Below are 53,175 nucleotides of genomic sequence, written 5' to 3'. Positions count from 1 at the left end.
CCGACATAGCACGACACCCTCCAAGCATCCAGGCTCACGTCCCTGAGCTGACAAATGAAAACCATCTGATGAGATGTTCAACAGGGGAGTGGTTTCTGTAGCCCAGAACCTCTGGGGAGATATGAAGCCAAAGAATGATAAACATCTTCAAAAGGTCCCAGATCCTGATGAAATCCAAACCAAGAGTCAATAAGAATTTTGGTTATGTTGCCATGATTTACTATAAATAGACCCCACATCAATTTGAATTTCATTTTTCTAATGTCTTAGAGTAGTAATTGGAATAATTCTATCTTTGTTTTCCTAACTCAGGTTTACAAGTGCTCCTCTTAACACCTCTTTTTCCTCTTATTACCTGATACTCTCTCAAATCTTCAAATATCCCCCTCCCTCACATCAATCTATTTTTTTTATGTTGGTGTGTATTATTGTTTTCTATCTTACCTTTTCTCTTTCTTTTTAATTTTTATCTTTTCTCTTGCACATTTTTTCCTTCTTCCCCCTTTTAGCACTATATACTGCCATGGCAATTTTACTATATTTAATAATTAATTTTTCAAGTTATTCCAGAACTTTACTATGAATTTATTCCTGGATTAGGATAACAATATTGACAAGTTTTTGGCTTCTCAAGGTTGAGTAGTAAATGACTTTGCTCAAAAGTGATTGTAGGGAGGATTCAAGATGGCTGACTAGAGGAAGGCTGCATTTCTTGTAGCTCTGTGACTTAAGATTCAAGCAGTGGGAATTCTGTTTCTGTATGAGTTATTAGAGCACCTCCAACAGCTGCTCCTGCGCAGGACCCCCCAGCTACCACTCCCATGTGGACCCCCATCTACCAGCATGGAGCTCCCTCTGGTTGCCTCCCTCTTGGGACACGGCAAGCACTGCCATAGTCGCCTGCACCTGGGGACACTGGACAGGGTCTGGAGACATCCACCAGCCACAACACTGCATGTAGCAGAGCTGCATCTCCAATTACGCCAAACAACACCATCACCTGGCTCAACCCAACACCCTATCTATGAAAGCAGCTGCCTCCATCTTGGGACACTTTTGTCACTAACTTGGGTTATCCATCACCATCTATAGTTGGGGCAACTTCCAGCTTGGGGCACCAGCTGGGGCCTAGAAGCAATATCAAGGTACTTGTAGTCCCACAATTCCCCCCTCCTCTGCAGCCACTAAACCAACACAGTGCTTGCAGTTACATGGCTGGTCCAGAGCTCACAAAGACTGGTCCTGAAAAGCCCCAAACAAAACAGCTCTCTGTGAAAGGAGCACAATCCCCAGAGCACAGCCCCAAAGACCTCCAGAGAAAGAGGTTCCTGATTGGGAAGTAGGAAGGGAAGGGGTGAGTGAGCTACAGATGCATTCTTAGCCGAGTTCTACAAGAACTTCAAAGAAGAATTAGTACCAATACTCCTCAAGTTATTCCATGAAATAGAAAAAGAGGGAATACTGCCAAACTCATTCTATGAAGCCAATATCATCCTGATTCCAAAACCAGACAAAGACATATCAAAGAAAGAAAGCTTCAGATCAATATCTCTAATGAACATAGATGCAAAAATTCTCAGTAAAATTCTGGCAAATTGTATACAAAAACATTAAAAAGATATTGCACCAAGAATGAGTGGGGTTTATCCTAGGGATATAAATTTGGCTCAACATACAGAAATCAATAATTCTAATTCATCATATCAATAGACTTAAAAATAAGAATCATATGATCATCTCAATAGATGCAGAAAAAGCATTCAACAAAATATAGTAACCCTTCATGTTCCAAACACTAGAAAAACTAGGGATAATAGGAACATATATCAACATTGCAAAAGCTAGCTAGGCTAAGCCCAAGGCCAACATTATTCTAAATGGAGAAAAATTGAAAGCATTCCTTCTAAAAACTGGAATAAAACAGGTATGCCCTCTTTCACCACTTCTATTTAACATAGTTCTTGAAACTCTAACTAGGGCAATTAGATAGACAAAATAAATTAAAGGGATAAAAATAGGAAAAGAAGAACTCAAACAATCACAGTTTGCTAGTGACATGATTCTATACATAGAGGATCTAAAAAAATTCTACCAGAAAAATTCCAGAACTAATAAATGAATTCAACAAGGTAACAGGATATAAAATCAATACCCATAAATCAAATGCATTTCTGTACATCAATAATAAATACTCTGAAAGAGAAACTAGGAAATCTACCCCATTTATAATAGCCTTCAAAATAAAATAAAATAAAATACTTGGGAATCAACAGAAAAGGTTTAAGACCCCCCTACAGTAAAAACTACAGAACACTAAAGAATGAAATTAAAGAAGACCTTAGAAGATGGAACGATCTACCTTGTTCTTGGATAGGCAGAATTAATATTGCCAAAAAGAACAAACATACCACTGAAAGCACTATTCAGTTTTAATGCAATTCCAATCAAAATCCCAATGACATTTCTCATAGAAATAGAAAAAGCAATCATGAATTAATCTGGAAAAATAAGAGACCCAGAATAGCTAAAGCACTCTTTAGTAAGAACAATGAAGCAGGTGGCATCACAATACCAGAACTTAAACTATACTACAGAGCAATACTAACAAAAATGGCATGGTACTGGCACCAAAATAGACTTGAATACTAATGATACAGAATAGAGGACACAGAGACAAACCCACATAAATACAGTTATTTCATACCAGTCAAAGGTGCCAAAAAACATATACTGGAGAAAAGACAGCCAATTTAACATTTGGTGCTGGGAAAACTGAAAACCCATATGTAGCAAAGTGAAATTAAAACCCTATCTCTCACCATGCCCCAAACTCAACTCAATGTGGATCAAGGACCTAGGAATTAGACCAGAAACCCTATGGCAGAGGGAGGTGGCTGGCAAGATGATCAGGAAGCAGAAAGAGACTAAGCTTAGCTCACCAAGTATATAGCCCAAAGGCACACCCCCAATGACCCACCTTCTCCAGCCACACCCTACCCAGCTTCAATTACCACTCGGGTTAATCCCTATCAGGGGATTAATTCATTGATTGGGTTAAAGCTCTCCTAACACAGTCATTTCACATCTGAATGTTCTTGCATTTACACATGAGTTTTTTGAGGGACATCTCACATCCAAACCATAACATCCATATAACTACAGTCATCTAATACTTAACAAAGGTGCCAAAAACATATGAGAAATGGTAATTTCTTTAACAAATGTTGCTGGGAAAACTGGATATTCATATATAGGAAAACAAAACTTTATTTCTATCTCCCACCCTGCACAAAAGTCAACTAAAAGTGGATCAAAGACCTTGGAATTAGACCAGTAACTGTGTAACTGCTAGAAGGAAATATAAGCCCAACACTCCAACATATTGGCACTGGCATTAACTTTCTTAACTAGACTCCTAAAGTATAAGGAATAAAGCCTAGAATTAAAAATATTCTGCAGAGCAAAGGAAACTATTCAGAGCATGAAGAGAGAACCTACAGAATGGGAGAAGATCTTTGCTATCTGTACTAACATGGGGGATTAATATCCAGAACATATAAAGAACTCAAAAAAGTTAACACCAAAAAGAACCTCAAATAGCCCAAATAATAAATGGGCAAAAGAACTGAAGAGACACTTCTCAAAAGAAGAGATGCTAATGGCCAACAAATATATGAAAAAATGCTGAACATTTCTAGCAAGTAGAAAAATACAAATCAAAACTACATTGAAATTTTATCTTGCTCCAGTCAGAAATTATAATTTTCAAGTGTTAGAGTCTGTAAACAAGTCAAGATGGTGCCTGGCAAAATGCCAGAGGGAGTGGTTTGTGAAGTAACGCCAGCAAGCCATTAAGTGTGGAGATTCCTTATTGGTTGACTGCTGTATCTAGTTTATGTAAATTAAGATAAGCTGTGTGGAATGTATATATACCGCTCCTGTCCTACAATAAATGGCTCCCACTCCTGCTGTATCAATGTACACAGGTTGCTCGTCACCCCCCGGTTAGTTTGCTGCAGCCAGACTGCGGCATTCAAGAATGCAAATAATAATAAATGTTAGTGAGGATGTTGAAGAAAAGGTACACTCACATTGTTGATGGGACTACAAATTAGAACAACTGTTCTGGAAAGCAGTATGGAGATTCCTTAAAAGACTAGAAATGGAACCACCATATGATCAAGTTATTCCCCTTATTGGTATATATCCAAAAGATCTAAAGTTCAGCATATATACTAGATGGATGTCACCACATCAACATTTATAGTAGCATAATTCAAAATAGCCAAGATATGGAACCAACTCAAGTGCCTCTCAAGAGACAAATGGGTAAAGAAAATGTGGTATATATAATGTGTGTGTGCGTGTGTGTGTGTGTGTGTGTACCCAATGGAATTTTACTCAGTTATGAAGGAGAATGAAATTATGGCATTTGCTAGTAGATGGATGGAACTGGAGAACATTATGCTAAGTGAAACCAACTAGATCCAGAAAATCCAGGGTTGAATATGTTCTCTTGTATTCAAATACTAGACCAAAAAAAGGGCAAGAAAAGAAAAAGAAAAATGGGGTGGAATTCCATGAAAATAGAAGAAAAATCAGTGAAATAAAGGAAGAGGTTTGAGGGTAAGCAGAGGGATGGAAAAAGGAAGGGATGGTGGAAGGAAATTGGGTAAACTTTCTACATATATAAACATATCAATGAATTTCACATTTAGGTATATTCATAATCCACTAGTTAAAAATATATAAGTAGAATAAAAATCACTAGAATAGAGGGAAAGGAACAGGGGAAGGGAGGAGGGAAGGCAAATGTGAAGGACTGGGGACTGAATTGGAGCAAATTATATTCCATGCTTGTTAATTATGTATAAGTGGATCCCAATATTATGTATAGCTATAATGAACCCATAAAAAGAAAAAAATTGAGAAAGCCCTCTTGTTAATTCAGGCAAACTGACAGTTGAAGTTACTCCTAAAAGTACTGGTAGTGGAATTCCCATACAGAGTGCACCAAACTATCCGAAGATAGAGATGGTTTGGATTCCAAGGAAAGATTAGATTAATTCTAGATAGGGAAGAGGAGTGGGAGGGAAAGGGAGGGGGCAGGGGATTAGCAAGGATGATGGAATGTGATGGTCATCATTATACAAAGTACATGTATGAAGACTTGAACTGGGTGTTAACATACCTTATATAGAGAGATATGAAAAATTGTGGTATATATGTGTATTAAGAATTGCAATGCAAAAAAATTACATGTATAATGGCATAAATTAGCATGAACATACTTTATATACAGAAATACGAAAAATTGTGCTCTATATGTGTAATAAGAATTGTAATGCATTCCACTGTTGTGTATTTAAAAAATCATAATAAAATCAATTAAAAAAAAGAAGTACTATGCCCAGGTGATCAATCCAAAAATTTATTAGGGGAACTTATACTTAGGAGGGAGAAGTGGCAACATATCTTTGTGGATAACAGCCAGAAAGAGGGAGAGAGGGAGAGAGTCAGAGAAAAGAGAAGAGGAGAGAAGAAAGAAGAGAAGACCACTTTTCTGTTCCCCCAAATCAAGCCTAATCAAGGAGCAAGCCTGGACTGTAATGTCCAGATACATATTATCATGAAGGACACCAGCTTTCTCCTATGCACAGGGGGAACTAGACCAAGTTAATATTATCTATTAGAAAGCTAGTGACCAAGATTACTGTGGAAAGAATATATGCCACCTATTGCCACTAAACTCTTCTTGGAGGAGCCAATGATCATTTGTAAGTTTTCCCAATAAATCATGTCTTGCATGCTGTCTCTGGGCACTTTTTTTGACCTGTATGCCACTCACGACTCTGTCCTAGCACAATTGGATTGTGGATGCCACAAGTTTATATGAAGATTCAAGGAATTTGGCTCTGAGTTGTTTTGAGAAACAACCTACACACCTTTATTAGTGCCCAGGAATGCTCAAAAATTAAACTTGGGTTTAAGCAATGCCAGGAAAATCTTGCAATTGGATGGGTCACAGACCTGTCAAAGCACTCCATGTCTCCTGGTCAGAACAAGAGAAAAAGAGAGGCACCTGGGGAACTCTATACATCTGTTGAACAAGTCCTCACCCTCGAACAGAAGATATACTAGAGGGTATTTTAAAATACCGAGTTTATTTCTAACAAACACTAAATCTAGCCTAATCAAGGAGCAAGCCTTAATGTTGACTCACAGATATTACAGGCATCTATAGCAAAGTCTCCATATGAAGTGAACTAGTACAGTTTTGGTAAATCAAATAAAATCATAGTCATATTAATTGTCTGCTAACTTCAATTAGCTATACACATAACCTCACTTTTTCTTAGTAGAATCAAACTTTTAAATAGAGAAAGCATGAGAATAAATCACTAATAACATGAAGAACTCAGAAGATCATCTGGGAAATTTAGAAAGTGGACTTTCTAAAAGTCAATTTTAGAAGAGAAGTTCTTATGCAACCTACAGTAAACATAGCGAAAAATAAATTAAAACATGGAATTCGTTGTAAACATATCATCAAAATATTTCTACCAAAAAATATATGTAATATATTTTCTTTAAATCAGTTGAAGAAAAAATACCTTAAATTAAGAAACAAATATGATTTTGCTTATTCTATTTACTAATTCTGTTTACTCAAAATGACTTGAGTTTTGCTTAATTTTCAGCAGAAAATATTAAGGAAAAAACAAAAAAAATGGAACAAACACTTTGTAATAAAAGGTTCCCAAGCACAATTTTTTGTCAGGTAATATACTTACTTGACATTGTCAATGAAGATATACTTCCCTTAATCTACTTACCTGACATTGTTACTACAGATACTATTAAGAAAAGCATTTTTTGATTTTTGTTTTTTTTCAGGTGAACCTTCATTGACAATATCAGGTAAGTATGATGATGTTTTCATTCTTAATTTTTTGAGGAATCTCCATACTGCTTTCCAGAATGGTTGCAACAATTTGTAGTCCCACCAGCAATGTATGAGTGTGCCTTTGTCCCCACATCCTCACCAACATTTATTGTTATTTGTGTTTTTGATAATTGCCACTCTAACTAAATTGAGAAGGAATCTCAGTGTAGTTTTGACCTGTATTTCTCTAATTGCTGGAGATTTTGAGCATTTTTTTACACATTTGTTGACCATTAGAATTTCTTTTGATATGAATTTAACATAATCTGTGTCCTTCTGAAAGTTCATGGGTAGAGAATGTAGTTTCAAGTGTGGCAGTTACGAGAGGTGGGTGGACCTTTAAGAGGTGAAGCCTACTAAAGGATCCTTAGGTCACTGGGTGTGAGACAATTCTCTTGTGGACCACTGGTAATTTTTAGAAGAAATTTGGTATAAAAGGATCAAGTCTGACATCTCTGTTGCTCCTAGTTATCTGTGCCATAAGATGAAGCACTTCAAAGGAATCATTGCCATTAAGTTTGAACCATGACATTTGGACTTTGATCCTGTAAAACTTTGAGCAAAATAAACTATTTCTTCATAAGAAAGCTGTGTCAGGCATTTCATTACAGTAACACAAAATGGGCCAACATAATGACCCTGTAATTTAATATTGCAAAGTACTCAGAGACTTTAATTGATCCTTTTAAATTTCTTATTTTTTAATTAGTATTTCCCAGAGGATTTTTAAGTAGTGCAAGCACTGAATAGTCCTTTATGCATTCGATTATCATGTTTTACAGTTCTTGTAATTGTTACCTTGAAAATTGCTGTGGTCTGAATGTATCCAACTGAAGTACATGCATTGGAAATTTATTTCCCAAATCCATATGTTAGTAGTGTTTGGAGGTAAGACCTTTGGGAAGTAACTAGAATGTGATGGGGTTGTGAGATTGGTTCCCCCTGATGTCATTGGAGGCTTTATAAGAAAAAAAGAAAGACCAGCTGGCACACTCTCTCTGTCATCACCAGGTAATGCCCTCCACCATGTGATGATAAGGCAAGAATGCCCTCAGCAGAGGCCTTGGGACCTCTCAGCCTCCATAATTGTGGGCTTAGTAAATCTCTAATTCTTTATAAGTTGCCCAATATGGGGCATCCATTTAAACAGCAGAAAACTGAGACCAAAAAAAATTTTATAGTGTTTTAATGGTTTTAAATAGTAAATTAGTTTCACTGATATCCCACGTGTTTCATTTGAAGAGTCCAAAGAAGAAAACTTGGAATGGAATCACCATTTGACTCAGTCATCTTACTACTAGGTTTATGCCCAAAGGACTTAAAATCAGCATACATTGATGCAGTTAGCTCAATCCACAATAATTAAACTATTGAACCAACCTAGGTGAACTTCAATGACAGAATGGATAAAGAAACTGTAGTATGTATGCACAATGGAATATTTCTCAGCCTTAAAGAAGAATGAAATTATGGCATTTGCCCTTAAGTGAGTGAAATTGAAGAATACTGTGCTAAGTGAAATAAACCAATCCCAAAGAACAAAAAGCAGAATGTTTTCTCTGATATCTGAATGCTAATTCAAAATAAGATTGGGAGGAGAATAGAGGCATTTTGAACTAGTCATAGGGGAGTGAAGGGAGAGGAGGGGGCATGGTGGTAGAAATGATAATAGAATGAATCAGACATTATTACCCCATGTGCATACATGGTTACATGACCTATGTAATTCTTCATCATATATAACCAGCAAATGAGAAGTTATACTCCATTTATGTATGATGTGTCAAAATGCATTCTAATATCATGTGTAACTAATTAGAACAAATTTTTAAAAAGAGTCGAAAGAGTTAGAAGTATCCTATACTATCATTGTCAATTCCATCAACTATAAAATCCAACTCCCCATCCTATAGAGCAGTTATCCCAGGTATAATTATGTTTTTGCTACCATAATTTAGTGTTACCTAAGACTAGAGCAGAAAAGTAAAATCAGAAAAATAAACATGTTGTTTCTTGGACATGATACCAGTCAGTTATGTTAAATGCCAACTTCCCACAAAAACCACCAGAACAACCCACTTTTCAAGTAATATTTGTCAAACCAACTAGTATAAGAAAGAACCCATCTCAGCAGAGTCTAAGTAGCATCTAAAAAGGAAGAAATAATATGTTTGTAGGGTTTGAGGGGAGTGGATGCAGTGGTTTCAGTGTTCTTCTTAGTCAGGAAACTGAATACAGGCAAAGTTCATGACAATAGCTTAGACTGATTTTGGTAAAAGAATTTTAATGAGCAATTTCTTTTTTTGCTTTTGCAAGAAAACTGTTTGTTCAAGTGAAGAATTTACTGTCCTGAGAGGTGAGCTGTTTGCTTAAATTAGTATTCAAGAACTTCCTTAATTAAGAAATATAAATGCAAGTAGATTCAGTTCTTACTGAATTATAGTTGCATAATTCTAAGGTCATAATAATTTCTCCCTACACAGCATGATATTATTCTTCCTTTTGTTCTGACTTCTGTTGTTTCTGGGCTTTTTTCTTTTATTTAATGACATTATGTTCTACTTATGTATCACATTGCCTTTGCATATATCATTCTGTAGTTTCCCTGAAGTCTACCCAAAGTGGTTATGCACTTTTATCTAATCAGTATAAATCGCCTGGAGCACCCTTGTTTGTTTGCTTTTATATTTTGAAGATAAGCTTTATAAATCTGGGGAAAAATGCTATGATATCTTGAAGTGTTGCCATTTTGTCAAAGGGGAATGAAGAGAATGTCATTTGTGGCTTGATTGGAATAGGAAAGATAATAGAATGAACTGGACATTGCTTTCCTCTATGATATATAAATACAAGACCAATATAATTCCATATCATGTATAACCAGAAGAATGAGACGCTGTACTCCATATATGTATAATATGTCAAAATATATTCTACTGTCATGTATAACTAATAAAAACAAATAAAAATAAAATAAAATCAGGAAAAAAAATGTATTTTCACTTTGTGTTTCATTATTACTTAATTTTGTAAATTAAATTAGAGTGTTGTATTTCTCATACTGTAATGTGCATCTGAATCCCTGCTGAATATATCTTATTTTAAATTACTTTTATTTCTTATTTTTTCAGTACTGGGTATTGATCTCAGGGCTTCACATGTTAGGCAAGTGCTCTAAAAAAGTGGGAGTTTTTGCTATTGTATTTTCATTTTTGCTATTGCATTTACCTTATTCTCTCACAACTTACTCTTTCCTTCTCAAACTCTTCCTGATGTGACATTTATCAACTGACTTTGTATTTAACTTATGTGATTATAAAATTGTCCCAAACACTCTCTTAAGTTTTTTTTTAATTGTTATTTCCCCGTCGCCCAAGAATTCTCATCATGGTATTCTGTATTTTATCTTTTATTACCAAAAACTTTAAACATATAAACACATAAATGTAACACATATAATCCATGTTCCCATTACACACTTTAAATAAATATCAACTTATTTCCAATTTTAACTATACCCTCACTCACTTCACTAATTTCCATATAATATTAAAGCAAATTCTAAACATTGTAATTTCATTTACAAATTTATCAGTATATCTCAATAAAGAACAAGATTTTTCCAATATAGCTATGATATCATAATAAAACCAAAATTAATATTTCATTAATGTGATCAGAGGTACAGATAATACTAATATTTATAACTGTCTAAAATTGTCAAAATTATTTAATGGCTTATTGTTTTAAAAACATCCAAATATATAAATAGATTTTGACTGGATGATGTGTTAGTCATCTTTCCATTATTATAACATGAATATGAGTTTGTCAATTTATAAAGAGAAAAGTTATATTTTGGCTCACATATTTGGAGCTATGTGTGATCAGATGAACCTATTGGTTTTAGGCCTCAGGTAGGGAGGAAGCACATCATGGCTGGAGAAAAACCTTAGACCTCATGGCCCAGAAACAAAGGAGAGAAAGAAGTCCTATTATCCATTTTGAGGATACACTCACTATGACCTAAAGACCTCACACTAGCCTCACCTCCTAAAGCTTCTACCACCTCCCAATAGCAACAGACTTGGGACCAAGCCTTACTACATGGACCTATGGTGGAAATTTAGGATACAAACTACAATATTTTTTCCCAAGCCCCCAAAGGCACATGCAGAATAGATCCAGTCCATTTCCCAAGAGTTCCAGAGTCTGAACTATTGAAGAATTTCTCAAAAATCTCAGTCCAAAATCTTCTCTGAGACTCAAGGCAAACTCATTTCAGAGCACTGTAAAAGTAAAAGTGAAAGTTATATACTTCCGATATACAATGGAGGAACAGGCACAGGATAAACATTTTCCCATTCTAAAAAGGAAGAACAGGAAAAAAAAAATAAGGAGACCAAAGCAAGATTGAAACCCAATGAGGCAAACATTAAATCCTACAGCTCCAGGTTTGTCATTGAGGGTAAACTGTGGTGGGACGTGGGCTCCCAAGGGCTTGGGCTTCCCACCTTTATGGCCTTGCTGGCTGCAGCAGCCCAAATGACCTCTCTTAGGCTGGTTTTCTATGTCGTCTGCAGCTTCCCTTTGCAAGGGTTCCACATGCTGGCCTCCCTTATCTTCTTGGTTCTCCATTGTAGCTTCACTCTCACTGTTCCATATAGTACCTTGTCAAAGGTTGTTTGCCAGAACTATGACCCTGTGACACATTGCCTGGCTTCCTTTGAAATTTTGGTGGAAGTAAGTTATGACTCCATAACGCTGTGTTCTGCCTGCATCATGTGTGTGAAGCCAAAGTCTGTTGCCAGTGTAAGCTGTACTTTGGCCTGCTTGAGACCTGGCCATGCCAGTCTCTAAGTGCCTTGATGGCTGAACATGGGGAGATGATTTGCTAGGGTGCCCTTGGAGGCTCTTCTCAAAAAACTTTATCCTGAAGTCTTTCAAATAAATTTGTATCTCTAAATCTCTAAGCCTGTGATGACTGTGGTTTTGTTAATTCTTGAGATACTTTCAAGAATAGTCATCTTTCCAGTTGTCCGAAAACAAAGCACTTGGGTTAGCATCTGCAGCCTCCTGGTCCAAACCCTTATGCAAACTCATTTTCTGACCAAGGTGTGAATTTTTCAAATATTTCTGCTCTGCTCATTTTTTTGCTTCTGATTCCCATTCTAAATTTTACTAACATCAGCCACATCACCACCTGACTGTAGGGCTGCCTTGAAATTTCTTCATTCTAGATAAACAAGTCCATCACCTTTAAACTCAGCCTACCTCCAAGTCCCAAGGCATGGGCAAAAGGTACCCAACTTGCTTTGTCACTTCCATCCGAAACCTCATCAGCATAGTCTTTGTTGCCTGCATTCCTATTAACATTCTGCCTTTCTGAACTCCAACCAGAATTATCTGTTAAATTCATAATCATATAATACCAGTCCTTCATTTTTTTAAATTTCTTACATACATGACAATAGTTCAGTCCTTCATTTTACTAGCTTGCTTATTTTCATAAGCTTTTTAATTGCTGCAATCAAAATACCCAACAAGAACAGTCTTAGAGAAGGAAACCTTTATTTGGGGGGCTCATGATTTCAGAGGTCTGATTCCATAGACAGTAGATTCCCTTGCTCTTGGTCCAAGGCAAGGCAGAATACTATGACAAAAAAAGTGTGGTGAGGAAAGTGGCTTAGGATATTACACCAAGAAGCAGCAAGAGAGGTCTCCTCACCATGACAAAATATAAAACCCAAAGGCTTCCTCCCAATGACCCACCTTCTCTAGTAGCAGACTACCTGCCTATAGTTACTGTTAAGGTTTGCATGTGAGGTATCACCCAAAAGCTCATGTGTGAGACAATACAAGAAGGTTTAGAGGGGAAATAATTGGATTATGATAGCCTCAACCCAATCAGTGAATTAATCCTGTGATGAGATTAGCTGGGTGGGAGGTGAGGACGGGCAGGATATGACTGAGGAGGTGGATTATTGGGGGTATGCCTTTGGGGTATATATTTTGTATTTGGCAAGTGGAGTCTCTGTCTGCTTTCGATCGCCATGTGAGCTGCTTCCCTATGCCACACTATTCTGCCCTGATGTTCAGCCTCACTTCGAGCCCTAAGGAATGGAGCTGGATAACAAAGACTGAGACCTCTGAAACCATGAGCACTCAGATAAAGTTTTTCTCCCCTAAAATTGTTCTAGTCAGATATTTTAGTCACAGCAGCAAAAAATCTGACTAAAACAGTTACTACCCAGTTAATGGTTTTCAGTGGATTAAAGCACTGATTAGGTTAAGGTTTTCATAACAATCATTTCACCTCTAAACTTTCTCACATTATCTCAATCATGAGCTTTTGGGGGACACCTCACATCTAAATGTTAATTTTGATTATCCAAACTTTTTCCAAATTTCTTCCATAGACCAATTCCAAGGGCTCTTCCACATCATCAGGTATATGGCAACGGCAATGACTCCATTTCTTGTCATCAGTGTGCTGTGTTAGTTAGCTTTCCATTACTATAACAAATGCTTGAGTTGATCAACTGATAAAGAGTAAAAGAGTATTTTGTGTTTGCTGTTAGGAAGGTTTTACTCCATGATTAGGTGGACACATTACTCTTAGTCTCTGGAAGGGAGGTAGCACATCATGGTAGCAGTACATGGCAGAACAAAACTGCTTACCTTATGGTCAGAAAGTAAACTAGAGAAGAAGGGGCTGCTTTGTCCCTTCAGTGCACTATGACCCAAAGACCTCCTGCTATGCTCCTGCTCTTAAAGGTTCCACCACCTCCTAATAACACTAGGCTTTACCACAAAGAAACTTTGGTTGGGGTGGAAGGGAATTAAGATCCAAACCATAGCAGCCGATATGCTTTTATGTCTTCCTTTAACTATAATCTCTTCTTCATCTTCCATTTAATTTTTTTTAAAAAACTTTAATGAAGAATTTGAGACATTGGTTGTGCAATCTTCTATGTGTATATTTTTCTGATTCCATATCTGTTATTGTATTATATTATACTTTTTTTGATATATCCTAAAAATTGAAAATTGCAACAGAATTTTAATCAGACTGCAGTTTTTACTTATTGTTTATATATTTAGATAAGAAGACATAACAGGTAGTGTTTTTTTACATCTATAAAACTATAATCTCTTGTTATCACTCTTTCTGTAATATTAAAAGTCATTGATATTCAGTGACTAAGGTTATGAATATATGGTAATCACATGATGGGTTATTTCCAGCTCCCACTTCACCCCATGAATACCAAAATCTGTGGAAATCCCTTATATAAAATCATTTAGGCAGACGGAAAGTGGAGCCGCATGGAGATCAGCACAGAAAGCAGAGGCTTTGCTTGTGGGCCACCAGACTGAGCTCTGGACAAAGCACAAGGTCACCCCAGCACCCCCCACCTCACCAAACACCCTACACAGGAAACAGACGGAATCCATCTTGGAAAACCTTACTCGCCATCTATCAGTGGGCGTGGCTACCAGCGCGGTTCTGCGGCTGATCAAGTACCCGGTTCCCAACTCCCCTACCTCCAGCTGAGATAACTCAAGATTTTTCTCACAAGCTTTTTTTTTTTTTTTTTGGGGGGGGGGCATAGCTATCAATGCAGAATAGCAACTGTACAGGCACCTGGTTTCCATCTCAGAGACTAAGAGTAGGGAGGCTCCAGGTAGAAGTTCAAGTCCTCTCACACTGGCTACCTCCACCACCCTGAGCACAGAGATTTAAGCCAGAAATAGACAACCCCACCTATTGGAAGAAAAGAAAACAGAGTTCTGAGAGACTTTTCTTTTTTTCTTTTTTTCTTCTCTCTCTCTTCTCATCCAATCTCCTCTACCCTTCCCCATCAGGTCCTCACAACCTCTACATATGTGAAACCAAGAACTTTGCATGAAATAGGACTTTAACAACTGAATCACCAGAATAATATAATATAGAGGAATTTCATATGCTCCACCTCCACCCCCTTTTTTTTCCTTTAATTTTTTATTGTTGGTTGTTCAAAACATTACATAGTTCTTGACATATCATATTTCACACTTTGATTCAAGTGGGTTATGAACTCCCATTTTTACCCCGTATACAGATTGCAGCATCACATCGGTTACACATCCACTGTTTTACATATTGCTATACTAGTGTCTGTTGTATTCTGCTGCCTTTCCTATCCTCTACTATCCCCCATCCCCTCCCCTCCCATCTTCTCTCTCTACCCCATCTACTGTAATTCATTTCTCCCCCTTGTTTTTTCCCCCTTTCCCCTCACTTCCTCTTATATGTAATTTTTATAACCCTGAGGGTCTCCTTCCATTTCCATGCAATTTCCCTTCTCTTTCCTTTTCCCTCCCACCTCTCACCCCTGTTTAATGTTAATCTTCTTGTCATGCTCTTCCTCCCAACTCTGTTCTTAGTTACTCTCCTTATATCAAAGAAAACATTTGGCATTTGTTTTTTAGGGACTGGCTAGCTTCACTTAGCATAATCTGTTCTAATGCCATCCATTTCCCTGTAAATTCTATGATTTTGTCATTTTTTAATGCAGAGTAATACTCCATTGTGTATAAATGCCACATTTTTTTATCCATTCGTCTATTGAAGGGCATCTAGGTTGGTTCCACAGTCTTGCTATTGTGAACTGTGCTGCTATGAACATCGATGTAGCAGTGTCCCTGTAGCATGCTCTTTTTAGGTCTTTAGGGAATAGACCGAGAAGGGGAATAGCTGGGTCAAATGGTGGTTCCATTCCCAGCTTTCCAAGAAATCTCCATACTGCTTTCCAAATTGGCTGCACCAATCTGCAGTCCCACCAGCAATGTACAAGTGTTCCCCTTTCCCCACATCCTCGCCAGCAATTGTTGTTGTTTGACTTCATAATGGCTGCCAATCTTACTGGAGTGAGATGGTATCTTAGGGTGGTTTTGATTTGCATTTCTCTGACTGCTAGAGATGGTGAGCATTTTTTCATGTACTTATTGATTGATTGTATGTCCTCCTCTGAGAAGTGTCTGTTCAGGTCCTTGGCCCATTTGTTGATTGTCCACCCCCTTTTTTAAATTTTCTTTCTCCCTCTCTCTTTTTTTCTTTCTTTCCTTGTTATTTTTTTCTTCTTTCTCTCTCTATCCCACTTTCAACCTCCTAACTTTTACTATTTATACATAGGGAAATTTTCTAAATATAGATAGGAGTTTGAATTGATATATTCTTCTGTAAATTACCCATCTATTCATTAGAGTTCTCCTCCAAAGTTGCTAAGTTAGATTAACCCCATACCCTCACTCCTTTCCCCCTTAACATAACATCCTACACCTGACCCTCAGTTCTCTATACACCACCAGAAATGGTATGCCTTTTATGAAACTACTGACTATATTTTAAATAATAATTGAAGCCAACATCTGTAGACATAGAGTCTAATTATAAATGTATTAATAATGAAAACTTGCTCATAGATGATGTACTATTGATATTGGGAACTGGTAACATTGTCTTTCTTCATGAAAGAGAGGTTTTGGAACTATACAAGAACAATATAAAAATATAGGGGAAAAACATTAACACAACAGTTACACAAAGCTGGAAAGAAACGTGAGCAGTATGAAAAGAAAAGGAAAGAAAGGACCACAAACAATGCAGGTCAATTTAACATTAGAAGAGGTAACATCTGCAGAAAAAGGAATGTCAGATAAAGATTTCAGGGTATACATGGTCAGATGATCTGGAGTCTCAAGGAAGACATTAGACAGCAAATGCAGACAATGAAAGATCACTTTGACAATGAATTACATAAACAAATCCAAGAAGCAAAAGATCAATTCTACAGGGAGATAGAGGTTATACAAAAAAAAAAAAAACAGAAATCCTGTAACTAAAGAAAATAATAAACCAAATTAAAAACTCAAATGAGAGTATCACCAGCAGAGTAGAACACTTAGAAGATAGGATATCAGACAATGAAGACAAAGTATATCATCTCGAAAAGAAAGTAGACAGCTAAATGAGACTGATAAGAAACCACAAGCAGAAGTACAAGAAATATGGGATAACCTAAAAAGACCAAATATAAGAGTTATTGGGATACAGGAAGGTATAGAGGTCCAAACCAAAGGAATGAGCAATCTGCTCAATGAAATAATATTTAAAAACTTCCCAAACATGAAGAATGAAATAGAAATCCAAATCCTAGAAGCCTATAGGACACCGAATGAGCAAAATCACCTCAGATTCACACCAAGACACATTATAATGAAGATGCCCATCATACAGAATAAGGAGAGAATTTTAAAAGCCACAAGAGAAAGGAAGCAGATTACATTTAGGGGTAAACCAATGAGATTAACGGCTGATCTTTCAACACAGACCCTGAAAGCTAGAAGATCCTGGAACAACATATTTCAAATGCTGAAAGATAATGGGTTCCAACCAAGAAATCTTGTATCCAGCAAAACTAAGCTTCAGGTTTGAAGATGAAATAAAAACCTTCCATGATAAAGAAAAGTTAAAAGAATTTGCAGAAAACCAGAACTTCAAAATATCCTTGGAAAAACATTACATGAAGAGGAAATGAAAAATAACAATGAAAACCAACAGCAGGAGGTAGTACAGTAAAGGAAAAACTAATCAAAGAGGAAAAACAAATCATGTTAAATAACAAAAATAAACAAATATAGCTGGAAATACAAACCATATCTCAATAGTAACCCTAAATGTTAATGGCTTAAACTCACCAATCAAAAGACATAGGCTAGTATACTGGATTAAAAAAAAAGATCCAACAATATGCTGCCTACAGGAGACTCATCTGATAGAAAAAGACATACACAGACTGAAGGTGAAAGGTTGGGAAAAATTATACCACTTACATGGACCTCGGAAGCAAGCAGGGGTGGCCATACTCACATCAAATTAAATTGACTTCAAGCCAAAGTTAATCAAAAGGGATATAGAAGGACACTACATACTGCTCAAGGGAACCATACACCAACAAGACATAACAATCATTAATGTATGTGCCCCAAACAATGGTGCAGCTATGTTCATCAAACAAACTCTACTCAAGTTCAAGAGTCAAATAGACCACAACACAATAATCATGGGTGATTTTAACACACCTCTATCACCACTGGACAGATTTTCCAAACAAAAGTTAAATAAAGAAAATATAGAGGAGCTTACACCGAGCACGGAGCGGCTGAGTTCCGGCTCCCGGAACCGTCCCGGAACCGCCCTGGCTCAGGGCTGCGGAGCCTGCGGAGGCTGCTTCTTGGACCCTGCTACTATCAGAGCAAACACCAAGCACTAAGCAGCCGAATTCCGGCTCCCGGAACTGAGCCCGCGGGGACTGCTTCTTGGAGCTTACACTTATAGGAGCTTACACCGAGCACGGAGCAGCCGAGTTCCGGCTCCCGGAACTTCTCTGGACCGGGGCTAGGAGCCCGCGGAAACTGCGTCTCGGTCCGGGTCCTGCTGAGGGTCGGTCAGGACTCACCCGTTGCTTGGGTTGCCCGGCAAGGGGAACGAAATGCTGCCATTCGCATAGGATACCAACATGGCAGAGATCTGATGTCAGCAGAAAGCGGTGGAGGAGAGATCTTCATCAATACCAGCGGTGACATAAGCAGTTGGTCTCCTGGTAAGGGGGGTGAGGCTCAGTCACCCGAGTCTCCTCAATTTGTCCTCGAGCCAGAGGGGAGGAGCCGGGCCGCCGCCAGCCCCCGGAGCAGGCCCAGCGGCTCGCCAGCGTGGTGACCGCGTGACCCCAATTGGAGAGGGGGCGGAGCGGAGCCGCCACCCACACCCGCCAGGTGGGCAGACCCACGACCCAGTAGTACATGGGCGTGGTAGGAGGGGCAGGGCAGAGCCGCCCTTCGAGCTTGCAAGGTAAACAGACCTGTGACAGCCTGGCGGGTCAGGCCCAGTGGCCTGCCAGTGTGGTACACACGTCACCCCAACTGGAGTAGGGGCAGAGCAGATCCTTCTCCCACGCCCGGATCAGGCCCTGCCGGTGTGGTGGTCACGTGACCCCAATTGGAGTGGGGGCGGAGTGGAACCGCCACCCGTGCCCGCAGGGTGAGCAGACCAGTGATCAACCTGCAGATCAGGCCCAGGGGTCCGCAGGCGTGGTAGGAGGGGCAGGGCAGATCTGCTGCCCGCGCCTTCAAGGTAGGCAGACCTACAACAGACCGGCGGATCAGGCCCAGGAGCCTGCCGGCGTGGTACAAACACCACCCTAATTGGAGTAGTGACAGAGCAGAGTCTCCTCCCTTGCCAGGATCAGGCCCAGCGTCCTGCAGGCGGGGTAGTCACGACACCCCAATTGGAGTAGGGGCAGAGCAGAGCCCCCACCCGTGCCCGAAAGGTGGGCAGATCTCAACCGACCAGCGGGACAGGCCCAGTGGCCTGCCGGTACGACAGACACGTCACCCCATTTGGAGTAGGGGCAGAGTAGAGCTGCCGCCCGTGCCTGCAGGGTAGGCAAACCTGCAACCGACCGGCGGATCAGGCCCGGTGGCCTGCCGGCGTGGTACACTCGTCACCCCAATTGGAGTAGGGGAAGAACAGAGCCGCCGCCAGCTCCCAGAACAGGCCCAGTGACCTGCTGGCATGGTAGCCACGACACCCCAATTGGAATAAGGAGAGAGCAGAGCCGCTGCCCGCACCTGCAGGAAAGATACGCAAGCAGTATGAAAAGACAAGGAAAGAAAGGACCACAAGCAATGCAGGTCAACGCAACTTTAGAAGAGGTAACAGCTGCAGCAGATGGAATGTCAGATAAAGAATTCAGGATATACATGCTTCAGATGATCTGGAGTATCAAGGAAGACATTAAACAGCAAAATCAGACAATGAAAGATCACTTCGACAATGAATTACGCAAACAAATCCAGGAAGCAAAGGATCAACTATACAGGGAGATAGAGGTTATAAAAAACAAGCAATCAGAAATCCTAGAAATGCAGGAAGCAATAAACCAACTTAAAAACTCAATGGAGAATACTACAAGCAGAGTAGAAAATTAGAAGATAGAACATCAGACAATGAAAACAAAGTATTTCAACTGGAAAAGAACATAGACAGCTCAGCAAGACTGTTAAGAAACCATGAGCAGAACATCCAAGAACTATGGGATAACATTAAGAGACCAAACTTAAGAGTCATTGGGATACAGGAAGGTACAGAGCTCCAAACCAAAGGAATGAGCAGTCTATTCAATGAAATAATACAAGAAAACTTCCCAGACTTGAAGAATGACACAGAATCCCAAATCCTAGAAGCCTACAGGACGCCGAATGTGCAAAATCATAAGAGATCCATACCTAGACACATTATAATGAAGATGCCCAACATACAGAATAAGGAGAGAATTTTAAAAGCTACAAGAGAAAGGAAGCAGATTACATTTAGGGGTAAGCCAATCAGGATAACAGCTGATCTTTCAACACAGACTCTGAAAGCTAGAAGATCCTGGAATAACATATTTCAAACACTGAAAGAAAATGGGTTTCAACCAAGAATTGTGTATCCAGCGAAATTAAGCTTCAGGATGGAGGATGAAATTAAAACCTTCCATGATAAACAAAAGTTTAAAGAATTCGCAGCTAGAAAACCATCTCTTCAAAACATCCTTGGCAAAACATTACAGGAAGAGGAAATGGAAAATAACAATGAAAACCAACAGTGGGAGGTAGGACACTAAAGGGGGGAAAATAACCAAAGAGGAAAACAAACCATGTTTAGTAACATAAATAAACAAATATGGCTGGAAGAACAACCCATATCTCAATAATAACCCTAAATGTTAATGGCTTAAACTCACCAATTAATAGACACAGGCTAGTAGAATGGATCACAAAACAAGACCCAACAATATGCAGCCTACAGGAGACGCATTTGATAGGAAAAGACATACATAGGCTGAAGGTGAAAGGTTGGGAAAAATCATATCACTCATATGGACTTCGGAAACAAGCAGGCGTGTCCATACTCATATCAAATAAAATAGATTTCAAGCCAAAGTTAATCAAAAGAGATAAAGAGGGACACTACATACTGCTTAAGGGAACCATACACCAACAAGACATAACAATCATAAATATTTATGCCCCAAACAATGGTGCAGCTATGTTCATCAAACAAACTCTTCTCAAGTTCAAGAGTCTAATAGACCACCATACCATAATCATGGGAGACTTCAACACACCTCTCTCGCCACTGGACAGATCTTCCAAACAAAAGTTGAATAAGGAAACTATAGAACTCAATAACACTATTAATAACCTAGACCTAATTGACATATATAGAGTATACCACCCAACATCAAGCAGTTACACTTTTTTCTCAGCAGCACATGGATCCTTCTCAAAAATAGATCATATATTATGTCACAGGGCAACTCTTAGACAATATAAAGGAGTAGAGATAATACCATGCATCTTATCTGATCATAATGGAATGAAACTGAAAATCAACGATAAAAGAAGGAAGGAAAAAGCATACATCAATTGGAGAATGAACAATAGGTTACTGAATGATCAATGGGTTATAGAAGACATCAAGGAGGAAATTAAAAAATTCTTAGAGATAAATGAAAACACAGACACAACATATCGGAATCTATGGGACACATTGAAAGCAGTTCTAAGAGGAAAATTCATTGCTTGGAGTTCATTCCTTAAAAAAAAGAAAAAAACCAACAAATAAATGATCTCATACTTCATCTCAAAATCCTAGAAAAAGAAGAGCAAAACAACAGCAAAAGAAGTAGAAGGCAAGAAATAATTAAAATCAGAGCTGAAATTAATGAAATCGAAACAAAAGAAACAATTGAAAAAATTGACAAAACTAAAAGTTGGTTCTTTGAAAAAATAAACAAAATCGACAGACCCTTAGCGATGCTAGGGAAGAGAAGAAGAGAGAGAACTCAAATTACTAGCATACGGGATGAAAAAGGCAATATCACAACAGACACTTCAGAAATACAGAAGATAATCAAAAACTATTTTGAATCCTTATACTCCAATAAATTAGAAGATAGTGAAGGCATAGATAAATTTCTTAAGTCATATGATCTGCCCAGATTGAGTCAGGAGGATATAGAAAACCTAAACAGACCAATATCAATTGAAGAAATAGAAGAAACCATAAAAAGACTACCAACTAAGAAAAGCCCAGGTCCGGATGGGTATACAGCAGAATTTTACAAAACCTTTAAAGAGGAACTAATACCAATACTTTTCAAGCTACTTCAGGAAGTAGAAAAGGAGGGAGAACTTCCAAATTCATTCTATGAGGCCAACATCACCCTGATACCTAAACCAGACAAAGACACTTCAAAGAAAGAAAACTACAGACCAATATCTCTAATGAACCTATATGCAAAAATCCTCAATAAAATTCTGGCGAATCGGATACAAAAACATATCAAAAAAATTGTACACCATGATCAAGTAGGATTCTTCCCTGGGATGCAAGGCTGGTTCAATATACGGAAATCAATAAATGTTATTCACCACATCAATAGACTTAAAAATAAGAACCATATGATCATCTCGATAGATGCGGAAAAAGCATTTGACAAAGTACAGCATCCCTTTTTGTTCAAAACTCTAGAAAAACTAGGGATAACAGGAACATACCTCAATATTGTAAAAGCAATCTATGCTAAGCCTCAGGCTAGCATCATTCTGAATGGAGAAAAACTGAAGGCATTCCCTCTAAAATCTGGAACAAGACAGGGATGCCCTCTCTCTCCACTTCTCTTCAACATAGTTCTCGAAACACTGGCCAGAGCAATTAGACAGACGAAAGAAATTAAAGGCATCAAAATAGGAAAAGAAGAAATTAAATTATCACTATTTGCAGATGATATGATTCTATATCTAGCAGACCCAAAAGGCTCTACAAAGAAACTATTAGAGCTAATAAATGAATTCAGCAAAGTGGCAGGATTTAAAATCAACGCGCATAAATCAAAGGCATTCCTGTATATCAGCGACAAATCCTCTGAAATGGAAATGAGGACAACCACTCCATTCAAAATATCTTCAAAAAAAATAAAATACTTGGGAATCAACCTAACAAAAGAGGTGAAAGACTTATACAATGAAAACTACAGAACCCTAAAGAGAGAAATAGAAGAAGATCTTAGAAGATGGAAAAATATACCCTGTTCATGGATAGGCAGAACAAACATCATCAAAATGGCGATATTACCAAAAGTTCTCTATAGGTTTAATGCAATGCCAATCAAAATCCCAATGGCATTTCTTGTAGAAATAGAGAAAGCAATCATGAAATTCATATGGAAAAATAAAAGACGCAGAATAGCAAAAACAATGCTAAGCAAGAAGTGTGAATCAGGCGGTATAGCGATACCAGACTTCAAACTATACTACAGAGCAATAGTAACAAAAACAGCATGGTACTGGTACCAAAACAGGCCGGTGGACCAATGGTACAGAATAGAGGACACAGAAACCAATCCACAAAACTACAACTACCTTATATTTGATAAAGGGGCTAAAAGCATGCAATGGAGGAAGGATAGCATCTTCAACAAATGGTGCTGGGAAAACTGGAAATGCATATGCAACAAAATGAAACTGAATCCCTTTCTCTCGCCATGCACAAAAGTGAATTCAAAATGGATCAAGGAGCTTGATATCAAATCAGAGATGCGCCGTCTTATAGAAGAAAAAGTTGGCTACGATCTACAGTCGGTGGGGTCGGGCTCCAAATTCCTCAATAGGACACCCATAGCACAAAAGTTAATAACTAGAATCAACAAATGGGACTTACTCAAACTAAAAAGTTTTTTCTCAGCAAAAGAAACAATAAGAGAGGTAAATAGGGAGCCTACACCCTGGGAACAAATCTTTACTCCTCACACTTCAGATAGAGCCCTAATATCCAGAGTATACAAAGAACTCCAAAAATTAAACAATAAGATAACAAAAAACCCAATCAACAAATGGGCCAAGTACCTGAACAGACACTTCTCAGAGGAGGACATACAGTCAATCAACAAGTACATGAAAAAATGCTCAACATCTCTAGCTGTCAGAGAAATGCAAATCAAAACCACCCTAAGATACCATCTCACTCCAGTAAGATTGGCAGCCATTATGAAGTCAAACAACAACAAGTGCTGGCGAGGATGTGGGGAAAAGGGTACACTTGTACATTGCTGGTGGGACTGCAGATTGGTGCAGCCAATTTGGAAAGCAGTATGGAGATTTCTTGGAAAGCTGGGAATGGAACCACCATTTGACCCAGCTATTCCCCTTCTCGGTCTATTCCCTAAAGACCTAAAAAGAGCATGCTACAGGGACACTGCTACATCGATGTTCATAGCAGCACAGTTCACAATAGCAAGACTGTGGAACCAACCTAGATGCCCTTCAATAGATGAATGGATAAAAAAAATGTGGCATTTATACACAATGGAGTATTACTCTGCATTAAAAAATGACAAAATCATAGAATTTACAGGGAAATGGATGGCATTAGAGCAGATTATGCTAAGTGAAGCTAGCCAATCCCTAAAAAACAAATGCCAAATGTCTTCTTTGATATAAGGAAAGTAACTAAGAACAGAGTAGGGACGAAGAGCAGGAGAAGAAGATTAACATTTAACAGGGATGAGAGGTGGGAGGGAAAGGGAGAGAGAAGGGAAATTGCACGGTAATGGAAGGAGACCCTCAGGGTTATACAGTGGAGGGGGTAGAGAGAGAGGAGGGGAGGGGAGGGGAGAGGTGGGGAGGGGGGAGGGTGGAGGATGGGAAAGGCAGCGGAGCACAACAGACACTAGTATGGCAATTTGTAAATCAATGGATGTGTAACTGATGTGATTCTGCAATCTGTGTATGGGGTGAAGGTGGGAGTTCATAACCCACTTGAATCAAAGTGTGGAATATGATATGTCAAGAAATTTGTAATGTTTTGAACAACCCACAATAAAAAATTTAAAAAAAAAAAGAAAATATATAACTCAACAACACAATTAATAACTTAGACTTAATTGACATATATAGAATATATCACCCAACATCAAGCAGATACACTTTTTTTCTCAGCAGCACATGGATCCTTCTCAAAAATAGACCATATACTATGTCACAGGTCAACTCTTAGCAAATAAAAGGGAGTAGAGATACTACCATGCATTTTTTCTGATCATAATGGAATGAAATTGGAAATCAACGATAAAATAAGGAAGAAAAATTCCTACATCACATGGAGAATGAACAATATGCTACAGAATGAACAATAGGTTACAGAAGACATCAAAGAGGAAATTAAAAAATTCTTAGAGGTAAATGAAAACTCAGACACAACATATCAAAATCTCTGAGACACTATGAAATCAGTACTAAGAGGAAAATTCATTTCATGGAGTTCATTCCTTAAAAGAAGAAAAAGCCAACAAATAAATGACCTCACACTACATCTCAAAGCCCTAGGAAAAAAAGAACAAATCAGCAGCAAATGCAGTATAAGGCAAGAAATAATTAAAGTCAGAGCTGAAATCAATGAATCAAAACAAAAGAAACAATTGAAAAAAATTGACAAAACTAAAAGTTGGTTCTTTGAAAAAAGAAATAAGATCGACAGACCCTTAGCCACATTAACGAAGAGAAGAAGAGAGAGAAGACAAATTACTAGCATACGGGATGAAAAGGCAATGTCACAACAGACACAGGAAATAGAAAAAGAGGGAGTACTTCCAAATTCATTCTATGAGGCCAATATCACTCAGATTCCAAAACCAGACAAAGACACTTCAAAGAAAGAAAACTTCAGACCAATATCTGTAATGAATATAGATGCAAAAATCCTCAATAAAACTCTGGTAAGTTGGATACAAAAACACATCAAAAAGATCATGCACCATGATCAAGTGGGATTCATCCCCCGGATGCAAGGTTTGTTCAACATACAGAAATCGATAAATGTAATTCATCACATCAATAGACTTAAAGATAAGAACCATATGATCATCTCAATAGATGCAGACAAAGCATTTGACAAAATACAGCATTGCTTTATGTTCAATACACTAGAAAATCTAGGGATAACAGGAACTTACCTCAATATTGTAAAAGCTATCCACGCTAAGCATAAGGCCAGCATCATTCTAAACGGAGAAAAACTGAAGGCATTCCCTCTAAAATCTGGAACAAGACAGGGATGCTCTCTCTTACCACTTCTATTCAACATGGTTCTTGAAACACTGGCCAGAGCAATTAGACAGATGAAAGAAATTAAAGGAATATATAGGAAAAAAGAACTTAAACTAGCATTATTTGCTGAAGATATGATTCTATGACGAGAAGACCCCAAAAGCTCTACCGAGAAACTTGTAGAACTAGTAAATGAATTCAGAAAAGTGGCAGGATATAAAATCAACACCCATAAATCAAAGGCATTTCTATATATTAGTGACAAATCCTCTGAAAAGGAAATGAGGAAAACTACCCCATTCACAATATCCTCAAAAAAAAATAAAATACTTGGGAATCAACCTAACAAAAGTTAGGTTGTAAAGATCTTTCACCTCTTTTAACAAAAGAGGTGAAAGATCTTTACAATGAAAACTATGGAACCCTAAAGAGAGAATTAGAAGAAGACCTTAGAAGATGGAAAGATCTACCTTGCTCATGTATAGGCAGAATTAATATTATTAAAATGCCTTACTACCAAAAGCACTACACAGGTTTAATGCAATTCCAATCAAAATCCCAATGGCATTCCTCATAGAAATAGAAAAAGCAATCAGGAAATTCATCTGGAAAAATAAGAGACCCAGAATAGCTAAAGCAATTCTAAGCAGGAAGAATGAAACAGGTGGTATCACTATCAGACCTTAAACTATACTACTGAGCAATAGTAACAAAACAGCATGGTACTGGCACCAAAACAGGCTAGTAGACTAATGGTACAGAATAGAGGACACAGAGACTAACCCACAAATATACATCTATCAGATAAAGATGCCAAAAGCATGCACTGGAGAAAGGATAGAATCTTTCAACAAATGATGCTTGGAAAACTGGAAATCCATATGCAAAAAATGAAATTGAATCCCTCCCTCTCACTGTGCACAAAAGTTAACTCAAAATGGATCAAGGATCTAGGGATTAAACCAGAGACTCTGTGTCTAATAGAAGAAAAAGTAGGCCCTAGTCTTCATCACGTGGGGCTAGGCCCCAAATTCCTTAATAAGATGCCTATAGCACAAGAATTAAAACCAAGAATCAACAAATGGGATAGATTCAAACTAAAAAGTTTTTTATCAGCAAAAAGAAATAATATGTGAGGTGAATAGGGAGCCCACATCCTGGGAAGAAATTTTTACCCCTCACACATCAGATAGAGCTCTAATCTCTAGAGTATACAAAGAGCTCAGCAAGATGAGCACACACAAAAAAATAATCCAATCAATAAATGGGCCAAGGACCTGAACAGACACTTCTCAGAAGAGGACATACAATCAATCAACAAATATACAAAAAAAATCATCATCTCTAGCAATCAGAGAAATGCAAATCAAAACTACTCTAAGATTTCATCTCACTCCAGTCTAAGAATACAAACAACAATAAGTGTTGGCAAAGATGTGGGGGAAAAGGTACACTCATACATTGCTGGTGGGACTGCAAATTGGTGCAGCCAATTTGGAAAGCAGTATGGAGATTCCTTGGAAAACTGGGAATGGAACCACCATTTGACCCAGCTATTCCTCTTCTCAGAGTATACCCAAAGGACCTAAAAACAGCATATTACAGGGACACAGCCAAATCAATGTTTACAGCAGCACAATTCACAATAGCTAAGCTGTGGAGCCAACCTAGATGTCCTTCAGTGGATGAATGGATAAAAAAAATGTGGCATTTATACACAATGGAATATTACTCAGCAATAAAAAAGAATAAGATCATGGCATTTGCAGGTAAATGGATGGCATTAGAGAAGATTATGCTAAGTGGAGTTAGCCAATCCCAAAAGAACAAATGTCGAATGTCTTCTCTGATATGAGGCGGGTGACTCAAAATGGGGTTTGGAGGGAGACCAAGGGAGGAAGATTACCTCTACATAGGGAATAGGGGTGGGAGGGAAAGGGAGGGAGAAGAGGAATAGCATGGATTGTGAAAAGAGACTCTCATCACTACAAAATACATGTATGAAAATGTGAATTTGGTGTCAACATATCTTATATATAATCAGAGATATGATAAATTATGATATAATGGTATATTAAGAATTATAATGCAAAATAAATAAATAAATATTAAAAAGAAAAAATAAAATTATTTAGTAACATAAATACTAAGCAGATAGTTATTATACTATATCATTTATGGACTAATGACAAAAGTGTCTCTACGTGTTCAACACAGGCACAATTTTAAAAATATGTTTTTGATCTGCAGTTGGTTGAATCTATGAATGTGGACTTATAGATACAGAGGGCTAGCTATATTTTCAAATTCCTTTCTTCAAGTAGCCTTACTATACAATAGTAACATGACCTTTATTTTAAATTAATTTTTGAGTTCTAACTGAATTCTTTTACTTATATCTTATATATCATTAATATATTTTTAGTATTCTGATTTCCATTTGGGAACAATTTTTCATAGACTTAACAGTCATAGTGCATTTTATAAATCCTTAACTATTTGTTGCTTTTATTTATGAGAAATTATTTGAAATAGGTAAAATTGCAAACTCAAAAAATACCTTTCCTCTCATAATTCTATATACTTATTTTTTTTCTTCTAACGTCTAGTGATACACATGATATGGTCAATGTTGATTTAATACTCGGCCCTTAGGGAAAATTTAACAGGAAAACTATGGATATTGCTTATGGCTTTATGAATTGCAGATTTATTATAAGAGGTGTTGGGGGAATCTCATATGTATGGACATGTTAACTCTCATTTATATTAGAAACAACATTTTAGAAATAAAACGAGAGAATAAAATGAGTCATTTCCAACTTAGTGCCTACCACCTGGGATTCTCTGGCTGAACAGAAGTGTAGAATAGTGAACTTCCCTCAAGGAGGTGGAGTGAAGGAGGTCAAGGACATTTAAGTAGGATGAAATCTTAGAAATTTTTTTAGCGAATTAAATATGTTAAAAAAAAAGGGAGGGTAAGTTGATCTATCTAACACAAAATGTGCTTGGAGAGAACTGAATTGCATTCTTTTGGGAAGGGTGCCAGAAATAAGAGATGTCAACTCTGTCTACATAATAGGAGGAGAATGAAAAACTTGGGAAGCAGAATTATGATTCTGTGTCTTATTAGCTGAAAGACTGGGCAAAAGAAGCTGAGTCACTCTTTTATTTTAGACAGAATAGAAATAAGCTCACTCAGAGAGGGGCAGACTACAATTTGTCCAAAGAATATTAATGAATAGCTTCAGTAAACACATTTGGAGACTTAACCTTTCATCCTCTTGGGAAACAGGTGAAAACCTTGGCTACAAACAAGCTATAAAGTGGGGCCTTAGAAGGCAATGTAAAATAAATTTGTATTTATTTAAATTTGTATGAGGAGAAAGAGTCATGACTCCTCCTGTTCACTTACCTCTTAGACTCCATATTAAGTATCCAATTAGTATGGTGAAAAATAATGTCAGGAAAGCTACTCCAGTTATTACATCTGTCATCCAGCTATTGTACAAGGAAAACAAAGGATCTGAAATAGAGACTGAGAAAGATGCAAAAATTAGGAAATATATGAGAATGAACTAGAGGGAAGGAATGTATAGGAATAACATTTAATATTAACTTTACTTGTACTTAGAATTTATCCTTTAGAATCATTATTTTACCACTTACAATGGACTAATTCAATTAATCCTTGAAACAGCTACATAAAATGAATTTTAAATGTCCTTTTGTTACTCTCCTCTTTATCATCAACTTTGAGTTGACCTTGTAAGTGGATGAAAATTTGGGGAATATTGGGATGAGTAGAATGGATTTGGGGCACATACTGGAACCATATAACAACAAATTGGAAAACCTGGAAGAAATAAATAAATTAGAGGGAACACACATAACCTACCAAGACTGACTCTAGCCAAACAGATCATCATCAAGTAAACAGATTAAATCAATAATCAAAAAAGTCCCAACAAAGAGAATCTCAAGACCCATTGATTCAGAATCGAATTATGCCACACAGTTAAAGAATTAATACCCAACCCTTTTTAAATTTACTGTTTTTAGATACATGTGTCAGTAGGGTACATTTTGACATATGAAGTACAACCCATCTTTCTTATATTCTCCAAAAAGATGGAAGAAAAGGATAACTACCAAAGTCTTTTTTTTTTAAAGCCAGCATCACCAGATATTAAAGCCAGGAAAAATACCACAAAAACAAAAAGAAACACAGGTCCATATTACTGATTAATACAGTTGCAAAAGTCCTCAATGAAAAATTGAGGAAAGTGAATTCAACAGTACATTAAAAGAACAAAACGTTTTGACCAAATGGGATTTATCCTGGGAAGCAAGAATGGGTTATGGGAAGCAAGAATCAGTATGATACACTGCATTAATAAAATTAATAACAATCATAAAATCATCCTATTATGTGCACAAAATGGATTTGACAAAATTCAACACCCTTTTGTAATTAAACCTGTCAACAAATTAGGTTTAGAAGGAACTTATTTCCCTTTTCTCTCCCTTTCCCTCCCACCTCATGTCTCTGTTTAATGTTAATCTTTTCCTCCTGCTCTTCCTCCCTGCTCTGTTCTTAGTTGAATTGCATGGAAATAGAAGGAGACCCTCATTGTTATACAAAATTACATATAAGAGGTTGTGAGGGGAATGGGAAAAAAAACAAGGAGAGAAATGAATTACAGTAGATGGGGTAGAGAGAGAAGATGGGAGGGGAGGGGAGGAGGGATAGTAGAGGATAGGAAAGGTAGCAGAATACAACAGTTACTAATAGGGCATTATGTAAAAATGTGGATGTGTAACCGATGTGATTCTGCAATCTGTATTTGGGGTAAAAATGGGAGTTCATAACCCACTTGAATCTAATGTATGAAATATGATATGTCAAGAGCTTTGTAATGTTTTGAACAACCAATAAAAAAAGGAAAAAAAAGAAAAAAACCAAAGTAAAAAAAAAAGAAGGAACTTATTTTAACATATATGTGTTACAGATGACATCTCTTTGCAGATGACATGATCCAACAAAATATAGACTACACATGCTTACCCACCCCTTCCAACACATACGCGTGCACACACACACACACACAAATGAATTCAGAAAATTCTCAGGATAAAAATAACCTACAAAAATCAGTTACATTTTTATATACTAAGTAACTCAAAAGGAAATAAAGAATTTATTACCATGTATGGCCATATAGAAAAAAAAAACTACAAGTAACACCATACTCAATGGTGAGAAATTGAAACTTTAAGAACTAAAATAAGGCAAAGATTCCACTGTCACCACTTCTATTCAGCATTTTACTGAAAGATAGGAATTCCATAGTACTTTCATGACTTCTATTCATCTTAGTCCTAATAAGTGCAATAAGGCAATAAAAAGAAATAAAATGCATCCAATTGGGAAGAAAGAAGTAAAATGGTGGAGGCATTCTGTGCCCTGGTCTCTCAGCTCCTTGCATTTCCTCCTACAAAACCTTCAAGAGTGAGAATTCACACTTGATTGAAATGAAGATGTCCAGTGAACTTTGGCTTAGGTGCTCCATTCCCCACCACCCCCCAGTTGTAATTGGGTGCTTGTCTTTTTAATGTAAGTGTATTAATTTTCCTTTGACACTAAGGAATGGGGCTTTTTATTCATTGGTTTCAAAAGTTCTGAGGCAGGTCTATGCAAAGGCCTACTAAGAAGAAGATGGAAAATGAGGCAACAGAGGGCCCCCTGCTGGTGACCACTCTAACTCTAAAATTGTCCTTTATGATTTGGAAGCAATGCTTCAAATGAGACAAAAGTATTTATGGTCAGTGATAAAACTGTCCTGCCTATACATTTCCCTTAGCCTCTAAATGATGAAAAATTGTGTCAAAATCAGATTTTTAATATAATACAATATAATATAATTATATTACTTCATTAATTTTACCTCTAAATAATGACCATATTTCATAAACAATTGATCCACAGAAGGATTTCAGTTTCATAAACTTCCAGAAATTGCATTCAAATTTTGGGTGTATGTTAGTATTGGAGCTGGAAGGAGAATATTTATATTTGACATTGTATTTTAGTGTAGATTCTAAGATGCAAATAGATAAGAAATTTTGACTCAAAGTCATGGATGTTCGCCTAAAAGGAAGTGAATCCCCCAAAATATTTAAAGAGTGACTAGATTCAACCCTATTTTCTGAAGCCAATATGTAGCAGAAGGAGATCTGTCCCCTGTACTGTTGAAAACAGTCAGAGCAGCTTTTGTCCTTAACACCCACAACAACTTCAGTGTTGGAATTTGATCCTCTGAGATGCCACCCAGACCACAGTTCCTCCTGGTGCTGATGAAAACATCACATAGGCTTGACTGAACAATACCAAGAGGTAGATTTTAAGGAAAATAAGAGCAACCAAGAGCGTCCTCCACTACTAACCCCACTTACCTCTGATCCGGAATGGCACATACACAATAAGAAGGGTCACAGAACAGATCATGCAAAACAGGAATTGAGCAGTCATTGAGTTCGACCCACAAAGACATGGAGGAGGACCTCTAAATAGACATTTACATATACCCCCTAGAAGAGAGAGAGTTAAACATTTTTTCATATATTTGTTGATGGTTTGTATTTCTTCTGTAAAGTATCTGTTCAGTTCTTTAGCCCATTTATTGATTGGGTTATTTGTTTTATTGATGTTAAGTTTTTTGAGTTTTTTATATATCCCAGAGATTAATGCTTTATCTAAGGTGCATAGGGTAAAGATTTTCTTCCAATTAGCGAAATGCAAATCAAAACTACACTAAGACTTCATCTGTCTTCAGTCAAAATGGCAATTATCAAGAATACGGGCAACAATGAATGTTGTCAAGGATGTGGAGAAAAGGGTACACTCATACGTTGCTGGTAGGACTGAAAATTGGTGCTACCATTATAGAAAGCAATATGGAGATTCCTCAGAAAACTCAGATGGAATCACCATTTGACCCAGCAATCCCACTCCCCGGTTTATACCCAAATGGCTTAAAATCAGCATACTAGAGTGATGCAACCATGTCAATGTTTATAGAAGTTCAATTCATGATAGCTAAACCTAGGTGTTTTTCAATAGATGAATGGATAAAGAAAATGTGGTATACATATTCAATGGAATATTACTCAGTTTTAAAGAAGAATGAATTTATGACATTTGCTAGTAAATGGATGGTGTTGGAGAATATCATGTTAAGTGAAATAAGCCAATCCCAAAAAACCAAAGGCCCAATGATTTCTATAATATGTGGATGCTAATTCACAATAGGGTTGTGGTACTAGGGAAGAATAGAGTTACCTTAAATTAGATAGAGAGGAATGAAGGAAGGGAATGGGAGGGGACATGGGGATAAGAAGAATAGTAGAATGAAACAGCTATTATTACTTTATGTATACATATATATGACTGCATTACCAATATGATTCTACAACATGTACAATTACAAAAATTAGAAATCATACTCCATCTTTGTATGATATATCAAACTACATAAATGCATTTTACCATCATGTATAACAGTAAAAACAGCTTTTTTTAAAGAGAGTTAGATTAACAAAGAGGTATATGGGAATCTGGGGCATCTCTAGCCTGAGGACAACTGTCTGAAAAAGCAGGAGTTATTGTCCCATGCAAACTCAACTTAGGGCATACTTAGTCTGTGAGTTTGGTTTGTGGACGGTGGCAAGTCCTGGTCAGACTAGGTGTGCAGATCCTGTAGAGATAGGAGGTGTGTTCTTTCCTAATTTGTACCACCTAATTCAGCAGAAAATTAACTTGGCTGGGATAACTAGATTCCTAGAGATTCTGAAGATTCCTAGAGATTCTGAAGATTCAGGCTTCGACGGTATCTGTGCCAAAACTGACCTGGCTAAAAGAAAGAATTTCCTAGGATCCACAGACTCATGGACCAGGAAAGTTCTGGCTTCTTAAATGGTAAAAGAAACACACTTCATACCTCTGACCTTAAATGCCCTGTCCAGGTACTATGGTTACAAGCTAAACAGACATGGTGAAAATGTTTTCCCACTGAATTATTTATCTCTGAAACATTTAATCTTTGATTTATATCACCTTCCAGAAAAGAATGACTCCAAAATAGTTTTGTAAAGCTTAATTATCTGTAGAGTTCACAAATAGTTTCAGAGAACTCCAGTCTCTAAAATACTTTCATGGGAAAAACAGAGAAGGCTGGTTTCAGAATTAGACATATTGTATGGAAGTGATTTTGACATCCAAAGGCAATAAATTTCACACAATCACTATGAATTAGACTGTCTCATGACTCAATGACCTTCCCAAACATTAAGATGTAAAAGAACAGCCAAGGGAAGTGGCACATGCCTATAATCCCAGTGGCTTGGGAGGCTGAGGCAGGAGAATTTCAAGTTCAAAGCCAGCCTCAGCAAAAGTGACGTGCTAAGCAACTCAGTGAGACCCTGTCTCTAAATAAAATGCAAAATAGTGCTGGAGATGTGGTTCAGTGGTCGAGTGCCCCTGATTTAAATCCCCAGTACCCCCCCCAAAAAAAATTATTTACTGACAAGATTAATTTATCACTGAAGATTTTGATGTAGAAGTTGAATCAATTTCATTTAGATTGGACTATTTCCTTTACTTTTTAATTGATATTATCATATTTGGTTGATTTTTCAGGATTCCGATCTTTTTTAAACCTTTCGAATCTTTGCACAGAAATCACCACTCTTGCCCTTGTTTTCTTTCTACTCAATTTTGTCGTGTTTTTAGGAGGAAAGTCAGCCTCAGTGTGAGACTTAGTTCTGAAGGTCAAAGAAACTTCCCTTTGCAAATCAGAAACTGACCCAGAGGTTTCCAGTGCTTCAGCACAAGGCACTTGCTTCTGAGTCTCTTGGAATAGCTCACAGCTTCTCCACAGCACTGCTGATCTCACCAAGAGTGGGGAAAAGAGCAACACAATCATGTAGGCAGCTGAGTAGAGACACAGAGAACCAGTGGTGGCACCTAAAATACAGCACATCCCTCTGAGAGATCTGTGATCCCTGTTTGAAAGGATGTCCAGGAGGAGCATCTGGAGCTGGATCAAGAGGGAAGATGGTGAGAGATTCTCAGGCCCAGAGTGTGGATGCACCACTAGTAGCTGTGAGGGAAAAGTGCCTCTCACCAATGCTCATAAAGCATCTCTGGGTGGATAAGAAGTCCTGTGGCTGGATTTCACCTTGGCACTGAAAACACAAACCCAGATGGCCTTAAAACTCCTTAACTTAAAGATGGAAGTCACTGTTGAACAAATCCATCCATGATAGACTTGGTTCCAGAGATGGTGACTCCCATGCAAAGTGTTCACTGGGCTGATCTTTGCACTTTGCTTTTAAGTATGAGTAGAAGCTCAGGGTTCTTCCTGGAGTACCCAGCCTCTTGCACAAGGAAGGGGCATTGGCTCTGGTGTGAGTGGATCATCAGGGGCTCTCCTCTAGGGTGCAGGGCCAGAGCCACTCTGTGCCCTCACAGCTCCCACTGTGACTGGCCGATGTGAGAGTATGTGGTTCACAGGTGGGTGGCATTAGAGTATTTTCTAATATTCTTTTGCAAAATAATGGGGTCTTTACAAAACAAGGGTGTAGTTTCTTAACAAAATAATGGCATCTTTGACATTTCACATCATTTCATTTCTACTCTGAAAATTCTAGAAACGTAAGACTTTCATGTGACTTCTGTTGGGGGAAAGAAGCAACATTATTTTGTTTGTTTCTGTGGTTTATTTTCAGTCCATGAAATGGTCTGTTAATATCTGTCCTGTTGACACTCAGGCACAGCTCCTTTTTCCACATTTTAGCAGTTACCTGATGAATTTAAGCCTCCTAATATCACTGTGTAGGGAAGACTGTGCTGTGGCTGTGCAGAACTGAGAGGCCCACAACACATGGGATGGAGAGACAGCCGGTTACATTAAAGCTGCACATACTTGCTCTCCTTCTTGCTTTTTTGTTGTTTGCTTTTTTATGTTAATTTTTTCTCCAACATAATTTCCCACTCTAGTTAAAAACAACTTTCCTAATATTGTGCAAGCTTAGGCTAACAGAACTCTTACTTCTTCCTTTGGAGAAACTATGGATTATTTCTTAAAAGAGGGAAGGACTCCTTCAATTTTCAGTGTTCATTTTTTTACTCCTTTAATACCCTGAAGGGGTACAGAAGTAACCATGGGTCTGAAAATATCAGGAGACATCTATACTGACCTCATCCCCAAAAGCATCCTTATCTTGGGAAGTCCATAGTTAAGAGGTGTCAAGCTCAAACATTTCTAAAGTGGAAAATAAGCCACAGATCTTCCCATGTGACACATGATATTGGAAGACAAACGTCATTCAGCTTTGCCTACATATGATTTAGCCATCAAGTTAAAGCCCTTAACAATCCCCCCCTTGTTGCATCAGTTACCTGTTTTTGTGGAAAAGGAAAGGCCCAAGGAGACCAACAACAAAAGGAACAATATACATGGAACAGAAATTATAAGATTCATTCTAAGGTCGTCCTTATTAAAGAGGGCACCTGAAAGAGGGGACAGAAATGACATCCATGAAGTGACATCTGAAGGTACATTTGCCCCACTCACCACCTTGCTCCTATAATCAACCCTCATTTCTCCACAGAGGTATTACCTAAGGGTTCCTTTGTTGCATACAGGGAACATCCTTCTCCTGACTGGCCTTTGACATCCATCCACAATGACTCCAAGAAGTGAGAAATAAACAAATAACCAGGAAACCTGTGCTTTAGATCCACATTTTACTTACTCCTGATTCTATTGGCATCTCTCAACATCTAATTATCAATGACCAAAATAATCTCTCTTGTTTGTTGAATTTTCAGGAATTTTTAAACAGTAGTACTCATGCTAAATATTGCATGACAGTAGGCAAAGGTTTTTGCTGCTGCTAATCATTTAAGATTCACAAAAATCATGAAATATGATAGTATTCATTTCTAAGATAAAAAACATTGATAGTATTCATTTCTAAGATAAAAAAAAATAGATCAGAAAGATCAATAACATCCTTTAAGTAACTGAGCTAGAATTATGTTAAACTGACACATAAATAGGGTCTAATGAAACAATGAACATTAAAAGCCTTTAAAGCTCAATGTATGTTTCAATTGTGATTTGTCGTTGTTCTTGTAATATTTTCTTCTAAATCCTTCTTCTTAGCATCTGATAACATCCGTATGACCAAAACCCATAACAATGATAAAGAGTCACATTCAAAGGGTGTTTGGGAATGTAGTAAGCTGCTAAAGATGGAGCACTCACTTGCTAGGATGATACTTGTTCTTTTCTCTTCCCCTGTTACAGGGTTGCAAACATAGCACATAATGCTCTCTGACCGGTTTCTGAGGAGAAGAGTCATCTTCATGTGGAACAATCTGGCTCCATCCTGTGAGTATGATTTTGATGAATGTGGAACGACCTCTCCCCTGCTGTTTCTCCACTCCATTTGGGGCTGTGGAAACCATCCTCCTGAGTTACACTCCACCTCGAGTCCATCACTAACAGGAACCTGGACATGAATCTGTGTCTCCAAGCCAAGTGCTGATGGAATTGAGAAAGAACCATCAGTTATTGTACTGAGGTTGGATTGGCTAGTGGAAAGGAAGAAGTCTCAATCATGTGTTCTGCAATTTAAAATTCATAAATCAAATCTACATTCCATTTGCAAGTCAGATCAACAGATCACTCTGTAATGTCTATTCACTGCAGAGTGTATTTTTGCAGTAGATATACGAGACTTACAATACTTGAAACTTTTTAGAATATTAAAAAAATAAATAAGAAGCATTGAGATAATTTTCCTCATATTTCAGCTTATTGTGTCAAAAGAGCTTTGTCATACAATGTTCCACAAGCAACTTACCTGCCACACTTAGGTTCATGCCGGCTGCATCACTGAAGTCAGTATCTTTAAATGAACACCTGTATGGTCCCCCATCAGAAATGCTGACATTATGAATTTTGAGGGTCACTTTACCCTCCCCCATGGCCTCTTTCACAAACTCTGTGCGATTTACATATTCAGGGGCAGCTTCTCCATTTACTTCATGACCGCCGCCTCTGTATAGGTAAACAAGCTGGGAATTGTCACCCTTGAACCAGCGCACCTCCATGTGCTCTGCACTTTGTAGTGGGGACAACTGGCAGCTGAGAGCAGCCTGTCCTTCTACTCTAGCCACCAAGTGCCCCTTGGGAACAGTCACCATCAGTTTCTCTGTGGAGGAAGAAAGAAAACCAATATAAGTCATAAACCAGTAACAACCCTGTTGCTAAACACTGCTTGGAAGGACACACAAAATTCTGCCCAGTAGACCTAAGCTGATCTAAATGTTCAGCTCTGATCACATTCCTTCAGCTTAAACCAATACTTTATTTTTTGGAAAAACCAATGTTACTTCATTAGACTTTCAAAACTATATTCACTTGGCAGATTCTGGGAGATGGTGGAGTAAGAAGCACCAGCAACCTGACTCCCCAAACAACCATATAGGTAGCATCTATCTTGTGTAAATATTTGGAAACTCTGGAGCCTATTTAAGTCTCACAACTTAAATAGGCTCCAGAAAAATTGTTTAATGAGTATAGACTTTCAGATTCACAAGATGAAAAGTCCTCTATCAATAGATGATGGGGATGGTTATACAACCTAATGAATTTATCTAATGCCATTTAACTATACACTTAAAAGAGTTACGATTATAGATTTTATTTTGTGTATTTTCCTACAATAGAAAATTAAAAAGTATATTAATTTAATCTTTATCTCTTATAATCTCTATTATTTTACAGCATGTTTCTGAGAGTAGGAAAAACAGTAGGATACATCAGCAATAATAGAAATTTAACAATGCTTTGCAGCTAAGACCATTTGAGCAAAATTTAGAATTTTATGTAGTATTGCTGGGACAAAAATTATTGTTCCAAAATTTTTACTTGGAAGGCACTTCATGCATATATAAAAGAATTTCAAATATTCATATAGATTTCCTTTTAAAACATTTTTTTAGTTGTAGATGGACACAATATCTTTATTTATTTTTATGTGGTGCTGAGGATCAAACCCAGTGCCTCAGGCGTACAAAGCAAGTGCTCCACTACTGAGATACAACCCCAGCCCTAGATTTCCTTTTTAGAAGGAAGAAAAAGTGATAAGACACAGAACTTTAGGGGAGGGCAAATACATTTTTAGCTTGACACACTCACTATAAAAGAACATTGTTTTGATTTTTTGTATGGGAATAAGAAAAATTACTAGCCTAAATAAAAACTTTAATAGAATATCGAATTAAAAATAAACAAAAAATGAGAATTAATCATAAGTTAACATTGGTAATTTAACAGATAGAATAACAAAAATATTAGAAAAATAAAATGTGAGATCAAAGCCTTCAACAGAAAATTAGGATATTAACGTTATGGTAACACATATTTTAAAGATCTCACTAAAATCATAGTTAAATGTATAAAAACTTCAAAAATACAAGAATTGCTTTACAAAAATAAAAAGAGGAAATTTTTAATATAACTTTTCAATGAGCAAATCTAGTAGAACCTGATTTCAGCAGAACCTCATTTCTTCCAAGGAAAACAGCCTAAATAACCGCCTGACTAGACTTTCACTGTCCAAGCAAATCCACACAGAACACCAGGGAACACTCTCAGAACTGCTTTCAGTGTGTGGTGCCTTCAGTGCAGCGATGCCCTGTGGGTATGGATCTAAGAGGTAGTGTGAGAGCAAGGAGTCAGTGACAACCAGACACATCCTCGGGTGCATATGGTCCATTAACCATCTCACAGAAGTCAAACTCTGTCTTTTTTCCTCCCTCTCTATTTTCATTACAATCTCCTCCCATATTTTCCAAGTAAATTCCTTTAGGCAATTTTGACCACATGTAACTCTGTTTAGTATACAGTTCAGATTTTCCTATCCTGGTACTGATTTCCCCAGAGGTTTCTGCTTACGGATTTCTGCTCTAGTGGATTCCTGCACCTGTCTCTCCCTCCGATTTGGAGATCAGTGGTTTGCCCTGTCATCTCACTTTTCATGGATCTAAGAAGAGATGCTGATTTTCATTTGTTTATCAGTCTTTCTCTTGATATTCCAATGAAGTGTTAACTTTAAGCTCCCCCCAAAAGTTAACAGGACACTAGATTTTTTTCTACAGCTGAGACTTATGTGGAAGAAGTAGATGTTCTTACCTGAAGTTAATGTCATCATATGCAAGAGAATCAAGCACATACAGTATCCAGAAAAGTAGGAGGATGTAGGATCCATCATATCTGGAAAAAAGACTGGAATAAGGTCACAAATTGTGAGATACAATGTAGAGATTGCATGAATACAAAAGATTTAATCAAGATTATAAAGAGGGATGACCTCAGACTCTTTCCTCTTACAAATCGACCTTTCTCAGTGCTCAATAAAATAACCATGTTCCCTCACATTGTTCTGATCAAGAGAGGGAATGAATATGGGAATCACAAAGGCACAGGAGCCAAAACGTGCATGATAACATAAGAAGAGTGTTTTGGGATTCATGAGTTTGAACAGCTGAAACCAAGTTTGGTTGAACTAAAACACCTTGTTAAAAGTTCTATGTTACTTCTAACAAATGAAACGTGGCTAAAAGGTTTTAACTAGTAAAATTTAGTGGTCAAACTTGCACTTTAAAAATACGGAAGTGGTTTTCTGATTGAGTGGCTGAGTGTTAGAACAAGCAGCACTTGCATCATTACATAAGAAACAAACTGGACAAATTGCAAATTGGTGACTCTTCTCAACTCATAAGAGAAGTAATGTTAAGGGCAAATGCTTAATGTGAAGTTGGGAAAGAAAAGTGACTGCAAGATAAAACACAACTTAAGATTTGCTAACTTTGGAAAGAGTCTGAAGGATGTCACATAAACCCACAATAAGATTTACTTACAACCTTTAAACAAATTGCTAGAGTTTGAATGTATGCTAATATATGAGTATTAGAAACTTTGGGGAGAGCAAATATAAGTGTTCTTTTGCAGTTCTTTACTTCAGGAACTCAGCTACGAAAATTCTGACCAACTTTTCTCCTGTTGCTGATTGGAGGGGAAAAAATTAGGAATATATTGTTACCAGTTTCATAACTAGATACAAAGTATTATTTAAAATCCACCCTATATACATACATCTTCCCCAAAACTGAAAGCTTAACATGACAGGGAAGATCAACAAAAATTTAGCCTCTGGGCACTTGTGTAAACCCACTGAAACTGGTAGAGAAGAACAGGGATAAAACCTTCTAGTTTTGAAGTGTTTCTTAAAACATTTAACAAAATGCCTGAGGTTGGGCTATTTTTAAAAAGAAAAGGAGATTTGTTTATCTAACAGTTCTGTAGGCCCAAGAATATAGCACTAGCATCTTTTCACCTCCCTGGAGAAACTTGTGGTCGAGAGCATCACATGGTGGGAGTCTGTGCAAAAGATAGATGTTCCCCAAGAGGAAAACTAGTTAAATGAAGGAGGTATACATTCTCAAATTTAAAAAGAAGAGAGGTTTTCTTTTCCTTACCAGTTTATTAATATGTAAGAAATATTTAATGTTTGAACAGAATAACCTATAGAGATGAGGAAGGTGCATCTACACTAAAAAAAAAGAAGAAAAAGAAGAGCATCTTTAGCAGAATAAATTAAGATAAAATCTGGATTGTTTCTTGTTTTAATTGCTCCAAAAGATAACTAATTGTCTAATGCAAAGATAGTAAAAATATAATGAAATTTACAGCTTCTGTGAAAGCAAACTAATTGAGGATTAAAGGCACAAGGAATAGGGAAAAATTAGGAATATATTGTTACCAGTTTCATAACTAGATAAAAATTATTAAAGTACTTTATTAAGATGGATTCAGCTAATTCAAAATGTATATTCTAAACTCCAGGACAAAAACCACTGAAATACTTTTTTGGGGGGAAGGGACTCAGGAGATTAAATTTAGGGGCTTCAACCACTGAGCCACATCCCCAGCCCAATTTGTATTTTTTTTTTAATTTAGAGACAGGGTCTTGCTGAGTTGCATGGCATCTCACTTTGCTAAGGCTGGCTTTGAAATCTCAATCCTCCTGTTTTAAAAGGTAAAAAATAAATCAATAAAGGAAATAAAGTGAACTATTAAAATTTCTCAATTAAATCCCATAAAGGTGAAATGCAAAATAAAGAAACAAATAAAAAATGCACAAATATAAACAGGGATCAGGGTGTGTTTCAATCCAACTCTGTCAACAAACATTTAAAATGGAAATGATCTAAAAAGACAAGTTAAAAGTACAGATTATCAGATTGAATAAAGCAAGACCAATTTGATGCTGGGTTCAAGAAAACCAATTAAATATAAACACATAGAGGGATTAAAATAAAAGAATCAAGAAAGATATCCCATGAAAACTCTAAAGAAAAAGAAAACTGGAGTCCTTATATTAGTTCCAGATGAAGTCGTTTTGGGATCAGGAAAGATGATTAGAGATAGAGACATCACATAATGATAAAGGAGCCAGTAGTCCAGGAACAATCATAAATGCATATGTTCACGACAACAGAGCTTCAACAATATGTAAGGTAAGTAATGATAGATCCAAAAGGGGAACTAGTTATATTGACAATCAGTACTGATGACTTTAACACTCTATTTTGGTAACTGATAGAACAAATAGGCAGAATATCAATAAGAAGGAGGTAATGTATATCAATTAAATTATCCTAATTGAAAGATGGGAATACACTCCAACCCATAGGGGAATATACATTCTTCACAAGCATATATAAAATGTAAACCAAGGTGGATTAAATTCTAAACTATAAAACAAAACAATCCTTAAATAATTTCAAATATTTGAAATCATTAAAAGTATGGTCTTAAACCATATGGTGCTCAGCTAGAAATCAGAGCAGAAAGATATCTGGATAATCCCCCAATATTTGGAATTACACAGCATATGTCCTAAAGACAGAACAAAATAATTTTTAAAAAAATAAGCAGAATTAATAAAGTTGACAATAGGAAAGCAATAGAAAAAAAATGAAAAGAAATTCTCTCTTAAAAGAGCAGTTAAAATTGATAAGCCTCAAGCCATGCTAAGCAAATTAGATGATACAAATCAACTATTTCAGAAATTAAAGAGAGGATATCATTACTAATTCCACAGAAACTAGGGGAAATGATAAAACAACTCTATGAATATAAGATAGGCAACTTATGAATTGAACAAATTATTTTCATGAATAAACTACCCAATCTCCATCAAGAAGAAAAAGATATCCTGAGCAGCCCTACATGTATTGAGGAAATTTGTAGCTGATAATGTGAGGAAAAAAAAGTCTCCAGGCCCAGAGTAGGTACACACATGGACTGAAAAAAAAATTGCAGAAGAATTAAAACTAACTCTACAGAATATTTGCAGGATAAATGAAATATAGGGAAGATTTCACAGATCACTTTATGAGATCTAAATTACCCTGATATTAACACACAATGGTAATTTAAAGAAAAATAAGGCAACAGAGTGATATCCCCCATGAAGATAGATGTAAAAACTGAATATTGCCAAATTAACTCTAGCAATATATCAAAATAATACTATATTGTGAAAAAGTGAATTCAGGCTGGTTCAACATGGTTGTCAATGTAGAACATCCCAGTGGACATACAAAAAAAATCTCTTAGAACTAATTAGTGAGCCACCAAGGTTGAAATTTATAGGTCAGTATTCAAGGGCCAATTTCCTTCTCTTTATAAACCATGACCATCTGGAGTTTGAAATTTTTTTAAATGCTATTTATAATGGTATCAAAAATGAAGCAATGAGATAAAAATTTAACAAAATATATGCCAGTTCTACATGCTGAAAACTACAAAACTGTGTTGAAAGAAAATAAAGCCTAAGCTGGAGAGCTAAACCTTGTTCCCAGTTGCTATGATATGAATGTTTGTGGTCTCTCGAATTCTTGAAATTTAATTTCTATTGTGACAATGTTAAGAGGGACCTTAAAATGTGATTAGACCTTGAGGGCTCTACTGTCATGAATTCATGCCATTATTATTGGAGTGGATTTATTATCATTGGCATGAATTTCTTATGAAAGGACAAAATTGGCCTGTTTTGGCATCTGTCTCTTGCTTTCTGCCATGGGATCATACCACACAAGCTCTTGACAGACCTTGATCTTGGACTTTACAGCTTCCAGAAACAAATTTTGGTTGTTTATAAATTACTCAGACTGTTTATTGTGTTACAGTAGCACAGGATGGTCAAAGACAACAGAATAGTTTTTGGTCAATATCAATTTTTTTGGGGCTGGGGATGTGGCTCAAGCCGTAGCACGTTCGCCTGGCATGCATGGGGCGCTGGGTTCGATCCTCAGCACCACATAAAATAAAATAAAGATGTGTCCACCAAAAACTAAAAAATAAATATTAAAAAATCGAAGGAGAGAACATGGCGGCAGTGCGGAGGGATCAATCTTGTGACCTCCTCAGCTGCGCCGGCAAAGAGAGACTTCAGTCCAACTGAATGCTGTCTGCTCAGGAACATCTGGCAATGCTGGGCTGAAGTGGATCTTGGGTGAGCAGGTTGAGCTTCACAGAGGCCCCAGCAAGCATTACGACTCTATTTATATGCAATTTACTAAATGCATATAGGTAAAAGTTCTGAGGCAATCTATAGTGCTCCCAAGTCCCTACTACCCCCAAATACTCCGGTCCATTCTCCTGTTAATATCCCCCTTCAGTAGAGCAATATTCCAAGGTTTCCAAAATATACCAACCCCTATACCATCACATCACCTGACCTAAACATAAAGTCCCCAGACCAAACCGCAGATCACTATACGCCATCAGAATCCATACACATTTTATGAAACGAATGAATCTGCTTTAAAGTACAATAAAACTCAACATCCCTAGACATAGTCTCCCATCACAAAGGAGAGATCCTGGAGATATACAAAACCAATATAAATTTATAGGAGTAAACAGTAACACAGCAATCAAACAGAGCCAGAAGTAACGTGAACATCATGAAAAAACAAGGAAGAAAAGGAGTACAAACAATGCAGGATAGCCTAAATCTACAGGAGAACCTAGAGGCATTAGAAAAATGGTCAGATAAAGAACTCAAGGAATACCTGACTCAGATGGAATGAAATCTTAAAGAGGTCATTAGACAGCAAATGCAAACAATGAAAGAACACATTGAAAGTGAATTACATAAACAGATTCAAGAAGCAAAAGATGAACTCTACCAGGAGATAGAGATTATAAAAAAAACAAACAATAATCCTAGAAATGAAGGAAACTATAAACCAAATTAAAAACTCAAACGAGAGTATCACTAGTAGAGTAGATCAAGTAGAAGTCAGAACGTCAGACAATAAAGACAAAATATATCATCTCAAAAAGAGTCTAGTCAACTCAGAAAGGCTGGTAAAAAACCATGAGCAAAACATCCAAGAGATATGGGATAATATTAAAAAAAAAATTTAAGAGTCATTGGGATACAGGAAGGTATAGAGGTCCAAACCAAAGGAATGAGCAACCAAGGAATGAAATAATTTTAGAAAACTTTCTAGACATGAAAAATGAAATGGAAGTTCAAATCCTGGAAGCATACAGGACGCTGAGCATACAAAAACCACAGTAGACCAACTCCAAGACATACTGTTATGAAGATATCCAATATACAGAACAAAGAGAGAATATTAAAAGCTATAAGAGAAAGGAGGCAGATTACATTCAGGGATAAACCAATTATGTTAACGGCTGATTTTTCATCACAGACGCTGAAAGCGAAAAGATCCTGGAACAACGTATTTCATACACTGAAAGATAATGGGTGCCAACCAAGATTACTGTATCCAGCAAAATTAAGCTTCAGGTTCTACAACGAAATAAAAATCTTTCATGATAAACAAAAGTTAAAAGAATTCGCAGCTAGAAAACCAGCACTGCAAAGCATCTTGGGCAAAACATTACACGAAGAGGAAATGAAAAACAACAACCAAAACCAACATTGGGAAGTACCTCAGTAAAGCAAGGGGAGGGGGGAACTAATCAAAGAGGGAAAAACAAACCAAATTAAAAATAATAAATAAATAAATAAATAAACATGACTGGAATTACAAACCATATATCAATAGTAACCCTAAACGTTAATGGCTTAAACTCACCAATAAAGCGACATAGGCTAGTAACCTGGATTAAAAAAACAGATCCAACAATATGCTGCCTTCAGGAGACTCATCTGATTGGAAAAGACATACACACGCTCAAGGTGAAAGGTTGGGAAAAATCATACCACTCACATGGTCCTCGGAAGCAAGCAGGGATGGCCAAACTCATAGCAAATAAAATTTACTTCAAGCCTAAGTTATTCAAAAGGGATAAAGAAGGACACTATATACTGTTAAAGGGAACCATTCACCAACAAGACATAATCATTATCAATATATATGCACCAAACAATGGTGCTGCTACATTCATAAAACAAACTCTCCTCAATTTCAAGAGTCAAATAGACCACAACACAATAATTATGGGTGACTTCAACACAACACTCTCACCATTGGACAGATCTTCCAAACAAAAGTTGAATAAAGAAACTATAGAACTCAATAACACAATTAATAACCTAGACTTAAACAACATATATGGAATATATCAACCATCATCAAATGGATATACTTTTTTCTCAGCAGCACATGGATCCTTCTCAAAAATAGACCATATATTATGCCATAGGGCAACCCTTAGAAATTATAAAGGAGTAGAGAAAATACCATGCATCTTATCTGATCATAATGGAATGAAACTGAAAATCAACGATAAAAGAAGGAAGGAAAAATCCTGCATCACTTGGAAAATGAACATTATGTTACTGAATGATCAATGGGTTACAGAAGACATCAAGGAGGAAATAAAAAAATTCTTAGAGATAAATGAAAACACAGACACAACATATCGGAATCTATGGGACACAATGAAAGCAGTTTTAAGAGGGAAATTCATTGCCTGGAGGTCATTCCTCAAAAAAAAAAAAAAAAAAAAAGTAAAAACCAATAAATAAATGATCTCACACTTCATCTCAAAACCCTAGAAGAGCAAAACAACAGAAAAGGTAGCAGAAGGCAAGAAATAATTAATATCAGAGCTGAAATCAATGAAATTGAAACAAAAGAAAAAATTGAAAAAGGTGACAAAACTAGAAGTTGGTTCTTTGAAAAAATAAATAAGATCGACAGACCTCTAGCCATGTTAACAAAGAGAAGAAGAGAGAGAGAACTCAAATTACTAGCATACAGGATGAAAAAGGCAATATCACAACAGACACTACATAAATACAGAAGATAATTAGAAATTATTTTGAAACCCTATATTCCAATAAAATTTAAGATAGTGAAGACATCGATAAATTTCTTAAGTCATATGATTTGCCCATATTGAGTCAGGAGGATATACACAACTTAAACAGACCAATATCAAGGGAGGAAATAGAAGAAGACATCAAAAGACTACCAACAAAGAAAAGCCCAGGACCGGATGGGTTTACAGCAGAGTTTTACAAAACCTTTAAAGAACTAATACCAATACTTTTCAAGTTATTTCAGGAAATAGAAAAAGAAGGAGCTCTTCCAAATTCATTCTATGAGGCCAACATCACCCTGATTCCAAAATCAGACAAAGACACTTCAAAGAAAGAAAACTACAGACCAATGTCTCTAATGAACTTAGATACAAAAATCCTCAATAAAATTCTGGCAAATCGGATACAAAAACATATCAAAAAAATTGTGCACCATGATCAAGTAGGATTCATCCCTGGGATGCAAGGCTGGTTCAATATACGGAAATCAATAAATGTTATTCACCACATCAATAGACTTAAAGATAAGAACCATATGATCATCTTGATAGACGCAGAAAAAGCATTCAACAAATTACAGCATCCCTTTATGTTCAAAACTCTAGAAAAACTAGGAATAATAGGAACTTACTTCAACATTGTAAAAGCTATCTATGCTAATCCTTAGGCTAGCATCATTCTAAATGGAGAAAAATTGAAGGCATTCCCTCTAAAATCTGGAACAAGACAGGGATGCCCTCTCTCACCACTTCTATTCAACATAGTTCTCGAAACACTGGCCAGAGCAATTAGACAGATGAAAGAAATTAAAGGCATAAAGATAGGAAAAGAAGAATTTAAATTGGCACTATTTGCAGATGACATGATCCTATACCTAGAAGACCCAAAAGATTCTACAAAGAAACTTCTAGAGCTAGTAAATGAATTCAGCAAAGTGGCAGGATATAAAATCAACATGCATAAATCAAAGGCATTCCTGTATATAGTGACAAATCCTCTGAAATGGAAATGAGGACAACCACCCCATTCACAATATCCTCAAAAAAATAAAATACTTGGGAATCAATCTAACAAAAGAGGTGAAAGACTTATACAATGAAAACTACAGAACCCTAAAGAAAGAAATAGAAGAAGAACTTAGAAGATGGAAACATATACCCTGTTCTTGGATAGGCAGAACTAACATCATCAAAACGGCAATATTACAAAAAGTACTCTATAGGTTTAATGCAATGCCAATCAAAATCCCAATGGCATTTCTTGTAGAAATAGATAAAGCAATCATGAAATTCATATGAAAAAATAAAAGACCCAGAATAGCAAAAGCAATTCTAAGCAGGAAGAGTGAAACAGGCGGTATAGCTATACCAGACTTTACACTATACTACAGAGCAATAGTAACAAAAACAGCATGGTACTGGTACCAAAACAGGTGGGTGGACCAATGGTACAGAATAGAGAGCACAGAGACCAATCCACAAAAGGTGCTAAAAGCATGCAATGGAGAAAGGATAGCATCTTCAACAAATGGTGCTGGGAAAACTGGAAATCCATATGCAACAAAATGAAACCGAGTCCCTTTCTCTTGCCATGCACAAAAGTTAACTCAAAATGGATCAAGGAGCTAGGGATCAAGCCAGAAACTCTGAGTCTGATAGAAGAAAAAGTTGGCTCCAATCTCCATCTCATGGGGTCAGGCTCCAAATTCCTTAATTGGACACCTATAGCACAAGAGTTAAAATCAAGAGTCAACAAATAGGACATACTCAAACTAAAAAGTTTTTTCTCAGCAAGAGAAACAATAAGAGAGGTAAATGGGGAGCCTACATCCTGGGAACAAATTTTTACTCCTCACACTTCAGATAGAACCCTAATATCCAGAGTATACAAAGAACTCAAAAAAATAAACAATAAGAAAACAAATAACCCAATCAACAAATGGGCCAAGGACCTGAACAGACACTTCTCAGGGAAGGATATAAAATTAATCAACAAATACACGAAGAAATGCTCACCATCTCTAGCAATCAGAGAAATGCAAATTAAAACCACTCTAAGATACCATCTCACTCCAGTAAGAATGGCAGCCATTATGAAGTCAAATAACAAGTGCTGGTGAGGATGTGGGGAAAAGGGTACACTTATACATTGCTGGTGGGACTGCAAATTGGTGCAGCCAATCTGGAAAGCAGTATGGAGATTCCTTGGAAAGCTGGGAATGGAACCACCATTTGACCCAGCTATTCCCCTTCTCGGACTATTCCCCAAAGACCTAAAAAGTGCATACTATTGGGATACAGCTACATCAATGTTCATAGCAGCACAATTCACAATAGCTAAAATGTGGAACCAACCTAGATGCCTGTCAATAGATGAATGAATAAAAAAATGTGGCATTTATACACAATGGAATATTACTCAGCACTAAAAAATAACAAAATCATGGCATTTGCAGGGAAATGGATGGCATTAGAGCAGATTATGCTAAGTGATGCTAACCAATCCCTAAAACAAATGCTGAATGTCTTCTTTGATATAAGGAGGGCAACTCAAAACAGAGCAGGGAGGAAGAGCATGAGAAGAAGATTACCATTAAACAGGGATGAGAGGTGGGAGGGAAAGGGAGAGAGAAAGGGAATTGCATGGAAATGGAAGGAGACCCTCATTGTTATACAAAATTACATATAAGAGGATGTGAGGGGAAAGGGAAAAAATAAAGAGAGAAATGAATTACAGTAGATGGGGTAGAGAGAGGTGAGGGGAGGGGATGGGATGGGAGTGGGGATAGGGAGGGGATAGGAAAGGCAGCAGAATACAACAGACACTAGTATGGCAGTATGTATAAACGTGGATGTGTAACCAATGTGATCCTGCAATCTGCACACGTGGTAAAAATGAGAGTGCATAACCCACTTGAATCAAATGTATGAAATATGATATTTTAAGAGCATTGTAATGTTTTGAGCAACCAATAAAAATATTCTCTCTCTCTCTCTCAAAAAAAATCAAGTTTTTAAAAAAAATCTGTATGTAAAGACAAGACTAGAATAGCCAGAACAATTCTGAAAAAGCAGAATGAAGTTGGAGGAAATCTAAAACCCAATTTCAAGACTTACATTAATCAAGATAATATGGAATTGGCAGAAGAATAGATAAATACCTAAATGGTACAGAATAAGAAGAGAGAAATGGATCCACATGGACCAAGATAACTTATTTTTGTTTATTGCAGAAGGAATTCAATGTGAAGAGAACAATCTTTTGAAAATATGATACTGGAAAAATTTAAGCATTTATATGCAATAAGTTTTGCAACTTATATCAAAAAACATCTCAAAATGAATATAGATTCTATAGATATTTTATAGATACCTATAAAATTTCAGGATGAAAAGAAGAAAATCATCATAACCTTGTAAGGCAAAAAGTTTTCGACATTAACACTAAAAGAATAATCCATAACATTTTGAAAAAAAATGGATCTCATAAATTACTCATTGTTTATTCAAAATCCAAATTTAACTGGGCATCCTATATTTTGTCTAGTAACTATGTTAAAGTGAGAAACAAGTGAGTTGGTTCACAGGGTCTGTAAGTCAAATAAACCCACTGTCACACACAATCACCAAAGTGTTTCAAACAATACACATCTTAAAGGGAAATGCAGGGCTTTATTTATTTAAATCATAACCACGTGTGCTAGAAAAAATGAGTCAAGATCTGAAGAAATAAATTCCTGTGGTCCTGGACACTAACAAAATCTCTCTACTATTGAATAAAAATGATAGGCCTACTTGGCACTTATACAGTCAAAATGAAAATATTTAAAGAAATGGTGATTTGTATATTATTACTTTACATATCTGACAAATACAAGAAACAAGTATCAGCAATACTTCCCCATTAGAGGATTCACCTGGGTGTAGATAAGTTGGCATACCACCTAGAAAAGCAGGTCAAAATTTCACAAGAGAGATAATCTCTAAATGACTGATAGGTATTCTGGTATCTCCCTCCATTGACACCTGTGTGTATTAAGAATCTGTAACCCAAAACTTGAATCTATGAAAGATATTCATTTTTAAAAACAAACTGTAAGAATGATAAAAGTACAAGAAGTCTTGAACATATATATTCACAGTAGCCTTATTTGTAAAAGACAAAATAATTGGAAATAACTTGGAATTTCATCGACAGGTGAATGGATGAACAAGTTGTGATCATCCATACAATATAATATGTATAGCAATAAAAAGGGCTGCACTATTTTTATACACCACACATGAATCTCAACAGAATTATACTATATTAAAGGAGTCAGACAAATAATAGTATGATGCACATGGTATGGCATCACATATATACAATTCTAGAAAATACAAATAATCTTTATGAAAGCAAATCAATGGTTGCCTGGGGACAGGAGGAAGGAAAGAAAAGAGAATTTACAAAAGTACATGAAGACATTTTGGGGAGTCATGGATGTGTGAATTATACTGACTACAGGGGTAATTTCATGGGTGCATACATACATAAAATTTAACAAATTATTCTTAAATATAATGCAGTTTCCTGTATTTAAAAAATGCCTCAATTAGTGTTTTAAAGTCTACTTTTAAAAATACCACTTAAAATATTAGTAATAACTTTTAGTGGATATTTACATTTAATAACTGAACCATCTACATTTCAGGAGAGGAATCCTGGTAATTAGGACACCCACCATGCTGACTATCAAGTCTAAAACATTGATTCCACTCTTCTTTTTTTTTTTTTTGAGATCTTAAATAGACTGGGTAAGTGGCATAACTTCTGGAATTCAGGGAAGGAGAGAACATTTTCAACAATCTGAATAATGAAATTTGGAAGCAGATCCTCTCCCTTGAAATAGTTCATTGCCGGTTAGCTTTCTAAGTCCCCAGATATCATTATCCTGTGATAATTGTTGAGATCTTACAGAGTTAGAACTAAAGAAAGTCCTAAGCTAGACTTAAAGACGCAGGAAATATCCTTGTCCCCAACCACCATCTGTAAGCTGATCACTTACTTGAGCTCCAGAGTACAGAGAAAAATTTTTCCAGGTCTTTAACTCGTTGTCTCAGTGCCTGTAAGTAGTTCAGCAATGCTGCTATACCAGCAATAGACACCTCCTCTAAAGTCCAAGTTTGCACTTTATTTACCAGAGCTTACACCTATTATGTGCCAGCTGAATATTCCTTCCTACCAATCCAAAATCAATAGCCTTTCACAGAGAAAACAGCAAACCTTCTGCTTCATGCACCATAAAATCTCATATGCTCAAATACATATGCAGCTTACCTTTGCATCACTTGAAAGATCTCTGTGTTCTGTGTGCAGCAGACCTGCTCCAACGTGACATGCCCCGAACTAAGGTGATACCTGAGCCAAGGTATGTTATTTCATATATTTCCCCTTGTATCTTTCCCTGACATAATGCTACTGCTAGGAAAGATTTAGGGGAATTCCTTTTCTTATTAATAGTCATGCCCTGCAAATTACCCACATAAATATCATTTAGAATTTTCTTTTTTCACTCCCAACCCTATTGAATATCA

At 36.9% G+C, this 53,175-nt stretch overlaps 1 protein-coding gene across 5 annotated transcripts; it reads right to left on the bottom strand.

The window, feature by feature from the left end:
• Positions 1-10,346: 10,346 nt before the first annotated feature.
• Positions 10,347-52,970, bottom strand: LOC124075315 (selection and upkeep of intraepithelial T-cells protein 7). 5 transcript variants are annotated; one of them, XM_058570770.1, is made up of 8 exons: positions 52,919-52,970; positions 40,414-40,506; positions 38,078-38,428; positions 37,477-37,755; positions 36,606-36,716; positions 32,600-32,734; positions 29,559-29,681; positions 10,347-11,235 (listed from the first exon to the last, which is right to left on the bottom strand). In XM_058570770.1, the coding sequence occupies exons 2-8, from the start codon at positions 40,490-40,492 to the stop codon at positions 11,228-11,230; spliced, it is 1,086 nt and encodes a 361-aa protein (XP_058426753.1). In that variant the 5' UTR covers positions 40,493-40,506; positions 52,919-52,970; the 3' UTR covers positions 10,347-11,227. The 5 variants fall into 5 exon arrangements, with proteins under 5 accessions (XP_058426753.1, XP_058426752.1, XP_058426751.1 ...); XM_058570769.1 differs by lacking the exon at positions 52,919-52,970 and adding an exon at positions 52,647-52,819 and having other exon boundaries at positions 40,414-40,494; XM_058570768.1 differs by lacking the exon at positions 52,919-52,970 and adding an exon at positions 52,647-52,818.
• Between the last annotated feature and the right edge of the window lie 205 nt (positions 52,971-53,175).

The sequence above is a fragment of the Marmota monax genome, unplaced genomic scaffold (genome assembly GCF_021218885.2).
Source record: "Marmota monax isolate L192 unplaced genomic scaffold, Marmota_monax_Labrador192_F-V1.1 WCK01_AAM20220418_F8-fsc00008, whole genome shotgun sequence".
NCBI lineage: Eukaryota > Metazoa > Chordata > Mammalia > Rodentia > Sciuridae > Marmota > Marmota monax.
This window is presented reverse-complemented; position numbering and strand designations above follow the sequence as displayed.

What these genes read in the sequence shown, in the direction of transcription:
- LOC124075315 (XM_058570770.1), bottom strand. Translation starts at nt 40,492, where the DNA reads ATGATGGATCCTACATCCTCCTACTTTTCTGGATACTGTATGTGCTTG. An exon ending in AACAAGTATCATCCTAGCAA is followed by an intron (nt 36,717 to 37,476) that starts GTGAGTGCTCCA and finishes CCCCTCTTTCAG; the next exon opens with GTGCCCTCTTTAATAAGGAC. An exon ending in TTCCTTTTCCACAAAAACAG is followed by an intron (nt 32,735 to 36,605) that starts GTAACTGATGCA and finishes TCTCTCTTCTAG; the next exon opens with GGGGTATATGTAAATGTCTA.